The following is a 60,948-nucleotide window of genomic DNA, read 5'->3' as shown; positions in this document are numbered from 1 at the left end:
ATGTGCTGCAGCTCGGACCTGGAGGTGGTGGGGATTTGGGAGCCTCCAGAGGTGCGCCTTGTAATTGGTGGGGGGCATGTACTGGAGTGCAAAGCATGATCCAGATCACTCCTGGGGCACAAGAGGACCATATGGGAGTCGGGGATTAGACCCAGATCAGCTGTGTGCAAGGCAAGCGCCCTAACAGACACACCCGTCTAACTTTTAAAGCTATTCATGACTGGATCATACCTCCAAAAATTCCAGTCCAGAACATTCCAGACAGGGCCTGGCATTCTTTCCTACTTAAAAACTGATAGGGTATTCTGATGTTCAGGCCTGCCGACCCCTCTAGTTTGTTTACCAGATACAACATTCTTATCGTTATTTTGTTCTTGGCCTCACAGCTCAAGCAGCGGGAGAAAGCTGACCAGTGCTGCCTTTGGGGCAGCATGTAGCCAAGCCCTCGGTCCACTCAACTCTCCAACACTGCTAGGCCGCAGGCTTGGGGAAAGTAAGACAGGCAGACCTCTTAACATACAAAATAGGATTTCAGAGCCTTTGTGGGTGGTTTTAAATTTGGGGCCACACCCAGTGGCCAGGCTGTGGGGTGGGTGAGAGTCCTCCCCACCCCAAAGGATCCAGCCCTGGCAGCTGCCCAACCACCGCCACACTCCAGGCTGCTTTCCAGATGCTCAAGCCGAGCATCATGCAAGAATAAAGTCTCACAGAACCCAGATAATGCGTAACTTTGTGACCTTGAACTCTGGACTCAACAGGACAGAACAGAGATCCTCTGCCTGCTTCCCCCAGTCTCTGGCAACTCAGGGATCATACCCATAAGAAGCCACACCCTGCGGGCACCAGATAATCTCATCAGCCACCCTCCAGAACTCATTGATGCTCCTCCCAGATGGGAGTATAAAAGGAGGCTCCCAGAATCATACTACCAGACTGTCCCTCCCCACCCCAAGGGACCCAGCCCTGGCAGCCAACCTCCACTGTCCAACCACCGCCATGCTCCAGGCCACTTTCCAGTCACATAAGACATTTCCTACCCATTTATGCCTCATGGAGATCCCAGCAAGCTACCAAGAGTATCCTGCCCGCATGGACAGAGCCTTGCAAGCTCCCTGTGGCGTATTCGATATGCCAAATACAGTAACGACAATAAGTCTCATTCCCCTGACCCTGAAAGAGCTTCCAATCATAGGGAAAAGACGAGTAAGAAGAGGCTGCTAAAATCTTGGGACTCGAAGGAATAGAGATGTTACTTGCGCCCACACGAGTAATTCCATGATGAGTGGGATGACAGTGATACAGTGATACCCAGTGGTGCCAGGAGCTAAGGCTCCTGGCTCTGCACTCGGTTACTTGGAGTGGGATCAGGGGACCATATAGGATGCTGGGGACTGAAATGGGGTCGGCCACATGCAAGGCAAGCTCCCTACCCACTGTACTATCACTCTGGCTTCTGTAAAAGTATGTAATTACTGGGCCTAAAGTGATAGTACAGCATGTAGGGTATTTGCCTTACAAGCAGCTTACCTGAGTTCAATCCCCACTTCCCATGTGACCCCCCATGCACTGCTGGGAATAACTCCTGAGTGCAGAGGCAGGAGTAATCCCGAGCATCACTGAGTGTGGCCCTCAAAACAATTCACATGACTAAAACTTGGGTGACTTCAATGTCACACCAAAACACCACACACTTAACATCCATGACTGAATTTGAATCTGGAGTCTAGATTAGCAGCAGGGTGGGGTGCTCTCAAACAATGCTCGGGGCAGGGAGGTATGAGTGTCTGGACTACCAGGATTGAAGGTCAATGTGAGGCCTCGTGAGGGTGGGACTCAAGGGCCTATGTGGGACTTAACGGGGTGGCTGCATTGGAGACATGACCAAAGGCCCTCTGTTTATCTCTCTAGATCCCCTTGTTGGGCTTTTGAGTCACTTTGGTGTGGGGGGCTGTTTCCTAGCAGCTGCTAGGGAACCTTATTGGTATGGGGCATTGAACCTGAGCTGCTGGCGTGTCTATACAGCCCTGGCCCTGGATTTGTACCATTACGGTCACTCAGAAAACTCGAAAGCCGCATTTCTCCCCTTAGAGCCTCACATGGTCACCCTATGCCAGCATTTCCTGGCTGATATGTGATTCCTGAGGAGGTCATGTGTGCTTACTGATTAGATTAGCCCAAAGGAATTTTGTTGTGTTTTTTTTTTTTGTAGTGTTTTTTTTTTTAACCACACCCAGCAGTGCTAATTCAGTGGGCTCTAGACTACACGGAGTGCTGGGGATTGAATCTGGATCAGCGGCATGCAAAGCACATGCCTTACCTGATGTACTATATCTCTGGCACTTTTTTGGGGGGTGTTTTGGGGCCACACCCTGTGTTGCTCCGGGTTTACTCCTGGCTCTGCACTCAGGGATCACTCCTGGAGGGTTTGAGGGACCATATGGGGAGCCAGGGATTGAGCCCAGGTGAACCGCATGCAAGGTAAACACCTTACTCGCTGTACTCCAGCTCCCAAAGGAATTTTTTTGTCTGAGGTTTTGGAAATCTAGGCTTAGCCATTAAGAACAAAAGAAAAGATCTGAGATCCTAGCAGGGTCTAGCAGTTCAGACACTAGCTTTGTCCCCATGGACCCAGGTCTGATCTGGGCACCGCTGATTCTGGTTCCCAGCCCTGCCTGGAAGGATTCTTGCGTGCACAGCCAGAAGTAAGCCCAGAGCACAGCTGGGTGTGGCCCCTCTCCTCTCCACCCCTTACCCTCCAAAGAAAACCAAAAAACTTCATGCCTTTTTTTTTTTGTGGTAAGGAGAAAGAGAAGATAGTCCAGTGGGGAAGGTGTTTGCCTTAATTTTATCCCTAGCACCATCAAGAGTAATTTCCGAGTTCAGAGCCAGGAGAAACCCCTGAGCATCGTTGGGTGTGACCCAAAAAGAAAAAAAAAACCCTCAGGAAGAGAACTTTCCTCTGCGTTTTCATGAAAGCGCAGAGGATCAAAAACCAATCCCAGCTTCAGACTGCTGCAAGGAGGAAGCCCTTTAAGGAGAAATGTAGTTGTGTTTATGGAAATTCTGAAAAAGAAGCTTGCCTTGGAGAAGTGTGTGACTTGAGAAGACTTTCTACTCTTGTTCACGCCAGACTTTGCTATTATGATCTTCTAAATGGCCATTCCTGAGCTGGCAATTGTGTCTACATTTGTTGCAGAGATAGATTTACCCAGACAGGTGTAAGAGGGTGACTTAGGGGTTATAAACAGCTGCTCACATAGTCTGGTAGTGAGGGATGCGGCCGTTCCCCACAGGGAATTAACTAACCTTAGAACAAGCCCTCAAACCCTAAGGACTGTCATTTTGAGCTTGTGCATGCACCACCCATTACAGTCGAATAAGAACATTAACGCGTCAAGAATCCCCAGCCCTTTAAGGGATCATCTTGGCCGGCTCCTTGGTTTTGCTTTGACTCTGTCCGGTTTCCAAACGGCGCCCCCCGTGGTTAGGTAGCATGGGCCATGCATGTGCACGGTCCATGGGTTCGATGCGGGAGACCCTCCGGGAGTGGAAATAAAATTGCTAAGTGTCAACGTGTCATGATAGGTAACAGCGACTGCGACTGCGCCCTGAATTGGTGCACTCCAGCTTTTCCCATTGTCAGGAAACTTCGGAGAAGTGACAGCGAGCACTAGTCAGGGCAGCTGTGTCCTTTGCCCAATCATTTTCGAGATCTGGGCTCGGGGGGAAGGGGAACTTACCTAGTAGGTCCTCCAGGGCCAGGAAAGGGGCGGGCCGAGACCGACACTGTCCTCGCCGCCGGTGCCGACCCCGGCCTCTGCTTGACATCCCAGCCGACCAATAGGAACGAGGAGAGCCGTTTAAACTGGCCAATGCTGACGCGGTAGGGGCGGGGCTCGAGGGCACTATAAAAGACGGCGGCCACCCGCGCCGGCAGTGGCACGGGCTCCTGCAGCGGTCGCTGGCTGCGGCTCGCCAGCTGCTCCGCGCCCCTCGGACCGACCCTCTGCGCGCTCGTCTCCCCCGTCAGCCTACCTCGCTCCCCGGCGCCATGACGACCACTACTACATTTAAGGGCGTGGACCCCAACAGCAGGAACAGCTCCCGGTGAGGCGGCCGGGCCGCGCCCGCGCCACGCGCCGCTCGGGGTCGCGACAGCCGCTGCCCGGCGGGCCCGGCCGCTGGGGGCCGTTCGTTGGGCAGCACGCTCGGGGCGCGGCGCTCGCGCCGTCGGGGGCGGCAGGCCGGGTCTGCGGGACCGCCTTTGTGCGCGCGGGCCCCGCCCGATCCCCGCAGACCCTCCCATTCAGCGCCCCGGGCCGTGCGGGGCCGGGGAGGGTCGGCGCCGCTCGCCCGGGGGCGGGGGCGGGACGGGGCGGTGGTCCGGGGCGCGGGGCTGCCGGGGGGGGGGGGGGGGGGAGGGGGTGAGGGGAACTCTCGGGTCGGGCCTCACTGTCCCGGCCCGGGGCCCCCGCCGCCCGCTCGGACCCCGCGGGCGGAGGCGCGGGGGTCGCCCGCGGCCGCCCCCCCACGCGGCTCGCCCGGCAGGTGGCCGGGGCGGGGCCGCGCCTCGCGTGTCCCCCGCGCCCACCCGCGTCCCGCCCGCCCCGAAAGTGCCTGCCCGCCGCTAACAAAGGAAAGCCCCCGGCGCTGCCTCCGCGCCCGGCCCGAGCGGGTCTCGGCGCCCACGGCCGCGGTCCCTGCGCGTGGCCGTCCGCGCCGTCCCCTGGACGTCCGTCCGGGGCGCGGGTCTGGGCGGGGCCGGCTCGTCCATTGTCTGCAGGCCGCCGCGGGCCGGCGCAGGGGCTCTGGGTCCCCGGGCGCCGCGGGGGTCCCCGTGCCACGCGCCCCTCCAACTTGGCGCGGGGCCGGCGGCCGTGGGAGGGGGCCCACATTGTCTCGGCCGACGAGCCCCCCGTGGGAAGTGAGTGGGGCGCGGGCGGGGAGCCGCCCGAGGGAGCCCGGCGCCCACTGCGCCTGGCATCTCCGCCGCCTCGTGCTCAGCCCTGGCGGTCCGGGGGCCAGCGTGGGGGTCCTGGACCAGTGGCACAAAGGGAGCCATTTTGTGGGGCTAGGCAGGCAGGCGCAGAAATAGCGGTGTGGCAGGCGGGGGAAGTTGGGGACACAAAGCAGGCCTCCCCAGGCTGGGGAGCCGGGCGGGGACTTGGTGTCACTCATTGTCTTCCTGTCGCCCCGGAAGGTCTGCTGCGGTCTGAAGCAGCAGAGGGGCTGCTGGCCGCATGAGGAGCCGGAGTCCAGGGGCGGGGTGCTGGACACTCCCTCCAGCCTCTCTTGTCATCCTGGCAGGCACAGGCGCGCGCGGGCACACACACACACACACAAACACACACACACACACTGCAACAGATTGAACCTTGGTGTTTGAATTTTGAGCTCTGAGGTCAACTTTTTGCCCCACGACAGTGGTTGAAATGCTGATGAATAAAATTTAGGAGGTTTTATGCTTCCCAGCGAGAGCTGTGAGCACTTAGTGAAGAATTTGACCAGCAACTGTATTGCTCATGTTCATTCCAAACGGTTGCTTCTTTGAAATCATCAAAATCGTTGTTTGACTTTTTGCCAGGCTGTTTCTCTGGCATCGTCTTTTTTTATTTGATGTTTTAGAACTTCCTACCATTCCTTCTCTAATCTCACCTGATTCTCCTAATGCTCCTGGCCTTAAGCACATGTCCAGGGGCGTCCACGATGGGCAGAGATCCCAGGCCCGCTCTGGGCTTTAAACGGAGCCAGGAAAAGTCTTTTGAGAAATTGCTGTGCTCTGCCAATAGACACATTTTGGTGAAATCTCAAATAGAGAACCCTGGTTTAGTTACCATGTGGCTAGATGAGGAAGAATGGATGGGGGCGTCAGAAGAAATCAAACCGCTTTCTGGCTTTGGATCCAGATCCTTTGTTTGGGGATGTCTCCACAGCAGTGACGTCATCCCACTAGATCTCACCTGCCACGCTTGGAGAACTCAGACCTTCAGAAGTTGAAGCTAGTTCAAGCTGGTGTTTGGGTGCAAGCGTCTTTATTCATTTTATTTTTTAATTATTATTATTTTTTTTAACAACAAAATCTCCCTCCTGGCCAGTTAGGCTCTGGAGACTTTTCATCTAGCTAGACTGTGAGGATTTTAATTATGATTGGTAGGAAAAGTCGTTCTGTCCTCCCGGAGCCAAAGGGGCAGATAGTGAAGCCCATCATTTATCAGGGTGTCTGTTGATGTGGGGTACCATTCGTAATGGTTTTTAAAACATCTCTTTCCAACTTGAACATGAGAGAAAGCCCATTAATAATTTATAGTGCACCTTTAATTATGATTTAACTCGTTTCACCAAACCTGCAATTATCAGCTCTATAAAATGTCCTCTTGAACACATTTATCTTATTTCAGACTGCATTTAATCTAAGTGGATATGGATATTTAATATCCAGAACCGGAGGGTTTAAGGGTTTTTCTTTTCTTTACTCTTTGTTTCTGAGACACACCAGGTAGTGTTCAAGGATCACTCTTGGTGGCTCAGGGGATCATATGGGGTGCCAGGGATGGAACCTTGTTAACCGTGGACTGTGCGAGAGGAGCCCCTTACCTGCTGTACTGTATAGCTTCCAACCAAATTTTTTATTGTTTGGGGGCCATACTCAGTAATGCTCAGGGCTTACTCCTGGCTCTGCAGTTAGAAATTACGCCTGGTGGTGCTCAAGGGACCACGTGGGATGCCAGGAATTGAACCCAGGTTGGCCTCTGTCAAGGCAAACACCCTCCAGCTGTGCTAGCCTCCAGCCCAAAGCATAATATTTTTTAATTTTTTTAATTGAATCACAGTTTTTGTGAGATACACAGTTACAAAGTTGTTCATATTGGGATTCATTCATACAGTGTTCCAAGACCCGCTCTTCACCAGTATGCATTTCCACCACCAATGTCCCCAGAGTCCCTCCTGACCCCACCCAGACCTCTACAACAGGCACATTCCTTCTCTGTCTCTGTCTGTCTGTCCCTCTCCCTCTCCCCCTCCATCTCCACTCTCCCTCTTCCCTCCCCTCGCCTCCCTTTCTGCCCTCCCCCTCCCCCCTTTTTGGCAGGACTGCAATACTGAAAGGTTCCCCTCTTTCAGTTCTTGCTCAAGAGTGGTCATTTCCAGCTTTTTTTGTCTTAGTGGTCCCTTCTGTATCCCCCCCCCCACACACACACACACACTTGTGTCAAATTCCCAACAGTGGATGATTATTAGTTTTTTAAATATCAAAATGGTGAGGGGAGGCAGGGTGCTGCACTCAGGGCCGGGCGGGAGTGCTTGCTCTGCGCAGGAGGCCCGATTCAGTGCCCAGCAGCCCGACACGGCCCCACACCCCCCAGTAAAACAGCGGTGGGTCTTCACCCTGCCCCACAGCAGAAAGAATGGAATTTCTCTTTACTGTTGACAGATCCTGCTCCGAGGTTCAGGGAGTCTGTAGGTGGCACTATGAGAAGAATAAAATGGTCTAAATCTCTCATGAAATGAAGCTTAATGAGAAGGGCACGTGCACCACCGGCCGGGATGGGTTTGCTCTCCAGTCCCGTCTCTGTCACTTCACCTAAAGTTGGTCAGAACATATGTTTCTGGCTTTGCTCTTATTTTTTTTTTTCTTTAAAGTTTGCCTTCTAAAAACTGAAAACATAGTCGAAGCTGTAAAACACTGAAAGTTTGTAATGCGTTGGTCTAGTTGACCAGCGGGGTTTGGTTGTTGACGTTTGGATCACTTGTTTTTTCAGTGTCTGGATTTACTCTTTTAAAAAATTAGACTTGAGGGGGCTGGAGCGATAGCATAGCAGATAGGGCGTTTGCCTTGCACACAGTTGAGCTGGACTTGATTCCCAGCATCCCATATGGTCCCCCAAGCACTGCCAGGAGTAATTCCTGAGTGAAGAGCCAGGGGTAACCCCTGTGCATCGCGGGGTGTGACCCAAAAGTAAAAATATAGACTTGGGGCTGGAGTGATAGCACAGCGGGTAGAGCGTTTGCCTTGCATGTGGCTCACCTGGGTTTAATTCCAAGCATCCCATATGGTCCCTGAGCACCGCCAGGGGTAATTCCTGAGTGCAGAGCCAGGAGTAACTTCTGTGCATCGCCGAGTGTGACCCAAAAAGAAAAAAAAATATTAGACTTGTTGGGCTATAAAAATCGTATGGGGGGCTGGAGCAATACTACAGCAGGGAGGGTGTTTGCCTTGCAAGTGGCAGACCCGGGTTTGATCCCCCGCATCCCATATGGTCCCCAGCACCGCCAGGAGTGATTCTTGAGTGCAGAGCCAAAAGTAACCCTGAGCATCGCTGGGTGTGACCCCCCCCCCCCCAAAAAAAAAAAAGACCTTGCACGTGGCTGGCCCCAGAGCTTTTGGTTGGGTTTGGTTTGGGATTGAGGGCCACACAGAGCTGCTATGGGTTTTTCTTGGCCCTACACTCAGGAATTCACCCTGTTGGTGCTGGGGTACCATATGGAACGCCCAAATGGAATGGGGTTGTCTGTGTCCAGGAGTCCAAGACAAAAGCAGTACTCCACACCAGCCCTGAGGTGGGCCCGGAGGGTGTGGAACCTACCTCCCCCCACCTCAGAATTAAAGAGCTGTTGAACCAGAAGGAGCAGGCAGAGTCTAGCAAACTACTACCTGAGGGGCAGACCCCGCCCTGCCCAGCTATGTGAGGGAGGAACAAGGTTGACTCAATAAAAGCTCAACCCTGGCGATCCAGCACCTAGATAAGGTGCCTGCCTTGAACCCTGCCAGTCCCATTCTGAGCACTGAGCTGTGCGGAACCAAGTTGGAAAAACAGCAAGAATTCGCACTTGAAGGGCTGGAGAGAGGGCAGCGGGTACGGAGTTGCCTTGAACACAGCCAGGTTTGATCCGCAGCATACCCAGAGCCTTGCCAGGAGTAAGCCCTGAGTAACCCTCCAAAACAAAAACAAGGGGCTGGAGCGATGGCACAGCGGGGAGGATGTTTGCCTTGCACGTGGCCAACCTGGGTTCGATTCCCAGCATCCCATATGGTCCCCCAGCACTGCCAGGGATAATTCCTGAGTGCAGAGCCAGGAGTAACCCCTGTGCATCGCTGGGTGTGACCCAAAAAGCAAAAACAGGCAAACAAAACAAAATTTTTGAAGTACGTTGCATTCTCCCAGTTTTCTGTTGTGGATGTACATTTGATAACCGGCCTTCTTACCACCCACACCTTACTGGTTACCAGCTTACTTCCAATTTGTTTTATTTTTTGTTTTTCAGGACCACCCTGCTGGTGCTCAGGGTTTTCTCCTGGCTCTGCACTCAGAAATCACTCCTAGCTGGTGGGCAAGGGGGGAGGGAGGGGAGGATATGATGACAGGGACCCTGTGGGATGCCAGGGATCAAACCTGGGTCAACCATATGCAAGGCAAATGCCCTCCCCACTGTGCTGTTCTCCACCGCCTAGGGTAACTTTATAGGAACCTGCATATTTGTGCTTATGGGCTGCTTTATAGCTCTCCAACAAGGAAACAATTGAGGTTGAACTTCCCCCTTTCACTGGTGGATGGGGCCGATCTCAGGACTGGTGTTCACCCCAGGGGCTGTGGTGCTCCCCACAGACTTTCCTGAGGGATGGAGGTTGCATCCTGGTGCTCTTGGGCTCCTGCTCATTTGGGGGGGTGGTTTATGAGGGTGGGTACACACTCAGCTGTGCTCAGGGCTGGCTCAAGGGTCGATCCTAGGTAGACCAAACTTCCCCTCACCCCTAAGTTCTTTTTTTCAGAAATACAACCTGGGCAAGGCAGGGCGGAGTAGGGAGAGGCAGAGCGATAGAGCAGCGGGGGCGCACTTGGCTGGCTCCTGGCCGACCCAGGTTCACTCCCCGCCATTCATATGGGACCCTGAGCACTGCCAAGAGTAATTCTTGAGTGCAGAGACAGGAGTAACCCCGGAGCATCACCAGGTATATGGCCCCAAAACAGCAGAACAAAACCAACTATACATGTACATACATACCATCTCACAACTTCATACTTTCTCCTGCTACTTCAAGAGTTAGTTCAGCATTAGGGCGCATCCCTTGCAGACTGCTTAGGCACTCCTCATGCATCTCTCAGACCGAACATATTCCCAGACTAAAGTACTGTGAGAAGAGACCTACAAGGGCCAGAGTGCTACAGTACAGCGGGGAGGGCATTTGCCTGGCATGCAGATGACTGTGTTCTATCCCCGGCACCCCATACGGTCCCCCGAGCCCCACCAGAAGTGATTCCTGAGTGCAGGAGCTGCAGTGCCTGGTGGAACCAGGGCCTCTGTGCACAACACATTCAACAGCTCCTGGGGCTGATACATACTAGAGCAGTAGTATAGCAGGTAGGCACTTGCCTTGCACGTGGCAGACCCCTATTTGACTCCCACACTGTGGATGGTCCCCAAGCCCCATCAGGAATGACCCCGGAGCACAGTTCGGGGAGGCCCAACAACAAACGAGGGGGGCCTGGAGACGATTTGTTTCACTTGGGCCTCGCCTTTCAGAGGAGCTGAGCGAGCAGAGGGCAGGCTTGGGAAAGGCGGATTGACACCTGAGACCCTTCCGTCTCCAGCTGGTTTAAGGAAGCCCCGTCCTGTCACAACTGAAGGGACGGAATTCATCCTTGGAAAACCTTTCCGTAAAAGCCCGCCGTGTGTCCCATGCCATGAGTGGTGACAGGCTGAGTGGGCTTGACTTTGTCCTGGGAGGTGGCCTGGCTGAGCAAAGCACCGCTGGGGGCCCAGAGACCACACGGCCCACCTCTCTCTGACTTTGTCCTGTGCCTTGTCACCAGAGAGGCTCAGCAGCAACTTCCCCCAGGGGTCTAGTTCGGAGGCCAGACCTGGTGGGGAGGAGGGGGGTGGTGAGACAGGTGGAACCACTACACACGTGTCGGGGTCCGGTCCCATTTCAGGTCTCTGCCCTTCAGGACTTCCCGGGAACTTGGCCGAGTGTGTGCATTTGGGATGCCGCCTGAGCTCATTGTGGCTTAGGAGCTGTTTGTTTGTTTGCTCCTGTTCTCTCCACACCCAAGCTCCTCCCTGCTTTTTGCATGCGCATAGGGGAGGGATGGGGTAGCATCTCAGACCATCTTGGGACCATCTAAAACGGATGTTTTGCCATTTTTAGGGTCTTGCGGCCTCCGGGTGGCGGCTCCAATTTTTCTCTCGGCTTCGATGAACCCACAGAACAGCCGGCGAGGAGGAACAAGATGGCCTCCAGCATCTTCGGGACCCCTGAGGAGAACCCCCCTTCCTGGGCCAAGTCCGCGGGTACCGTGTGGTGCGGGGCTTGGGGGCGACAGTGGGGCGCGGATGAGCCAAAGCTCCTCTTGGCGATCGGAGCGGGGAGGGCGCTGGGCCCCTGGGGACGCCTGAGTGCTCCCCGAGTAAGCCCGCGGCTGGGTGGGGCTCGGGAACAAACAACAAGTGGCAGGAGGCCAGGGATGTGGCGCAAGCGAGTGAGACCTGGGTCCTGTTCCAGGGGTGCGGAGGGTCATGGTGATGCCCTGTGGGAGTGGGAGTCCCGCCCCTCGTACCTCCTTTTCTCCCCTTGTTCCCACCAGGACACTCACCTAAGGGGTCAGCCACTAAGGGTGAGGTTTTGTTATTATAACTGTTGTTGGGTTTGGGGCCACACCCAGTGATGCTCAGGGCTCATTCCTGGCTCTGTGTTCAGGGGGACCGTGTGGGGTGCTGGGGTTACCCCTGAGCCTGTTATGTGCAGCGCAAGTGCCTGACTCGCTCAGCTACGCCCTGCCCTCCATGGGTCTCTGTCTCAGTCCTCACACTCTGTTTGGCTTCAGGTGCCAAGTCAAACAGCGGCAGGGAAGAGGCGGAGTCATCAGGACCCCAGACCCGCAGCGCAACTGAAGCCAGCGCTGGAGACTTCATGGAGCTGAAGGTCAGCACCCACGTGGGGAGCAACAGGCTCGGGTCCATGGTTTAGCTTCGAACCCCCCTCCCCCCCACTCCCCACCCCATGGTCCCAAGTGCGGTCCCAAGTGCGATAGGACTGCCCAGGGTTCCATGGGGCATCGGCCTGGGGGCACACTGGGAGGCTTACAGGTAAGGGTCAGTCAATAGAATCGATCAGATAAGGGCAGTGCCAGGCTCCAGGTCTCACTCACTTCCTGCATCTCTCCTGGAGGGTTTTTATTTATTTATTTATTTGTCTTTTGGGCCACAGCTGGTGGTGCTCAGGGGTTACTCCTGGCTCTGCACTCAGGAATTACTTCTGGTGGTGCTCATCCCCATATGGGGATCAAACCCGGGTCAGCCGCATATACAGCAAACGCCCTACCTGCTGTGCTATGACTCTGAGCCTCTTCTTTTTTTTTTTTTTTTTTTTTTTTTTTTTGCTAGGGGCCCCCACTTTGGTGCTTGGAGCCATTTGTGCCTCTGTGACTAGGGGACTCTGGCTTCTGGGGATGAGTCTGGGCCCCAGGCGCAGAGCGTGCACTAGCTACCTTGCTCACATAGGGGATGGACTCCCAGGTGATGCTCAGGAGCCTGGGGGCCCCACTGGCAGGCACCTGCATGCATGCTATCACACATGCATCTTATCACGCGTGCATCCTGATCACGGTGCCAATTGCCAGCTCCTATTTTATGTTTTTCCATTTATTTATTTATTTATTTGCTTTTGGGTCACACCCGGCGGTACTCAGGGGTTACTCCTGGCTCTGCACTCAGGCATTACTCCTGGCGGTGCTCAAGGGACAATATGAGATGCTGCTGATCGAACCTGGGTCGGCCACGTGCAAGGCAAACGCCCTACCCGCTGTACTATCGCTCCAGCCTCTTTTTTCCTTGTTTTCTGGGCCACTCCCAGCAGTGCTCAGGGCTTATTCCTGGCTCTGCTCAGGAATCACTCCTGCTGGGCAGAGGGAGGTTGAGGAGCATATGGGATGCCGCGGATCAATCCCAGCATGGCTGCGTGCCAAGGCCAGCGCCCTGCCCGCTGTGCTTCTGCACTGTCCCCTGCCCCCACTTTTTTTTCTTTTGTGTGCACATTTGTGCACCCATCGAGCACAGTGCTGGGGATGAAAGATGGGGTTTGCACTCGTGGAGCAAGTACTCTGCCACTGAGCCATGTCCTTGGCTCCCCCATTCTTCTTTTCAGGGGTGGGGGCACACCCAGCAATGCTTAGGGCTTACTCCTGGCTCTGCACTTAGGGTCACGACTGACAGGGCTCAGGGCACCACACAGGGTGCAGGGGTTGAACCCAGGTTGGCCATGTGCAAGGCACGCGCCTTCACCTGCCGTAATTCACTCTAGTCCTCAGTTTCCTTTCCCTAGAAGATCCCCTGAGGGCCAGAGAGAGGGCCCAAGGGTGAGCACAGGCTTCGCCCGCAGGAGGCCTGGATTTAGCTCCCTGTTTCTCTGTCTGCTCCTTCCCCAAAGAAAAAGAAATATGCTCTGAAAAGCTGATGGGTAGGAGGGCACCAGCCTGGGTGTTTGGGTTTCAGATAGAGGGTAACTCCACGCCTGCCCCCTCTCCAGCCCCTGCGCTGGCTTGGCCCCTTAGGAGTTCCGTTCTGAAGTAACCATCTCTTTCTCTCTCCCAGGGGGAAGGTGAAGTTCACGGTGAGTATCCAGTGCCTCATTTCTGCTGCTTTGTGGGCTTCCCTGATTCCAGTGTGTCTCGGGAGAAGGTGTGGGGCTGCGGGTGACTCCTGGTAGGGGAGAAGAGAAGATGAGCCAGCAGGCTGGTGACAGTGCCCGTGTGCTCAGGGTCCCCAGGGCACCCCTACAGGGCAGCACCAGCCGCTCTTGCTCATCCCAGGAACAGCCTCTCGTGATTTACACTCAAGTTGGTTCATGGTTTTTGAGGATTTTTTGGTGACGGGGGGGCATTAGAGCCACACCTGGCAGTGGTCGTGGGGACTCCTGACTCTGTGCCCAATGAGGTTCAGGGACCCTGTGGGGTGCCCAGGATCTGGGACTTTCTGGCAGTGCGTGGTGACCATCTGCGATGCTGGCGACTCAGCTCGGGGTGCACGACCAGTGCCTCGAGCTGTCCTGTCTCCCCCGGCCCCCAGATTTTCCTGAGTTGCTTCCTCAGCAAGATCTTGGACCGTGTGATCGTGTAAATTATGACGCTGGGGCAGATGCAGACTTCAGTTAGCAGCTATCACCAATTACCTGCAGGCTGAGCTATAATCATTTCCTTAACTGCATTACCTCTTTGAAGTGTTTATTGGCACTTCTCTAACCTGCGGGAGGCACTGCTGACGTGGGTAATGGAGGGGTACAGAGGGTGGGGTGCGGCCTCCGTCTAGGGGTGAAGCCTGTGGTTCACGGGGCCCTTCCCTTCCCCTGTCAGTTCTGTGGTCTCAGTGAAAGGCACATGGCCCAGCCCCACCTCCCGCTTCCGCCGTCTCTCAGACACGATTTCCGGGGGGCATGGTTGGGGGCTACAGCGGGAGAAGAATCTTCTCTTTGTTTTTATGGGGGGCAACACCCAGTGGTGCCTGGGCTTCCTCCTGGCATTCGGGGACCCTGTGGGGTGCCTAGGATCTGGGCCGGTAGCAGCGTGTCCAGGAAGAGAGTTTTCTCGTCACTGTCGCCCGGCACTGTGTGGCCAGCTCACTCCTCTTCAGATGGTTCTGAAGGTTTACAGCTGTCCAGGAGCTTTTGAGTCTGTGTGTGGGCCAACCATTAAACCTGGACCAGCTGCAAGGCCAGCGCCATGCCCTCTGTACAGTCACTCCTGCCTGTGTTTCTTGTCTTTTGTTTTTTTCTCATGCATACAAGGGCTCTCCCAGGAAGCCCCACCCTGAGCCTTGCTTGTCACCATTTGGTCCTTAGAGTGAGGCAAGTTCTTTAATGTTCATTTTGCTTATTGCCATCCTAAAGAAAGAGTTGAAGGATTTTTTTGTTTGTTTTGGGTGTTTTGTTTGTTTGTTTGTTTGTGGGGTGTTCCCAGGCATGGTCTGGTAGCCTTGGAGTGCCAAGGATCCAACTCAGGACATTGCACATGGCTAGGGATGTGCCTTCCTACTGGGCTACCTCTCTGGCCCAGAATGACCATGGATGGGCTGGTGGGAAAAGTCAGCATCATCTGCAGGCAGTTTGGGGGGGGGGGGGCGTGAGTCCCCACCGTGGAGCGTGTGTGGTCACTGTGGGGTAAACGTGCTCATTACTGCCTTCCTGGCTGACGGTTACCTCCCTGGTGGGTGCATGGGAAAGACAGGTCAGGACTTGATTCCTGTTCCCTGTTTGTCTGTCCTGTGGTTCTGTTTCCGGGGGATTGTGTTTGTTTCTGTCCCACACTCAGCCTGTGCTCAGGGCTGACTCCAGGTTCTGCTCATTGATGGCTCCTAGTAGGGCTCAGGGGACCTGCAGTGTGGCCGGGATGGACCCAGGCCTGCCGCTTGCATACCAGGCGCCTTCCCATGGGACAGTCTTGCCTGTCTGGGCTGGGTTTTGGTTTTGCCTCTTTTATTTATTTATTTATTTATTTATGGCTTTTTGTGTCACACCTGGTGATGCCCAAGGGATCATATGGGATGCCAGGGAATGACCCCAGATCACTGTGTGCAAGGCACACACATTCCCTGCTGTGCTACTGCTTGGCTTCCTGCTTTTGCCTTTGCCAGTGGCTTTTGCTTCTATCTGCAGGAAGCTGGATGGATTTCTGAGGTCCTTGGAGGGCAGCTAAGACAGACAGATTGTTGCTAATATTGATGCTTCAGCTTCCCCCTTTCCGGTAAAGAGATGGGAGACACTCCCAGGCTGCCTTGGGTTCCCTTTGTTTGTAGAGCAGGAGAGTTGTCACATTGCAGAGTTGCCTGCCAGATTTTTTTCCTCATAGTTGAATAGTACAGATTACACTAATCGTGTAATATAGGTCATTGGACACAATCCATGCAGCGTTACTTGCTTCGATAGAATGTTCCATACTCAATACAGTACAGTAATGAGTCACAGGAGGAGCTGAGGAGATAGTACAGCAGGGAGAGCGTTTGCCTTGTACACTGCTGACCTGGGTTCAGGCCATATAGTCCCCCAAGCACTGCCAGGAGTGACCCCTGGCTCAGAACCAGAAGTAAGCCCAGAGCACCGCTGGGTGTGACCAACAAAAGAAAAATTCTGTTTTTTCTCATTTAAGGCCCCTTTTGCCTTAGATAATTCAAACCTTGCTACACTGGTTTTAGGAATGCAAACTTTTACGACTGAGTGTTTGAGAATTCTTTTTCAAAATTTGAATTTTCATGTGTGTTCAATCTGGGCCTGTACAACATTTTTTCTTTTTGGTGTGGAGGGGCATGCCTGGAGGTGTTCAGGGGGTGACCACTCCTGGCAGTGCTGGGAGGCCCTCGGAGGTGCCAGGGATCGAGCCCGGGCCATCCACTTGCATAGCAGAGGCTTTCCGCTGTGCTGCCTCTCTAGCCCCTCACAATTCATTCAACTTTGCACACACCTTTGACACTGAATTCAAGATTTTTCTAGTTTTGGAAACAATGTGCTTAAACATGAGTTTTGATAGCAGCCAGGAGGATAGGACAGAGGATAGGGCACTTGCTCTGTACACGCGTGGCTTTGATCCCTGACACCCCATAGGACCCCCCAAGCCATGCCAGGAGTGACCCCTCAGCACAGAGCCAGAGTGAGCCCTGAGAACCACCAGGTGTGGTCCCCAAATCAACAAAAATAAATCCTCTGAGTCACAGGATGTGCTGGTGAAAAATATTACAAATCAATCAGTGAATCAGCCCCGCAGTATTTGGAGTTTTGGGTAGTGCTACTCCAGCCGCGTATGGTTTTCCCCAGTTAATCCCATGAGAATTTCTGGCTGGTGGGGTTTCTAAAAATCGCCAAGGGCCTGAGATCCTGCAGAGGCTGCAGCACATACTTTGCATACCGGAACCCTCTCTGGCACTTATAAAGCACAGCTCAGGGCCAGGGAGATCGTGCAGCTGGGCCCAAGGCTGCCTGGCACACTGCCCACCCGGCTTCAGTCTCCTGTGTCCCCTGAGCACTGCCGACTATGGCCCCACACACCTTGCTTATCTGAGCCTATGGACTGTACACACACACACACACACACACCTAGCAGCGTTGCATCACTGGACCAAGTATTTCAGGGAGTGGCCCCTGAGCCCCTAGAACATTGCTAGGGACCTGCTACTGGAAAAAGGAAAAGTCATAAGGGATGAGGGAAAGCTCTGCATTTATTGGGGGGTGGGAGGGACACCTGGCAAGGCTCACCTGGCTCTGCACGTGGGGATCACTCCTGGGTAGGGCAGTACAGTGGGTAGGACATCTGCCTTGTACGCAGATGGGTTTGGTCCCCAGCAGCATCCCCTAGGGTTCCCCATACACAGCCAGGAGTACTTCCTGAGTACAGGGCCCAGTGTGACTAAAAAATCCCAGCTCTGACTGCTGAGGGTGGGTTTCACTCTGTGGCCAGGCCGGCTTGGGAGGGTGGGAGCACACGGGACCGCATGACCCCCAAGCACTGCTGATGCTACTGACCCACCGAGGTGAGCCAGGAGTAGTCCAAAAAACTAATCTCTTGGTTCCAGAGAGTTAGTACAGCAGGTGAGGTAAGGCACTTAGCTTGCATGTGGCCAGCCCAGGTCAATCACGGCACTGTGTGACTGATTTACCCACACCCGCCAGGGAGTCCCCGAACAAGCTCTGACCTCCCCTGAATGGAGTTGGTGATCTTGTGCTCCATCTTCCTAGAAAACACGGATGCAGATTTGCAGGCCCAGAGTGAAGAGAAGCCGGTGCCCGCCGCCCCCGTGCCCAGCCCCGTGGCGCCAGCCCCAGTGCCATCCCGGAGAAACCCTCCTGGTGGCAAGTCCAGCCTGGTCCTGGGTTAGCCCCGCCTCCCCGCGCCTGTTGGTGTGTGTATGTGTGTGCGTGCATTTTCTCCGTGCTCGTGAACTACACAACTTGAGCCTGAACATCTTTCTGATTTGTTTCATTAAAAAAGAAGCACTTTATGTACTGCTGTCTTTTTGTTTTGTTTTGTTTGTTTTTTCCCCCTCTGGTAAACAGGTTTTTCTCTCTCTCTTTCTCTCTCTGTCCCGACTTCTCGGTCTTTGGGTCATGCGTGAGTGTTACCCAGTAGTAGATTGAAGGGCACGTTTAGTGACAGTACCGTGTTCAGAAGAACCAATAATCTGGTCCCAGCTGTTCAAGGATCTTTTTTGTACTGAGGTTTTCTGAAAACGTTTTTCTCATCAGCTTGACTGGGGTCCCCCAAGCCAACAATCGGTGGCCCCCAGCACGAGGCTGGCCCTCAGCCCCCCCTTCTCCATGGCACTGCCCTCAATGTGTGCCCTTGGCTAAAAGTACCTTCCTGTGCCACATGGATCCACAGAGGCCTGCGGCTCGCCTTGCTGCCTGCAAAGCAAAGAAACTGCCTTCTTTTTTGGAACCTTAAAAACAAGCCAGATCCTTCCTTGGCTGGCTGGTGAGCAAAGCTGCTGCCGCCACAGGGGGAAAAAAATTTTTTTAATGACTTTGGTGTTGCCACAAACTGATCGATCCCAAGTAGGGGTGCAAGCCAGGGCCCCCCACATGTGGGGGTCTCTGCAGACCTGGGGGAGGGGCAATTCCCTTCTCAGATGGCTGGACGCTGTGTGCTTGGTGCTGGTGCTTGAGTCCCCACCCGCTCGTGTGTTGTTCTTCAGCATCCTGGACTGTTGCTTAAGTAAACAAGTACAAATTTTGAAACCTTGTGTGCTGTGTGGTCTTTTTTGCCCAGTCGTGTCTGTTCCCTCCCTAGCTACTCTGGAAGTGACTTTGGCCACCCACGGATAGGTGTGGCACTCCAGTCAGGAGACCCAGGGAGCAGCCAGCTTCCCTAAAGAAACCAGGTTCAAGGGGCCTGGGCGATGGCACTCGGCCAACCCAGGTTCAATCCCCGACAATCCATGTGGTCCACTAAGCACCCCCAGGAGTAATTCCTGAGGGCAGAGATAGGACATGACCCAAAAAGGAAAAAAAAAAACAGGTTAAGCCTGACAGGCCAAAGCAGAGAGGGTGCTTGTCTTGTACATGGCCGACCCGGGTTCAATCTCTGGTATCTCATGGACAGTTCTCACCGTCAGGAGTGATCCTTGAGCCAGGAAGAACCCCTGAGTACTGCCAGGTATGGCCCCAAACCCAAAAAAGTCAGACTGAGCAGGGGCTGGCCACCTAGAGGAGGTCCAGCTCACCCCCAGGGTCTCACGGTTCCCTGGCAAAGCCCCCACAAAAGAAAGAAAAAGGGGGTAGACAGAATTGGAGATGCCAAGATTATAATTACCTGTGAGATTCCAGAGGTGCTGGGGTACGGGACTCCAGCGTTCAGTGGCCGAGAGCCGCCTCCCAAGGCTGGACAACAGGGATGGAGGACGTATGAAGGACCCAGGGAACAAACTCCCCTCCCCAGCGTAGTCCGATCTCTCCCTTACAGCACAATCACAGACATAGTCCCAGTCATTTTAGTCCCTCTTCCTCATCCTATGTCCTCTCAGTTCTCTTTCTAGTTCCCTCTTTCCCCTTACAGCACAGTAATACAGAAATTGTGAAGGGTGAGGGTACACATAGGTGGGGTTCATTATAACAAACAGATGTAAATTTCCTTCAGGGGAAATTCTAGGGGATTAACTCAAGGACAAAATCTCACCTGAGGTTTAAGACTCCAGATTACTAGATCAGCTCAAGGGCCCGATTCCACCCAGGGTGTATTGCTTTCTCTTTTCTTCAGCTAGTAATTCATTTAAACGATTCATACAAGCAATCATAGTAAATTTACTTATATTTCTAGTCATTTTGTATGAACACAGTAAGATATATTAAGCTTAAAGGTTGGCTCTTGGGGCTGGAGCGATAGCACAGCAGGTAGAGCATTTACCTTGCACTCGGCCAACCCGGGTTCGATTCCCAGCGTCCCATATGGTCCCCTGAGCACCCCCCTGAGCACTGCCAGGAGTTAATTCCTGAGTGCAGAGCCAGGAGTAACCCCTGTGCATCGCCAAAATCATATCCCAGACCACAGTCCTCAAGCCAGGTTAGTCTTTCCTAATCCCAGAAGGGTCCTTATTCAATTCTTTTTTGGTCATGACAGAGTTTGTCCATGACCATGCTCTTAACTTAAGGTACTTAGCTTGATCCCTTTCGATGCCAGGGTAGCTTACAGCTTGCCCTGGGTCCATCCAGTCCCTTCATTGCGACCCTGCTTTTGGAGTGCTAGGAACTAAGGGCAACTGAGGCTTAAGTCAAATAAATATGGATACCCAAGAGTAAATATTATTTCAGAGTCAATTAACTCCCATGTTACAAAGCATAGCATGAACTGTCTCCCTGTGTCTATACTAAAAGGACATTGCTAAATCATGCAAGTAACATAAAGGAAAGAGAAAAGCAATATAGGATTATTAGTGCTTGATGGAATTGGGTGTGCCTCAGGGGCACTGCTGTAGGAGTAGCAATAAACCTAAACTCCCTAGGGAGGAGCAAGGACAACCCAATGTATTTTTGTTTGATTTTTGCTTTTTGGGTCACACCCGGCAAAGCTCAGGAATCCTGGCTCTGCACTCAGGAATTACTCCTGGCAGTACTGGGGGGAATAAGAAAAGCTGGGGATCAGACCCGGGTAGGCTACATGCAAGGCAAATGCCCTACCCGCTGTACTACTGCTCTGACCTGGACAACCTTATGTTATCCAACAATTACCAATGTTAATGGGAAGAGAAATAGTGGGTAACTGAGCCCATACTAGACGTTGGCCAATCCGAGAGAGCTCACGCTTATTCCTGGCTCTGCATTCACAGATCACTCTTGGCAGGGTCAGGGGCCCCGCGGGGTGCAGGGCACCTCACCTGGGTCAGCCGTATGTGAAGCAAGCGCCTTCCCCGCAGGACTGCTGCTCCAGCCCCCAACTCTAATCTGTTGGAGACTCAGCATGTACCTGTCCAGGCAGTAACTTCAGATGTGCTCCTGCAGGAGGCTTGCGGTTGCCGGGAAAGGGGCCAGAAGGAAGGGAAGGCCCAGCCAGTGGGGTGCTGCACCAGACAAGGGGCGTGAGACACAGGATAGGACACTTTCTGGGTAGCTCAGAGCGGGGAGGGGGCTTGCCTTAGTGCTATCAACCTGGGTTCCATCCCTGGTATCCTCTAAAGTCCCCTGAGCACGGCCAGGATAGATCCTTGAGCTCCTAGCCAGGAAGAACCCCTGAGCATCACCCAGTGTGACCAAAGCCAAAAAAAAAAAAAAAAAAGATTGAATAAACACTTCCCAGGCATTAAGTTCCAGGACACAGAGCTGCCTTTCAGGCTGTGTCATGGGGTCAGCTGTGTTGCTTCAGCTTGTTATTTGGGGTTTCCTAAGAGATGTCTCAACTAGATCACCACTAACTAGCTCACCCCTCCCCTGATTCGAGATGACTCAGGCACCGTGCAAACCCTCTGGCTCTCAGGCTTCTGGGGAGAACAGAAAGATGGTTAGGATGGTCCATCTTTCTGGATCTTACTGGACATGGCCCAGAGTGCCAGCACCCTTCCCATTTCAGCTCGGTGCCCCTCCAAATACCACCAGAGTGAACATTTCCGGGAGCAGGGAGACAGTACAGGAGGGGTTAAGGTGTTTGCAGGGGCAGACGGCTTCAATTCCTGGCACCCGCCATCCCTGAGCACAGCCAAGCTCTAAGAACTTGTGTCACATGAGGTCGGTGCAATAGTACAGCTGGTAAGGCAATTTACTCACAGGTAGTTGACCCAGGTTCGATTCCCAGCAGTCCATAAGGTCCTGAGCCCCGTGAGGAGTGACCCCAGGGAACAGAGCCAAGAGTAAGCCTTGAGTACCGCAGTGTGTGGCCCCAAAACAAAAATACTATGTCACAACTTGCGGCTTTCATTTTCTGTTTTTTTTCTCCTATGACTAATCAAAGGTCTTGTGGGAGGGACAGTTCTTCTGCCCATCATGTTTAGTTTTATTTCTACAAGGTTGGTTTTTTTTTTTTTAAGCTCTTGGGCCACACCCAGCAGTGCTGAGGGCTGACCCCTGGCTCTGCAACCAAGAATCACTCCTTGTGGTGCTCAGGGAACCAACCACATGGGAAGCCAGGGATTGAACTCAAATTGGCCATGTGCAAGGCAAAGGCCCTCCCCACTGTGCTATGGCTCCGGCCCAGAGCTGGCCAGTTTTAGGAAACGCTATTAATCTTGTTGGCTAAGCACACCCAGTGTTCATACTAGAAAGCTCAGAAAAAGAGGGAAGAATAGCAGGGAGAGCAGATTCACAGCGATCTGACTGGAATGGTGGTGGGCGGAAACTGGGCAAGGCAAGGGCTGATGGGTTGGCTGGGAATGGGAGGAAATGGTGTTTGTTTTGTTTTGTTTTGTTTTGTTTGCTTTTTGGGTCACACCCAGCGATGCACAGGGGTTACTCCTAGCTCTGCACTCAGGAATCACCCCCGGCGGTGCTCAGGGAACCATATGGGATAATGGGAATTGAACCCAGGTTGGCCACAAGACAAAACGCCCTACCTGCTGTGCTATTGCTCCAGCCCCAATGGGTGGAAATCTTGACTTACAATGTGCATTTGAAACACATCAGGGAGACACATTCCCAATTTAGAATGGAAATTGTACTGGAGCTGGAGCTACAATACAGCCCAAATGTTCCCCCGAGCCACTCCAGGAGTGTAATTCAGTGCTGACCCAGGTTTTATCCCCAGCATCCCATATAATCCATCACCAGGAGTAATTCATGAGTGCAGAGCCAGGAGTAATTCCTGAGCATCGGGGGGTGCGACCCTCCCAAAAAAAGTAAAGAAAAAAAACAAAGAACCCATCAAACAATAAAAGGTAAAGGTAAAGGCCCTCCCGTTGATCGTCGATTTGCTCGAGCGGGCCCAGTAACGTCTCCATTGGAGACTTTGTTGTTACTGTGTCTGGCATATCAAATACTCTCGGTAGCTTGCCGGGCTCTCCGAGAGGGGCGGAGGAATCGAACTCGGGTCGGCCATGTTGGCCGCGTGTAAGGCAAACGCCCTACCCGCTATCGCTCCAGCCCATCAAACAATAACACCTTATTTTGGAAAAAGATCAACCAGTGTCACAGCAATAAATTTACATAAATTTATTAAGAGACAAAAACTGGACTAGAGAGTACAGCGGGTAAGACACTTGCCTTGCACCAACTGGGTGCGGGTGCAATCCCTGGCATGCCATCTGGTCCCAGGATCCCCACCAGCAGTGACTCCTGAACGCTGAGCCAGGAGTAATTCTTGTACTTGGCACCGGAAACGGCCAGGAGGCTCGGAGTGCGTCACAAGGTGTGGTCTGGAAATAAAACCGAAACAACCGAGGTGGCAAAGAGTCTGCCCTACCCCGCGCTGGCCCGGTTCTATCCCCGGCACCCCATGCATTCCCGAGTCCCTGCCAGGAGTGATCCCTGAGTTGGGATCCAGGAGTAAACCCTGAGCAACTAGCACTACCGGGTGTGATCTAAAAACAATAAAAAACAGGAGGAAAGAACCCGCGGAGGACTGATTGCTAATGCCGCCGCTTCCTCCTTTGAAAACCAGCAGTTGGAGCTATAATACAGTGGATCGGGTGCTTGTCTTGCACACGGCCAGCCTGGGCTGGATCCCCTGGACACCACAGGGTCCCCAGAGCACGGCCTGGGATGTGGGGTGCACGCAGCCCCGTCCCCGAGCCGCCTGTCCTCAGGGACAAATAGCCTGGGTACCCCGGTGCCTCCAGCAGGACGCGGACGCCCCGGATCCCACCGCACCCGGCGCTAACTGCGCGGGGAGCCCTGGGGGGCGCCGAGGACTGGGCCCGGGGCCGGGTGCGTGCCAGGCAAACTGCCCGCGGCGCTCATTGCCCGGTGTCTTGGGTGGTCGCTCTGCCCGGCCCTGCAAGGGCTACCGCGGGCCTCCTGGGGGGGAGAGGATCAGCGCCCCGTCGGCTCCAGGGCGGGCGCGGCCCCCGGGGCTGCAGGTGAGGGGTCAGGCCCATCGGGGTGCGAGGACCAAAAGACCGCCCCGAACCCCGCCGGGGGCGGTGCCGCATGCAAATGAGCCCCGACGGCCCCGCCCGCGGGCGCCCCGGAAGCGCGAGCTCGGCCGACCCGCACGCTTCCCGTCGCCGCCCAGCGCCCGGCCGCCCCGCGCGCCCCCGGTCGCCCCGCGCGCTCCGGCGCTGCGCCCCCCGACCGCCCCGCGAGCCCCGGAGCTGCGGCCCCGATCGCCACGCGCCCGACCGCCCCTTGCGCCCCCTGATCGCCCCGCGCGCTCCCGCCCTGTGCCCCCCGATCGCCCTGCGCCCCGACCACCCCGCGCGTCCCGGTGCTGAGCCCCCGGATCGCCCCGCGCCCCGATCGCCCCGCGCGCTTCCCGCCGCCGCCCCACGCGCCCCGGCCGTCTCGCGCGCCCCGGCGTTGCATCCCCCGATCGCCCCGCGCGCCCCGGCCTTGCACCCCCAGATCACCCCGCGCGCCCCGACCCCCCAGCGCCCCGGCCGCCTCTCGGCCCCGCAGCGGCCATGGCCTCCCCGGCCACGCGCGCGCGGCCCGTGCGGGTGCTGCTGGACATGGACGGCGTGTTGGCCGACTTCGAGGCCGGCCTGCTGCGCGGCTTCCGCCGCCGCTTCCCCGGGGAGCCCCACGTGCCGCTGGAGCAGCGCCGCGGCTTCCTGGCCCGCGAGCAGTACCGGGCGCTGCGGCCCGACCTGGCGGTAGGAGCCCTCCTGGGACACCCTCGCCCCCGTCCCCCGGTCTAACAAACCAGCAAAACTCACTTCCGAGTCCGCGGCGCGTCCCGGGCCAGGGAAGCCCGGGCCCCTCCCGGGTCAGCGCCCCCAAAGCCACAGCCCCGCTTTCCTCGGGGCGGGGAGCCAGGCCCGCGCCTTCGTGCCTTGCAGGACAAAGTGGCCAGCGTGTACGAAGCGCCGGGCTTCTTCCTGGACCTGGAGCCCCTGCCCGGAGCCCTGGACGCCGTTCGGGAGATGGACGCCATGCCCGAGTGAGGCGGGAGGCCGCGGGGGAGGCCGGGTGCCACCGGGAGCCCATTCTGATCCCCTGCCCCCCACAGCACCGAGGTCTTCATCTGCACCAGCCCTCTGCTCAAGTACCAGCACTGTGTTGGGGAGAAGGTGCGCCCCCAATCCCCGTCTCCCAACTTGCTCCACACCAGCCAGTTTGGTGTTCCGGTGTTTTATGGGGGGTGGGGAAGGGCGCACCTGGCGGTGCTTGGGGGGCCATGTGGGGTGCCAGGAATCAACCCGGGAGCCGCACCCCCGCTCCAGTTTTGCTTTTTGGGTCACACCCCGCGATGCAAACCCCTCCTGGCTCTGCACTTAGGAATTACTCCCAGTGGTGCTTGGGGGACCATATGAGATGCTGGGAATCAAGCCCCCGTCGGCCACTTGCAAGGCAAACACCCTACTCGCTGTGCTATCGCTCCAGCCCCATGGCTCCGGTTTCTTAAATGCGGGCTGCACCTGGCCAATCAGCTTCAATCCCCTGACGGTCCCCCCAGATCTGCCAGGAGTGGTCCCTGAACCCCCAACCCCTTCGTGTGGCCCCCAAAAGCCCCAAAATTCAAAAGGCACAGAACAGTGCATGGTGGCTGGGTGGGGGACAGAATCGCCCCCTCCGCCAGGTCTGTGCCCCTCCCCACCTGCTTGCCTACCCCCACAGTACCAATGGGTGGAGAAGCACCTGGGGCCCCGCTTCGTGGAACGCATCATCCTGACCCGGGATAAGACGGTGGTTCTGGGGGACCTGCTTATCGATGACAAGGACACCATTCGAGGTTGGTGGGTCTCTTGGAGGGGGATGAGGAGAGGGGAGGGGAGCGAGGGGAGCCACAGACACGTGCCTCTCACCCACACCAGGCCAGGAGGAGACCCCGAGCTGGGAGCACATCCTTTTCACCTGCTGCCACAACCGCCACCTGGCCCTGCCCCCCACCAGGCGCCGCCTGAGCTCCTGGAGCGACAATTGGAGAGACATCGTGGACAGCAAGCGGGCGGCTGGGCAGCAGGCACCAGGGGACCCGCAGCAGTGAGGGGAGCTGGCCCCAGCTGGTCCTTGCTGGTCGTGGCCTCACGACAGGGCTGGCCCTGCAGCCCTTGGGAAATTGGCTGGAACCTGGAATAAAACCCTTTGCTCATTTTCTGGGAAGGCCCTTGACTGGGGAAGTAAAGCTGAGGTTCATGCAGGCTCATGAGTCCCCAAATCTGCCCACTCCAGCCCCCCTGGACGCCAGCCTTTGGCGGGTAGAGACCAGATTCCTCACTGCTTGGCATGATACCTTTTATTTTCCATTCCTTTACTCATCGGGCCACACCAGGGTGGCATCTGGTGCCAGAACATCACAGTGACACCCACTCCCCCATTCTGACCTCGCTTGTTCTGTACCCTAACTTCCCCGGGGTCCCCTCTGCTGACCCACAGACACCGGAACCTGGGCCCCGTGCTTGTGGTCACTTTCTGGACCTGCCTCCTTTGAGCATCGTTTTTCGTGCAGCTCCCCCCCCCCCCATGACCTACTTCGGGGGACAGTGACTTCTTCCCCCACATCCCTGCCTAGCAGTGGAGAAAAGTTGGGACTTTCAGGGAGGGCTTGGGGAGTTGGATTCCAACGCACCTTCACGCCCATCACAGCAGTGGGCAGGGCCATGTGAACTGAGTCACCAGCTGGCACTGCCCTGCAGTACTGGGGTTTTGTTTTCTTTTGGGGTCACACACAGCTGTGCTCAGAGGTGACTCCTGGCGGGACTGGGGTCCATATGGGGTGGCAAGGATCAAACGCGGGTTGGCGACATGCAGGCCAGCGCCCTCCGCAGTAGGATCTCTTGGGTCCGTTCCGCACGATGTCCCTGCCGTCTCCATCCTCCGCGCTCCTCAAGACACTGTCCAGAGAAGCAGGGAGCTGGACTCCCACCTCCAGCAGAGCGCCGCTGATTTCCTTTCCCCATGTCTCAGAGGCTGGACACGTCACACGTTGAATGGGCGCCAGGTGGGGACTGCTGGGTGGGTGCTCGTTGGCCTCCTCAGCCGCCAGGGTTCTGGTCTGGCCTCGGGCAAAAGTGTGTCCCAGTCCCGAGCTGTTCCTTCAGGAGCACTGGGGGCCTGAGGCCCGGGGCAGGGGGATGCCCAGGGCAGACTGCGCGTCCCGGCTGCGGGCTTCGGCCACCAGGCTGGGGGAGCAGAAGTCCTCCAGGAAGACCCGGGCCAGGTTCCGGAGCCGGGCGCTGGCCGAAAGGGAGAAGCGCAGCATGCACTGCACCACCGGCAGGGCATTGATCTCGGCCGGCCGGCCCGGGCCCGAGCTGAGGAACATGAGGGTGGTGATGGCCGACAGCACAGTCTCCTCGTTGGGGCTGGACAGGCAGTTGATGACCAGGGGAACGCCTCCCGTTTGCACGATATGCTCCTGGTTGGCCCTGTCTGGGCACAGATTGCAGAGGCCTCCTGGGGAGAGCATGGGGGCCTCAGTGCTGCACCCGCCCACCCACCTGGCCTGTGATATATGTATACATATATATAATTTTGCTTTTTGGATCACACCCGGTGATGCTCGGGGCTCACTCCTGGCTCTGCACTCAGGAATTACTCCTGGCAGTGCTTGGGGGACCATATGGAATGCTAGGGATTGAACCCGGGTCGGCCGCATGTGAGGCAAATGCCCTCCCCACTGTACTATCACTCCGGCCCTGGCCTGCAATTTTCTCTGCCTTCCTGTCCCAGGTGTACGGTTAGGGACAAAGGGTCCAGATTGTTCCAGAGAGGCCTGCCTAGGGGAACAGTGGGGAGGGCAATTGCCTTGCACACAACTCACCCAGGTTCAATCCCCAGTATCCCAAAATGGTCCCCAGAGCCTGCCTGGGTGTAAGTTGTAAGCACAGTTCAGTGTGGCCCCAAAAACAGAACACAGGACGCAGCCAACACAGGACCTGCCCCCGTCCTGTTTCCTCAGTCTAGTCGGCCCAGAGGCAGGTCTAGCTGCAAAAATTAAATAAAACAAAAATTCCCTGCAGCCATAGCCTGTTCTTTAGCTTACTACAGAGTATGACTGTGCCACAAAGTGGCTTCTGTGCTAGTGTTGACTGTTTCCAGTTAGGCAGTGACACATCCACTGCTGACTGGGCTTGTTCCTGTGGACACAATTGCTGAGGTATGTTGACCTTCAATTTTTTTTTTCTTTTTTATTTTTGCGGGGTGGGCAGGGTTGCATATGGGGTGGCGTTCAGGGCTTACTCCTGGCTCTGTGGCTCAGAGATCATTCCTGGTGAGGCTCAGGGGACCATACAGAATGCTGTGGATTGAACCCTGGTCTGCCACATGCAAGGGCAGTGCCCTCCCTGCTGTGCTATCACTCCAGGACACCCTACCTTCAGTTTTTCTAAATACTGTTTTCCAAAGAGTCTATGAACAGCAATTAAAAATTAAAAACACCAAAACAAAGAGGAAGCGGGGAGAGAGAATACAGGAGGTAAGACCCCTGCCAACCCTGGTTGGATCCCAAGCACACCTTAGGGTCACTCTGAACACAGAGCCAGAAATAGCAGCTGAGCACCACCAGGTATGGCCCCAACCCCCACCCCTCAAAACAAAAGCACAAAAAAAAATCCACCAGGCCACTATTATTGGCCTTTTGTTTTTGTTTTTGTTTTTTTGAGTTTCACTGCCATCTGGTGGCAGCCAGGAGCAATGCAGGAGAAAGCACATAAGAAAGGGGTTTTGCGACCCAGGGAGGTCGCCTAGGAGGGCCATGTCGCTAACAAAGCTGCCACAATCTCTGGGTTAGCCAAAGACCGAACTGGCTTTCACGGCGGTTGAGAATTTTTTCCTCGTTTCTTTCTTTATTATTGGGTTTTGGGGATACCCCGCGGTGCTCAGGTGCAGGGACTCAAATCCAGGGCTGCCGCTTGCAAAGTGTTTGTCCCGCTGTTCTCTCTCAGTGGCCCCTCTCCTGGTTCCTTTCTGTTTTCTCACAGTACCTAGGAGAATCAATGGTGCTTTGGGCAAACAGCTCCAAGTTAATACCAAAGGCTGCCAGAGTTTTGTTTTGATGAGTGTGTGTGTGTGTGTGTGTGTGTGTGTTTGCTTTTGCTTTTTGGGTCACACCCGGCGATGCTCAGGGGTTATTCCTGGCTCTGCACTCAGGAATTACTCCTGGTGGTGCTTGGGGGACTAATGGGATGCCTCGGGTTGGCCGCAAGCAAGGCAAGTGCCCTACGCACTGTACTATCTCTCTCGCCCCTGCCAGAGTTTTATCTTTGAGGGACAAACTCCAGATTGTTTGGGGGCACAGCCAGCAGCGCTCAGAGGCCACTCCTGACTGCTCAGCAGGGACCCTTCGTGGTGCTGGGGACGCCACCCCAGCAATCCTTACCTCCTGAGCTCTCCGGCCACGTTCCAAATCCTTTCGCTCACATGGGTCTACTAAGATCTGGCTGTATATCTGGGCCCTATGGATACGAGGGGGGTGTGGCGCACATCCAAGGAGTTTCGGGGTACCAGGAACAAAAGCGGGACCTCACACGTGCTAAGCATGCGGCCTACCAGGTACTGACTGTGCCCTGCTGCCCATCAGGAACGACCATCACACGCCCAGAATAAAGAGGGCGGGGAAGGATTAGGCGCCCCCAAATCCCGCCTGACCCCAGAATCCAGCTCTGGCCAAGCTCAGCCCACTGTGTGCCAACGACTCAACTTCGAGCTCAGGGGTCGGCGGTCAGTGGGGTGGGCGTGTGCACCGGCCCTGGACTCACCCAGCGCAAACTCCACCAGCGTCTCGTTCTCCTCCGACAGCGAATCGAGGAATAAGTCCAGGACCTGCAGCTGCCGCAGATAGGGGTAGTTGTTGGGGTCATAGGCGAAGTTGGCGAGGTTGGCGAGGACCTGCTCCCTGGCGTCTGCAGCGGGAACCGGCCTGGAGTCAGGCCTCGGGGGGCAGTCGTGGCCGGCCGCTGCCCCCCGGGCCCCCGCGCTCACCTTGGCTCTGAGTCTCCTGGAACTCCGTGACCAGCGCCTGCAGGTACCCCAGCCGCCCGACGTGCGGGTCAAGCTTGGGCTTCTGGGCCATGGTCGGGGGGGCAGCGGAGGGTCCCGGAGCGGGTGGACAGGAGAGTGTGGAGAGTCGAACTCGGGTGGAAAACCGGTTCCTTTCGGGGCCTCAGGTTCTGCAGTACTTTCCACTGCCAGGTGGAGAGAAGGGCGGGGTCCCCGGGCCGTGTAACAGCGTGCCTGACACTCTAAGTCGGGGGCAGGGGCCAGAACCCAGGACCCGGGGACCACGCTACAAGGAGCACCAAGGCACAGCTCTAGGGCTGGGTTCGGCGCCGGGTTCCGGGATTCCCCCGGAAGTCGCGCTTAGCCCCGCCCCCGGCGGAAGGGGCGTGCCCGGCTCTGAGCTCGGCGCGCGTGCGCACTTCGCCTCGGGCCACCGCTCCTGGGGCGCTTAGAACTGTGTTAGTGCAGGGCAAGAGCGATAGGACAGGGGGTAGGCGTTTGCCTTGCACGTGGGCGACCCGGGTTCGACCCATGGTCTCCCAAGCACCTGAGTGCAGAGCCAAGAGTAACCGTGTGATCCAAAAGACAAAAAAGACCCGCGTTAGTAGACCTGGGAGGGCGCTCGCCTTGCACACGGGCGACCGGGGTTCGAGCCCTGGCCTCACCTATGGGCCCTGAGTCCCGCCAGGAGGGATCCCTAGGTGCAGGGTACACCCTGAGTGCACCCTACTCATGCCCCTTTGACACCACCTTCTAGGAAGACGGAGGTACCCCAAACCTTGGGAATCTGGACAACACTTTAGAGTTCGCTGTGGAACCGGTTCCCCCTACTGGCGGTGCTCAGGAGATCATATGGGATGGTCCTAACGCTCCTTCCCCATGAACCGCTTCAACAGCACGGAGCAGAGGCGCTTTCACACGCAGATTGTACGTTAAGGGAGCTGGGACCTTGGCCAGCAGGCATATGCCAGGGGCCTGGGCCATGGGCCTGGCATGCGGACAGCCAGGGATCGCCCAGCCTCGGGTCGTGGTTGCCTTCGGAAGAATTCAGCAGATCTAGAAGACAGCAACCAGGTCTTACCCTGGTACCCAGTAGATATTCCAAAATAGTTACTGAAAATTTTATTGAAAGAATTCTGCCCAGAAATAATTACTTAATCATCACAGGTTGGCTTAGCCTTGAATGTTCACTTATTTCTTTCCTTATCAGGAGAAATAAGAGACATGGGAGGACCAAAAAGACATCCAGGGCTGCACAGTGGAGACAAGCACCCCAAGCCTTCAGTTGGGGGCTGGGGGGACCAGTAGGTAAGGCGCATGCAAGCAGCCACACATGGCATTATGTGTAGCACTTTAAATTTGCCCTGAGTATGACACCTTTATTTTTTTTCCCTAGGAGGGGCCCTAGGATCAATCCTTAAACTGGAAGGGATTCCAGCGGTGCTCGGGTGTTACTCCTGAGTCTGGACCATATGGAATGCCGGGGATCGAACTTGGGTCGTCCGCATGCAGAGCAAGCGCCCTCCCCGCTGTGCTCTGGCCCTGGACACAAACTGCTCCCCACCGCAATTTCCGGCCGACCCGAACATGAATTTCTTGCTCTCCCGTTTCTGGCCAGCAGGGGGCACTCGACGCAGGGCTCTTGGGAAGAAACCCCGGGAGCGTGGGGGTAACCCTCCCCCGCGGTAGGGCTGCCCAGGAGGCGGCTCCACTCAAGTTGGAAAATTCAAATCGAATCTCCCGGTAAGGTTTTCTTGTTGGAGCCTGACTGAGCCTGAATCAACAAACAAGGTCCAGGACCGGGAGCAGCACCTGCTGAGTCAGAGCTGCAGAGCCAAGGAGTGCAAGCCTGTGTTTCAGCTCCTCTGCAGCCTCAGGCTCTGTGTCCAATCCAAACACACTCTGTTTTCCGTTCCCTGCTCGGTCCCCTGCTGGGGCTGGCCAGGGCTGAAGACAGCCAGTCTCCAGGTGATGGCCTCAGGAAAGGGCACCAGCAAAAAAAAAAAAAAGGGGGGGTGGGGGTGTTGTGACTTCTTGGTCACAGGGGACATGGCTTCCTAGGCAAACTGAGCTGGGGTTCCCCGGCCCCCCGCCCCGGCTGATGCTTGCAGTCCTTGAGGAGGGTGTTGGCCACTTTGTGAGTGCGCATTTCTGAGGCCCTCCACCACTCACCCCTTTTCATAAGCCCTTTCCCTGGCTGAGATCCAGGAGATATTCGGCAGGCCCTGCTGGGCAGGGTGAACCCCCTAATCCGGGGAGGGGCTCCCCTCCGGTTCTCTGGACGGGAGCCAGTGGTGGGGCCCCACCCAATGCCGGCTCTGTCCAAACTTCAGCCCCGCCAGAGTCCACTCACCCCTTGCCCCAGTCTCAGAGGACAAGGGTGGGGCTATTTGGGAAATGGGGGTGTCCAGGAGAGCAGAGGAGGTCGAGGCGGACAGAGAGAGGAACAGGAAGGGTCAGTGCGGTCTGGTTTTTGTTGTGGGGGGGCTTGGATCACACCCGGCGATACTCAGGGGTCACTCCTGGCTCTGTGCTCAAGAATCACTCCTGGAGGTGCTCAGTAACCATAGAGGATGTCGGGGATTAAACCTGGGCCAGCCGCGTGCAGGGCAGGCACCCTCCCCACTGTGCTGTGGCTCCAGCCCCAGTGCCTGTGGGCAGCAAGTGGAGCCTCACAGGGCCCAGGACAACCTGCCAGAGACCCTGCACCCTAGCGAGACCTGCTCCTGGACCGACTGTTCCCCTGGTCAGGAAGCCCGAGTCCTCCTGGGAGGCTGGCCTCCAATGTGCGCAGCTGGACATCTAGTTCTCAGGCCTCTGGGCTCAGACGCTGGTCACACAAGTGACCTCTGTGCTGGGCGGCTTCTTGGCGCCCTTGCTGTCTGTGGGGCTGAGGCTCGGCTCCTGGGCAGCTGTTGGCCTCACGCCCTCAGCCTCCGCACGCCGGGCCTGCTGCTCCTTCCTCTGCAGGGCGTAGAAGCCGCCCACCATGAAGAGCGCCCCAGAGATGAGGAAGAAGCTGGACATGCAGAAAACATAACTGAAGTTGTTGTCGGTGGTGTCCAGGAGGAGCCCTAAGGGACAGAGGGTGAGAGTCAGGCCTGCCTCAGGGGCCCCCAGGCTGCCCCCACTGACCGCACCCAGAAGTGCCCAGCTCCTCTGCAGACTGCAGTGAAGGAAACTCGCATCTGCCCCCCATAGCTCTGGGGCCAGGAAGTCGGGGGCACAAGCCTGCCTGCCCGCTTGCCCCTCAAGCTCACCCTGCTTCTCAGCTCGGAGGACTCCCCTGCAAACTCGGAATTTACTGCCCACCCAAGATCCCCCAAGTCTGCAGTCACTGCCCCCCACCTAAGGGTGCCAGCAACTTTCCTGCTCTGAGCCCCGCCCTCATCACTCCGCTGCCCAGTAAGCCCTCCCTTGAGGGCCTCTGCTTGCTGTTTGGTTTGGGGTCTTGGAGGCTGCACTCAGCAGTCCTCAGAGAAGGCCTCAAGCACCAAGCCTGGGAGTCCCAGGTTGGGGGGCCTTCAGGGGGTCCCCAGGGTGGGGGACTCTGCGGAGAGGGCTTGGTGGCGTCCCCTGGCTCGCCTACAGAGATCACAAACTGATTTCTGCTTACCTCTTCTTTTTTGGGGGTGGGGGAACCACACCTGGTGGTACTCAGGACTTACTCTTGGCTGTGCTCAGGTGCTCAGGAAACACTCTTCTTTTTTTTTTTGCTTTTGGGGTCACACCCAGCAATGCACAGGGGTTACTCCTGGCTTTGCACTCAGGAATTACTCCTGGCGGTGCTCAGGGGAACCATATGGGATGCCGGGGATTGAAACCGGTTCGGCCGTGTGCAAGGCAAACGCCCTCCCTGCTGTACTATTGCTCCGGCCCCAGCTCAGGGATCACTCTTGGCAGGGCTCAGAAGACCCTAAAGGATGCTGTGCCAGGCAAGTGCCCTCCCCACTAGGCTATCTTGCTGGCCCCAGCCCTGCTTTCATCCCAGCTCTTCCACCAGAAAGGACAAAGCTGGGGTTTCCCTCTGGGAGGCGCTGACAGTCCCCCAGGCAGGAAATGGAAGGGCTGAAGCCTGTAACAGCAAAGGCAGGGTCCCCAGCTCTGCCTCCACGCCGCCACCCAACCAATGGTCATCCCCACAGAAGTGATAAAGTGGCAGTGAGGCAGGCAGAAGCCACAGCCCTCAACGGCCCAGAGCGCACTCAGCAGGCCGAGCTTTGCATGCAGCAGGTTCCCGCCTGGAGCTCCATTGTATTTCCCCCACCCCAATGAAAGCTCCCCCCGCAAACCCATGTATTTCTGGTTGGTGTTCCAGCGTGGAGTCACGGTGCCAGGGATGGAACCAGGGGCACCCCCGCTCTGAGGCAACTGCTCGGCCCTTTCACCCATCCCTGACCCTGAATCTTGATATTACTGTGACTCCTGAGCCAGACCCAGCAGAGCACAGGGGCCTGGCCCGGTTCTTTGCTCTGAGATCTCTCCCAAGAGTGTTTGAGGAACCATGGAGAGGGGACTCCAACCCAGACCCCCAGAATGCAAAGCCTCTGCTCAGCCCTGTGAGTGACTCCTTCCACCCCCAAGTTGACAATTCTAGATGCTTCTGTTCCAAGCCAGCCGCAGCCAGTGGTCTGTGTCCCGGGCCCTGCTCGAAGCTTTGTCAAGGGTCGGGGGGGGGGGGGGGTAGGGGGCGCCTGAGAAAAATCACAGATCCCAGGGACCCAGGGAAGGCACTGGCCTGGTGCACAGCTGAGCCTGGTTTGATCCCTGGCACGTCATCAGGTCCCCTGAGCCCCGCCAGGAGTGGTCCCAGAACTGAGCCAGGAACTAAAGCCCCAAGCACAGCTGGGAGGAGCCTCAAGGCAGAGCAATCAAGACCCTGAGCCCCCAGCTGCTGGACCGGACCCCCGACCTGGGCGGAAGCAGTAGCATAACAGGTGCTTGCTTTGCACGTGGCAGATCCAAGTTCCATCCCTGGGCTCGGGAGACCGACTGGGATTCCCCTGAACCCCACCAGGAGTTACCCCTGAGTGCAGAGCCAGGAGTCAGCCCTGTACCTCGTCGGGGTTGGCCCCAAATAAAGAATAAATAAATAAATAACCACAACAAACATACATAACCCCCCACTCTGACCCCCTCCCAGAAGCCTGTTCCCGAGGCCTCACCAGCCAGTGGTGGGGAGATGAGGATGGAGATGCTCTCCAGGATGGTGAAGAGGCCCAGGGCGCTGGAGAATCGCTCTGTGGGGACAAGGTCCATAAGGACCTGAAAGAGGAGGGCGCCAATGCCGCTCATGGACACGCTGTACACCAGGCAGTAGCCCACCAGCACCCAGAAGTCAGCCGAGGCCACGCACACCAGGTTGGTGAGGCCGTTGAGCAGCACTGCCATGCTGAAGAGGTACTTGCGGTGGCGGGCGAAGTCCCGAAAGCCACCCAGCAGCCCGGCCAGCGGCCGCATGAAGATGTTGCTGAAGCCGATGACAGAGATGAGCAAGGCAGCCTTGTGCTCGGACACCCCATGCCGCTGGGCATAGGGCACCAGGAAGACGTGGGGCAGTGGAAAGCCCAGGATCATCCAGACGACGCCCAGGGTGTACACGCGGTAGGCTGCATTCTCCCGCAGGACGTCGAAGGCCAGGTGGCGCCTAGCGGCGCGGCCGCATGCCACCAGGCAGCCCGGGCCGGGCGTCTTGGGCGGCAGCAGGGGGCCTGCTGGCGCCTGGGGGGCCGCGCGGGGGGGCATGGGTCTCAGGACGGCCCCACACACGCAGCAGTGCAGCAGGACTCCACCGAAGACCAGGAAGGTGCCCCTCCAGCCCAGATCTTCCAGGAGGGAGCGCGAGAGCAGCGGCCAGAGTGTGATGCCCAGGGAGACGCCCACGGAGGCCAGCGCGTTGGCCAGCGCCCGCCGGCGGGAGAAGTAGAGACCCAGGACCGTGATGCTGGACTGGAAACTGAAGCACATGCCCAGGCCTGCGGGGGGGACAGGAGGCCGGGCTGGACGGGGTGGGGAGCACAGCCTCAGCTCTGCCTTCCCCATGCTGCCAGCCGCCCCCTGCACCCCTGCACTCGGCACAGGGAGACCTCTCAAACCGGAAATTATCCCTTCCCAAACTTTCCCTTTTTGTTTGTTCCTTTGGGGGCCACGCCCGGCAGTGCTCAGGGCCGATTCCTGACTCTGCGAACAGGGATGGCTCCTGGAGGGGCTCGGGAGACCGACTGGGGTGCCAGGGCTGGAACCTGGGTCTGCCATGTGCAAGGCCAGAGCCATTCACACTGTGCTACCACTCCGGGCCCTCCAGAACATTCCTTGCCAAGAAATCCACAGCATGGGGCCCAGGAGGCATTACTGAGGTTTCATTCCGGGCTCGGCAGGGTCCTGAATCTATGCAGGTGCCGCCCTGGAGGAGGGCCCCCCTCCCACCAGCACCTACAGGTGTGGCCCCAGAAACTCCCAGGGAGTCACCCAGGGTCACCTTCCTGATGCCAGCTTTTCTTCCCCAGGACCTTTGCACTCCCTTTGCCTGGGACTGTTCCCTGCCCCCACCTTCCTCGCCTGCTCAGCTCATCTGCCACCTCCCCCAGGGCTCTCCAGCAACCCCCAACTCTCCCATGCAGCAGTGGAACTTGCTAGAGGGGAGCTGGAGGGTGGGCTGTGGCTGCTGCCCCCCCAACCCCCGCCTGTTTCTCCTCCGACTTCCTCAGTGGCCATCGGGCCTATTTCCTTCCTCCCAGCTGACCACCGGCCCCTGTGGTGACCAGAGCTGTGACCCCCCCAGTCCGGCCTGCAAACACACTCCTGCCCCTCCCCCGTCACTTCCGGGGCTGCTGCCTGGCTACTCTCAAAACAGGCCTGGCATGTGGCCAACTCCAGTTCGATCCCTGGAACCGCATATAGTCCCTCAAGCACCAACAGGACTGACCCCAGGGCACTGCTGGGTGTGGCCCAAAATATACCCCCCAAATCAAAAGAAGTTCAAGGCAGGGAGGAGCTAGAGCACAGTGGAGGGGGGGGGCACTTGCTGCACACAGCCACCTCCAGCGCCATCCCCGGCCCCAGCCCTGCTAGATTCGATCCCGGAGCACTGGGTCAGGAGTCAGACCTGAGCACCTCCAGGTGTGGCCCAGCAGCAGGAAGGGACGCAGAAATCCACGGACTGTGAGGCACAGGGGCCAGCACGCAGGGCAGTACTCATGCCCTCGCGCCTGAGTGCCGCACAGCCCCCTGGGGCCCACCAGGCCTTTTTTTCTTTTTGGGGTCACACCCGGCGATGCTCAGGCACTCAGGCATCACTCCTGGCAGTGCTCGGGCGACCCTACCGGATGCCGGGGATGGAACCTGGGTCTGCTGCGTGCAAGGCAGACGCCCTCCCCGCTGTCCGATCGCTTCAGCCCTGCCCCTCTAACCCTTCTGGCCTCTGCGTGGTTCTTTGCTCCATCTGGAAGCTTCTTCCCGGGCCTCATGCTCACGCTGCCCACAGGGACCCAGGCAGGGCTTCTCTGCCCACCTGCCCACAGGGAGCAGCAGCCCCCCACCCCCCACCCCACTTTCTGGTCCACCTGGGGCCTCCTGCGCATCTAACCCCCACCATGCCCCTCCCCCCCAGGACACTGTATCAGGTGCTGTGGCCAGCCTGGCCAGGACACAGAAAGTCCCTCCGTGCTGATGGGCGGCTAATGGTCCCAGCCCCAGGAGACAGGAACCCGGTTGACCTCCACCCTCTGCACCCCGAAATGCTCCGGGTGGGGATGCGGCACCTGAGATGAAGCCAGCCGTGACGTAGAGTGCCCAGAGGCTCTGGCAGAAGGAACTGGCCACCAAGCCTAGGCAGGCCAGCAAGCCGCCCAGCATCATGGTCACTCGGCAGCCGAAGCGCTCCACCAGGATGCTACAGAGGGGACCTGTGGAGACACGGGGTGGGGGGGCCGTGAGGAGGGCGCAGGGCGAGAGAGGCTCCGGGACCTGGCCAGGAGGCTCATAGGCAGCCCAGCACTCCCGGCAGGGCCTCTGGCCCCCACCCCACCATACACTGGCCAGGTACGTGTCCTCTTCAGGCCTCAGTTTCCCCTCCAGTGAGCTCACACCAGGACATGCCTGACAGCTGTGAGGTGAGGCTGGACCATATAGGCACCCACCAGAGGCCCCAGTTGAACCACCCAGCCCTGGTCTCGGTACCCCACACTCAATAGTACAAGCATCAAAAACCAAAAAGTGGGGCCAGAGTGACAGGACAGCGGGGGCGGCGGGGGGCATGTGCTTGCACAGTCAACCTAAGTTCGATCTCCAGCATCCCGTATGGCTCCCGGAGCACTGCCAGGAGTGATTCCTGAGTGCAGAGCCAGGAGTGAGCCCTGAGCAAACAAATAGAAGCAAACAAACAAACAAATAGGAGGGGGGTGTGGAGCGACAATACAGCAGTTGGAGCTTTGGCTTTGCACAGCCAACCTGGGTTCAATCCCTGGGATCCCACGTGGTCCCCTGAGCCCACCAGAATTGATTCCTGAGCACAGAGTCAGGAGTAGCCCCTGAGCATCGCCTGATGTGCTTCCCCGTCAAAACACAAAAACAAAACCAAAAACAAACAAACAAACAAAAACGCTGGTCTTAGCACTGATACACAGAAAGTGTGGTGGGGTGGAGCCAGAACCATCATACAGTGGGGAGGGCACTTGCCATGATGCAGCCGACCTGGGCTCAATCCCCGGCACCCCATATGGTTCCCAGAGCACCACCAGGAGTGATCCCTGAGTGCAGAGCCAGGAGGAACCCCTGAGTATCCACCAGATATACCCCAAAAAAAGCAAAAAAAAAAGAAAAAAAGCGGGGTGGGGCTCCCTTTCCCTCCCCATCGCCTCCAGCTCCTCCCAGTGCTGAGGCTTCTGGTGGTGCCCCCCACCGCCTTCCCCAGGTTAGACTGAGCAGAAATGAGCCTGCAGCAGCCCCTCACACTGGGAACTGTCCCCTAGCACAGGAAACTCTCCCAAAGTGTGGTCAGAGGAAGGAGGACGTGGGTGTCTGGGTACAGAGGGTGCCAGCCGTTGAGTCCGGGGTGGCGTCAGCTGGAGGGAGTGGATGTGACCTCTGACCCGCAGGGCTCCCCACCCCCATGCCTCGGCCCCACTGGGGCAAGGTGACATTGGAGAAAGTCATGAGTCACTGAGCTGAGGGGGGAGGGGAGGGCGGCACCTCCCAGTGGGAGCACCCTGGTGTGCGGCCCTGGGGTTCCATATCTGAAGCAGTGAGTGGGCCCCGCGCACACCCCAGCTGTCTCAGCAAGGAGTCCTGGGGAACCCTGGCACATCCTGCAACCAAAGTGTGGGGCACCCTCATACCCTCAAGGTGACCGTTTTTACCTCCCTCTGAAAGAGTGTGGGTTGCCAGTGGGCTGACAGAGAGGGGGAGAGGCGGGGCGGGGGGGAGGAGGTGGAGCGCCTGGTTGGAGTAATGAGACTAAAGTCACAAGGCTTGGGGGCTCCCAGCCTGCCCCAGACCCTCCATCCCTCCCGCTGACCCCTGCTTTGGCCACACCCTCCCTGCAGACTCAGAGGCCTCCCTGCTGTGGAAGTCCCAGGCTCGACTTGTCATTCACAAGACCAGGACCTGAATGACAGACAAGCAGGCAGCTGGCCGGGTGGAGGGAGTGGCCGGAAATCGGGGTGCTAGTGACAGGCGGCAACTCTGGGGAAGGCCCAGGCTGAGTGGTGCCCTTGTGCCACTCACCGCACAAGATGGCGTAGCCCTCGGGGCAGCCCCTGCCCTCTCTGCAAAAAGGGGTGACCTCAGGAGTGCCCATCCTGGCTGGGGTACCCACGGACCTGCTGTGACCCCCCACCCTGCTTTCTACAACCCCCAACAGGGTCTCCACGCCCCACAGCCGCGGACCTTTCCCTGCAGGTCTCCTGATCTTGCCTGGGACCCCCTGCGGGACAGGTCGGTGCCCACCTCCCGCCCTGGCCCTGCAGAGAAGTCAGGGTTCAGGAAGGTTCCAGCTGGAAAGTTACAAAGTGACGTCCACACTGTCCCCGAGCCCCCAGGGCCCTCCGGCCACTCACCGCCCGCATGCAGCATGGCCGTCAGGATGGACGGGAACCACGAGGTCTCGCTGTTGCTGGCCTGGAACTGGCGTTGCAGGTCCTCGAAGAAGATGCCGATGCAGGGGGGGAAACCCAGCGTGAGGGCCTGGGTCACCATGGAGGCCAGCAGCACCACCCAGGCCCAGCCGCCCTCGGTGCGCTCCAGGGCCTGGGACATGGTCTGTGGGGAGCCCGCAGCCAGGAGCTCAGCCTGGGGGCCACCGTCCAGCCACCTGCGGAGGGAAGAGCGTGAGGCCCACTGTGGGCAGGCTGCCACCTTCCCCACAGCCACCTGCCACCTTCCCGGGCCACCCAAACTCCTTTCCCCTCGTGCCAACAGGTATCACCAAGGGGCACCGCCCCCTGGGAGGTGGCCTCAGGTCCACGCGCTGGTCTTGGCACCCCCTTTCACCCACTTCCTACAGCCAGGGGGGCAGGAGGGCTGGAAGGGACTGGCAGGTGAGTGATGGCTGGGGGTTCTGGGGGGTCATCACCTGGTGCTTTGGCAGGATGCCCCGGGGCTCTGTGCCCGCAGTAAGCACTTGTCTAGAGCCCACCTCAGAAGCCCCTACACGCCCCCCGCCCGCGTGCACAGAGCATTTTCAAACCTTCAGATCTTTCGCAATGCCCCACGAACAGCAAAGTTCACGGTCAGCGCGTCCGGCAGGCAGGCTGGGTGGAGCCCCGGGAGACGCAGAACAAGGACGGCCAGCAGCCAGTCAAGGAGAAGGCACACCTCAAGTTCCTGGGCACTGGCAGCCCCCCCAAAGAGCTGCTCCTGTGGGGACCGCGTCCAGAGGCTGCGCGGTGAGCAACCCCCCCACCGGCACCCCACCCCTTCCCACCCACTGCTCTGGCTCTGCGCACCCCCAGACGAGCCCGGAGCCATCCAGACTCATGGGCTGGCACAGTAACACACGGACGTCCACAGAACCTTCAACTCTGTCCTATCTTGGCCCCTCCCCAACACAAAGGTTGCCCAGGGGCGACCCACAGACCCATACCTGCTCCCCAGCACCCCCACAGCCCTCTCGCCTCTCTGCACCACAACCCAGGCAGACCCAGGAAGCATCCCCCGTCCCAGAGGTCCCAGAGTCATGGGCCCCCACCACTTTCGCTCCCTCCAGCCCCAGGACCTGGGAAGATACCTGGAAAGGCAGGAAAGGCTGGAAATCCGAAACCAACTCTTCCTGCCAAAGCAGCACCCCATACCTTCCCCACCTCCTGCCACTACAGACAGACCGTTTCTGCCTCCTTCCCTCCCCAGGTGAGAGAGCTCCCGGGACCCACCTCAGATAAGTGAGTGTATGTGTGCATGTGTGTTTTGTGTGTGTGAGACAGGGAGTGTGTGTGTGTGTGTGTATGTGTGTGTTACCTCAGCTCAGAGTTTGTGTATTTATGTGAATGTGTGTGTGTATGTGTGTGAGACTGTGTGTGTATATGAGCATCTGTGAGTGTGTGCATATATGTGTGAGTGTGAGACTGTGCATGTGTATGTGAATGTGTATCTTTATGTGTGAGTGTGACTCTGTGGGTATGTGTGTGTGACTTCAGCTCAGAATTTGTGATTTATGTGATAGTGTGTGTATGTGTGAGAGTGTCAGACTGTGAATGTGTATGTGAATGTGTGTTTATGTGTGAATGTGACCCTGTGTGTGACCTCATCTCAGTTTGTGTGTACTTATGTGACTGTGTATGTGTATGAGACTGTGTGTGTATGAGCGTATATGAGTTTGTTTATGTGTGAGTGTGCAAGACTGTGTATGTGTATGTGAAAGTGTGTGTTTATGTGAATGTGACCCTGTGTGTGCATGTGTGTGAGTGTATGTGTGTGCATGTGTGAGTGTATATGTGAGTGTGTGTGAGTGTGTGTGTGACCTGCAGCTCCTCCCTCCTTACCAGGGCACATGTCACATCTGTCCCTAGATGCTCCTTCTCCCCACCACCCCACCAGCTCCATCTCTGGAGTAGCTGCAAACTCGGGAGAAAGCTCACCAGCCAGCGGTCTGGGCCCCTTCCAGGGTGACGGTCCCTCCAAAGGAACAACCACCAGCAGCGTCTGATCTTGGGGTGAACCCTCAGGTCAGACCCTCTTTGCTCCCCCAATGTACCTTCTTACTCTGGCTGTCTACCTTGTCCACCTGCCCATTTTTCCTCCACGGCTCCAACCCCCAAGGGGAGGAGGTGAGATCCCAGAGCTGATATGTGGGGGACCTACCCAGGGGGCCCCCTCGCCCTGCCCTGCCCCTGGAGAGATCTCAGCCCTTCTCCAGCATCACCTCCTGAGGGGGTCTGAGGGTCTGACCTTCCCTTGCCCTGGGCTGGTCCTTCAAGGTCCCTCCTGCCTCCAGGCCTCCCGATGACCAGTCAGAAGCCAGGAATCCTTTGCCCCTCAGATCCCAGGGGCTCCCCAGTGCCCTGGGACACTCTCCTGGCCTCACGCATACTTGGCTCCCCCAAAAGCCTCTGCCCCCTAGCTGCAGAGGTTCCAGAATCCATCACCAGAGAGAAGGCGGACAGGCCTCCTTGGCAGTGACCCCACAGGGGTTAGGTGGCATCCCAGGCTTCCGATTCTCTCTCTCATCATCCCCCCCCATCTAAGCCATAATTTGCTTTTTCATCTCTCCCCCTCCCCGCCTCCAACACTCCAAGAAGGGACCAATTCCTTCCCCCAGGAGCCAGCCTCAGGCAGAGCTCAGAGTAACCAGACCCACCTGTGTTTCCCAGGGGGCGAGGGGCACGCAAGCCCCAGACTCCAGGCGGCCCAGCTTCCTGGCACGCAAGTCCATTCCGGAAGGCCAGAGTGGGGGAGAGCAGGAGCCCGGAAGGTCAGGCCGAAACCACGGTGTCGGGTCTTCGGGGTGCACCTTTGGCGGCTGGGAGCACAGTACCCTCACTTCCTGAGAAGGGTCATTTTTGGCAGGGGGGGCTGCCAACCTTAGCCATCAGGGACGCCTCAGCCCAGAGTGGAGCCATCGCTGGGTGCCAGGGCTCAGGGCTGGGTTTGTGGGCAGGGTCAAAGTTCACACGTCAAGGCTTGTCCTGCAAAACCCTTCCCTGGCCCTTCCAGGCTGGCCAGCCCAGGGGCTGCCTGCACCCCCTCTTTCAAGGTGAGAGGGACCATAACCTCCAGCCCCAGAGGTGAAGGAGGGACAGGACTTAGCCCCTGGACATCCCGCCCTGAACCCTGCAGCCAGGCAGGAGAGGGGAGCCCGGAGATCCCCCGCAGACACGGCCAGACCCCTGCCTCTGGAAACCTCCAACACCTGCCCAGCTGCTGGGCTCCAGTCTGGTTTCAGTCTGCGGCTTCTGGCCCCCCCACTCCCATCTCCTGGGGCCGTACAAGGCCGAGGGGCGCTCAGGAGAACCTCGCCGGCCCGGCGAGCCCCCACCCTGAAGGTAGGAGCACAGTAAGACTCTTTTTGGAGCCTCACCCCTGAGCCCATCATAGGCTGGAAGGGAGCCAGGTGGGCCACAGCAGGGCGCTGACCGAGAGCCCGGCGCGAGGACGCCTAGGAGGCAGTGGGGGGCCAGGGAGGGGGCCCCCCTCCCCCCCGCTCACCGGCGCGCACCGCCAAGCAGCCGGGCGGCTCCACTCCCGCCGCGCGCGGCTTCCTGGAGGGGGCGGGAGGAGGCGGCAGGACGCGGGGGCGCAAGGCGAGGAGCGGGGCGGAGCCAACGCGACGAGGCGGGGTGAGGGGCGGGGCCAAAGCGACAGGGCGGGGCGATCACAGGCGACTGGGCGGGGTTGAGGGCGGGACGAAGGCGACTGGGCGGGGAGGGGCGGGGAGGGGCGGGGAGGGGCGGGGCTAACGCGGGGGCAGGCCTCCCGGGGTTTTGCAGCCTGGAGATCGAGGCGGGGCGGGGCCCGCCGCGCCCCTGGTGCTGATGTATTTGCATCCTGTTAACATGTTCTTTGCATGTCAGTAACGTGTTGGTTGCCTAAGCCACGCGCTCCCTTTCAGGCTTCTCGATTTTTCTGCCAGAGGTTCTAGGTTCCCCGGATAGGAAAGGAAAAGGTGTATGATTAGGAGTCTCCACCTCCCAAAGGGCAAAGGGCGTGAGCTGGGAGGACGGGTGAGGGCGTCCGTTCTTCCCGGGGGTTAACTGCCCAGAGGATGGACTGCAGCTCGATGGACTCGGACTGAGAACAAACCTTCACAGTGTTGGCTTGCCCAGAGGATGGACTGCAGCTCGATGGACTCGGACTGAGAACAAACCTTCACAGTGTTGGCTTGCACAAGGCTGCAGCCACAGTCCGCTGTTCCAGCGGTGGTCTTCCCAGCCACGGGTGAGATGATGTTGAGACATTTGCATATTGACGCGAGAAAGAGCGAGATCAGATATCTGCAGAGAGAGAGAGAGAGAGAGAGAGAGATCTGTGTTCATCGTCTTGACATTGTGTGAGACAGTAGATTCTCAGATATTACACCAAAGCGCATGTGACAGGACCAGAGAGATAATACAATGGATAAGGCCATGCTTTGCACGCAACTGAACTGAGTTCCCCTGAGCTTCACCAGGGGTGATCACTGAGCACTGAGCACAGAGCCAGGAGTATGGCTTTGCATCTGGGAGCCCCTAATTTGATCTCTGATACCTCCAGGGCACTTGAGCACCATCATGTATTATTCCAAGTCAATAATAATAATAGTCCCAGCAGCTTGGAGCAGAAAAGTGAACGGACTATGCGTTGACCCAGGCCATCAAGTCTGCCGGAGGGGAAAGGGTGTTGCCCCATTCGCCCTCTCCTCTCTGGAAAGAAAGATGGCGGCCACATGGGAGCCTTGTGGACAGCAGGTATGAGCCGGGGGAGTGGGGGCGACTAAAACCTCATGGGTCGGGGGGCGTTCCGGTCCGTCCTTCACGCCCTACCGAGGTCACAAGTCGCCCCCCGCGAGCGGCTCTCCAGCACGGCCATGGCCCCAGAAGCACAAGGACTTAATGCAGAACCCAGCAGCTTGGAGCAGAAAAGTGAACGGACTATGCGTTGATCCAGCCCATCAAGTCTGCCGGAGGGGAAAGGGTGTTGCCCCATTCGCCCTCTCCTCTCTGGAAAGAAAGATGGCGGCCACATGGGAGCCTTGTGGACAGCAGGTATGAGCCGGGAGTGTGGGGGCGACTAAAACCTCATGGGAAGGGGGGCGTTTCGCTCCGCCCTTCACGCCCTACCGAGGCCACCAGTTGCCCCCCACGAGCGGCTCTCCAGCACGGCCACGACTCCAGAACACAGAAACCAATTTCTTAACTATCTGACTTTCAGTAGAAATACTTCCAGGGTCAATAGGTAAAATAGCAGAAATCCAAAACCAACATTTAATTCTTGAACCCAGCTGTAGAAAGCAAATCACTTCACAATGCTTTTTCAGCATGTCTGATTTGGGGGGGGGTAAACTCTAAATAATAGTGGTGAGTCTTTTATTGAAACAATCTAATCAAAGCGGATAGAGTGTTAACTAGAATTCATCTGCCTCACAGGGACGGGGAGGGGTGGGGGGTGGGGTTTTATTGGGGTTCTTCATGGGAAAAAATAAGTATTGGTAAAGGGAAATGTGTTTGATATTTGCATGACTGAGACATAAACCTGAAAGCTTTGTAACCTTTCCCACAGTGATTCAATAAATAAATAAAAAAAAAAATAATAATAGTAACAACTGAGGCAGAGAGTAGCACAGGGGGTGAGGTGCCTGTCTTGCATGATGCAAACCCTGGTTTGATCCTCAACACCTCAGATGATCCCCTGAGCCCCACCAGGAGTGATCCCTGAGCACAGAGTCAGGAGTAGCCCCTTAGTACCTAGAGTTAAGGCCCACCAAGACCCACAAGTAATACAAATAAAAGAAATAAAGAGACAAAACACCAGAAGGAAAATAAAAGAACCCTTCTAATGGCAGAAAGTATTTGAAAATCAGGTATGTGGAAAGAGGCTTATATTAATTTGATATAAATAGCTCAATAAAAAGACAAGTAACAACAGAAAAGAGCAAATAACTCACAGTTGGGCATGACCTTTTCGCCTCTGGAGAAGCCCATGTTCTCTCTTGAATGCATCTCTCTCTCTCTCATCTGCCTCTAAATAAATAATCTCTCTTCCCTTTTTTTTGGGGGGGGGTACACCCAGTGAAGCTCAGGGCTTACTCCTGGCTCTGCACTCAGGAATCACTCCTGGTGGTGTGCTCAGGGGACCATATGGGATGCCAGGGATCAAACCCAGGTTGGCCACATGCAAGGCAAACACTCTACATGCTGTCGTATCTCTCTGGCCCCTAAATAAATCTCTCTTAATAATACTATTTTACTTCACAAAAAAAAGTGTTATGGGGAGAGCTAGTCCAGGAGTAAGCCACTTGCCTTGTACATGGATGATGCCAGATTTTCTTGTTTGTTTGGGATTGGGGCGCACACCCAGCGGTGCTCAGGGGTTATTTTTGGCTTTGAACTAAAAAATTACTCCTAGTGATGGCTCAGGGGACCATATAGGATGTGGTTCTTGATCCTGGGACAGCCACGTACAAGGAGAGCTCCATACCTGCTGTACTATCTCTCTGGCCCTGACTGATTTCGCCTCCTGCTCCAACTTGATCCCTGACACCACATCTGGTCCCCTTAGCCCTGCCAGAAATGACCCCCGAGTACAGAGCCAGGAGAAGGCCCTGAGGACTGTTGGGTGTGACCCCAAACCCCCCAAGAAAAGATGAGTTAAAGGGCCAAGAGTTTAGGCCCTCGCTGTCATGCAGCTGATCCCAGATGATCCTCAGCACTGTATGGTTCCTGAGCATCACCAGGAATGAGCTGGAAATAGCCTCAAACGCTGCTGGGTATAGCCCAAGACCTTCCCCAAAACAGGTAAATAAATATAGGCAAAGGAGGGCAACTGGCTTGAGCACACTTGCAGTGCTCCTTGGCCCTGAGCACGAGCCCCAACCCCACCTGCTCACTGCCAGGAGTGGCCCAGATTGAAAAAGAGTAAATGGGCGGGCCAGAGAGATGGGACAGTGAGGAGGATGCTTGCCTTGTATATGGCCAACTGGGGTTCGATCCTGGCACTCCATATGGTCCCCCCATCCCCACCAGGAGTGATCCCTGTGTGGTCCAGAAGGTGTGGCCCAGAAGCTTTTTTTTTAAAAAAAAAAAAAGCTTAAAAAAATGAAAGAAAAGGGGCTGGAGCAATAATACAGGGAGTAGGGCATTTGCCTTGCACACAGCTGATTGAGGTTCAATTCCTAGCATCCCATATGGTCCCCTGAGTGATTCCTGAGTGCATGAGCCAGGAGTAACCCTGTGCATCGCGGGGTGTGACCCAAAAAGCAAAAAAAAAAAAATGGGCAAAGGACAAGTAGAAATTTGGTCAAAGTTGGGGCCGGAGAGATAGTCCAGCAGGAAGGGCACTTGCCTTACTCATGACCGACTCTGGTTGGATCCCCAGCAGCCCATAGAGTTCCCTGAGCCCCACCAGAAATGATCCCTGAGCGCAGAGCCAGGATCTGAGTACCACCAGGTGTGGCCCAAATATGAAAGAGAAAGAAACTATGCCAAAGTAAACATATAAAAGTCCTCAAAGTAATGATGTGGCAAAAACTATGCGGAACATCATTAATCACCAAGGAAAAGCAAATCAAAACCGCAGGGAAATCTTTAAGCTTCTGGGTTCATCGCCGTGAGTCATGTGCCACAGCGCATTCACTGACTTGCAGTGGGTGGGTGGGGCATCTCTGGGCTCAATCTGGGGGCCCCAAGGTACAAACGTGGGCATGGGTGGGACTGGGGAGGGTCCATTTAAGTGTAATCATAAGGGTCTAAACTATAGTATGGCGGTCAGGGCACTGGTCTTGCATGAGGCCGACCCAGATTCCATAGATTCCATTCCTGGCGTCCCACAGGGTCCCCTGAGCCCCACCAGGAGTGACCCCTGAGATCTGAGCCAGGAGTAAACCCCGAGCACCACCAGGTATGACCCCAAACCCAAAGGCACCACCATCTGTGACTCTGCTCCTCTCCCCCCGCCCCTGCAGTGCCCACCTCGCCCCGCCCGCCAGCACTTTATCTCTGATACTCCAATGACTTTGGGTTCCTGGGCTGGAACCTAGGACTCACCCATGTGTTCTACGGGGCTCCCTGTCTGGTCCCCTCTTTCTTTCTTCCCTAAACAGCAATTCAATGCTGAAGCCAAACCCCAACATTTCTTAGTTTGGATTTTTTCTTACTTTACCCCCACGCTCAACCCCACTCCGGCTTGGGACCACACCCTGCAGTGCCCAGTTTGGTATTTGGACATCACTCGGGGACCACGGAGTGCCTGGAATCAAACAGAGGGGTCAGCGTGGGAAACGGCTACACCAACCCTTCGGACCGTCTCCCCACTCAGTTTCTTGATTTTGTCCTCTTCTTCTCAAGTCCTTTTTTTCTGGTGTCCTGTCCCTGCTGGCCATTGTCCCTCCTGCAGGCTCTGCCTCTGCTCTGGTCCCTCTTGGAGTACCATCCTGACTCACTTTCCCTGGAAAATGCCCATCACCTAAGATCACAGCTCAGGCCTCCCCTCTGCCAGAGGGTGGCTTTGATTGCAGGGGCAAGATTGCAGACAAGGCCAGTTCCCTTGACTGTTCCTCCTCTGACCCCATCTCTGTGTCCCTTGGCCCTGCCCATATCTGTGTTTTACCTGGATTTCACTAGGAGTTGGTAAATATGTTTTATAGAGGCCAGGTGGTTGAGATTGGCAAGTCGGCTCGTCTCTGTCGAAAGTGACCCCTGAGATCTGAGATATAGTGCCCCGGCTGGCTGCCTTGGGGCACAGACAGGCCGGAGGCAAGAGGAACTGCTTAGACAGACGCACGCGCCCTCCCCACTCTCATCCCTTCGAGAAAGCATGGAAACCAGCATAGCCTCCCAGCCACAGTGGTGGTGGGGGGTCACTTCTCTGCCTCCAGATGAGCTGTGTCTTCTCCCAGCATGGGTTCAAAAATAAGCTCTAATGGGTAACGTTGTAGAACTGGGGGCTCCCCTGGAGGTGCTCAGGGCACCATTGGAGGTGCTAGGGATGGAACTGGGGTCTGGGCATATACCATCTCTTTGGTCCCTAACAGAATTGTTTTGCTTGTTTTGGCTCATACCTAGCAGTGCTCAGGGCTGTGTTCTTTCTGGGTCTGTGTTCAGGAGTAATTTTTAGGGGGAGCCAAGGAGATGACTCTAAGGGGTGTGCACATGCTTTGCAAGCCCTGGATTTGAACCCCTAACTCCGCAGTGTTCCCCAAACACCTCCAGAGTGATCCCCAAGCACTGAGCTAGGTGTAGCCCCTGAGAGCCACCAGGTGTAACCCCCAAACCAGTCAACAGACAAAGCATGGCCAGAGTGATAGTACAGTGAGAGGGGGCACTTAACTTGCATGCGGCTGACCTGGGTTCAATACTCTGTGCTCAGGGATCAGCGGTGTTCAGGGGACCCGATGAGGTGCCAGGGACTGAACCCAGGTCAGCTGTATGTAAGGCAAGCGCCCTCCCCACTGTACTACTGCTCCGGTCCCCTCAGCTCTTTTCTTCTTTTGCTTTTTGGGTCACACCTGGCGATGCACAGGGGTTACTCCTGGCTCTGCACTCAGGAGTTACTCCTGGCGGTGCTCAGGGGACCATATGGATCGGCCGCGTGCAAGGCAAACGCCCTACCCGCTGTGCTATCTCTCCACCCCCCTCCTCCTTCTCTTTTGGGCTTCACCCATCCCTGCTTAGGAATCATTCCAGGCAGTGCCAGGGGACTATATATGGAGCTGGGGATCAAACCCGGGCATGTGCCCTATCTTCTGTACTACCATGCCAGCCCCCCTCGACTGTCTTCTCTTTTTAGAGTGGGGCTCCCAAGAAAGCCAGGGACCCACCCCAAGGGGATGCTCAGGGCCACCAGGGCTGTGCCCAGCCACTTGATGCCCGGGACGAAATGGGATCTGGCGGGCTCTGGGACCCCATGCTCTATCTCCTTGAGGGTCTCCTAGGCTGGAGCGCCTACCCCCCATCACCTTCTCCCCCAGGCCCTTTCTCTACACATCCAATTGCCCTGGAGGCTCCCGCGGGATGTGCTCACATGAGCAGACTGTGCTAGAATGTGAGGCCGCTGGTCAGGTCCAGCCTTTTGAGAAACGAGAGCCAGGAGGGTCGAGGCCAGCAGGCAGGAGACACAGTGTCACCAGGACGAGGCCTCGCCCAGAAATCGTTGGCAGGGCACCAGCAGCTCCGTGTTGGCCCTGGAGCTTCTGGCTCCTTCTCTAAGATTTGTTTTGGCACAGGATGCAGCTCGGAGGAATGTCATTGCACTTGAGCTTGGAGTGCAGTGTAGGTCAGCCTTCCTGGGAGCGGGATGCTCCAGGCACTTGGGGCACCAGGTACTTGACTTCTGAGCCCTGTGGAACTCAGAACTCCTGGGTGCTTTATCCCAGGAGCAACCACTAACCCTCAGCTGTGCTGCAGAAAGGCGACACCCTAATTAGAGGGGGTACTTTCCGGGGCTCAAAAATTCAGGGGTGGGGGTTGCCATTGGTCATACCTTGGCCATGCTGAGGCTTAGTCCTGGTTCTGTGCTCAGGGCCCACTACAGGGGCCACCCCTGACAGTGCTTGGGGGACCAGATGGCTGGCAGGGGTCCCACTGCATGTCAGGCAGGAGAAGTTTGGGGGTTTTAAAAAATGTTATTGAATCACTGTGTGAGATAGTTACAAAGTTGCTCCTGATTGGATTTCAGTTATATAATGTTCCAACATGGTCTCTTCACCAATGTACATTTCCCAATTCCCACCAACAACAATGTTCCCTGTTTCATTCCAGCCACCCCCCCCATCCTGTCTCTATGGCAGGCTCTCCTCTCTCTCTCTCTCTCTCTCTCTCTCTCTCTCTCTCTCTCTCTCTCTCTCTCTCCTCTCTCTTACCTCTCTCCTCTCTCTTTCCTCTCTCCTCTCTCTCCTCTCCTCTCTCCTCTCTCTCTCCTCTTTCTCTCCTCTCTCCTCTCTCTTTCTCCAGGCAAGAGTCAACCCTACAATCTCTCTTCAACCTGAGGCATATAATCTTGACCAAACAGGGATGGAATTTCTAGCTATCTCGTTTTGGGGGTTGGGAGGGGGGCATTAGCCCACACCCCAATCCTTAGGGGCTACTCCTACCCTACCCTCAGGGGTCACTGGCATTGCGAGGGACCATGGGCAGGGCCAGAACCAAACTAGGGCCAGTTGTGTGCAAGGCAAGCATCCTAATCCCTGCACTATCATTTGGGCCCCAGTATTATTTTTTTTTTTTTGCTTTTTGGGTCACACCCGGCGATGCACAGGGGTTACTCTTGGCTCTATACTCAGGAGTTACTCCTGGGGGTACTCAGGGGACCATATGGGATGCTGGGAATCGAACCCGGGTCGGCCGTGTGCAAGGCAAACGCCCTACCCGCTGTGCTATCTCTCCAGCCCCTCGGACTGGTTTTGCACCTACAAACCTTCCTCTTTTTTCCCAAGCTTAGGACATGGGCCTTTGACTTGCTGGCCAGTACCCTTAGCACTTTTTTGAGGGGTGGGGTGGTTTGCACCACACCCAGCGGTGATCAGAGAGCTGTGCTCAGAGTTCACTTATCACTTGGGGGGTCATATGTGGGGCTGGGGATTAACCTGGGGCAGCTTAATTCCTTTGCATCCACTGCCTTTGGCTTTCTTTTGGCTTTTTGGAAACTCATATTTCAGGGCTGCAGAAACAGCTCACAGGGCCAGAGCACGTGCTCTCCGAGCAGGGAGCTGCTGGTCTCAGCCACAGCCAGTTTCAGCTGCAGTGGGAACGGAACCAGCAACACTGAAGTTATTTGTGTGTGTGTGTGGTGGCGGCCGGGGGGGGGGGGGGGTTGTTACTGGCTCTGCACTTGGAGTTACATGTTGAGATGCTCAGGACCTTATGGGATGTCAGGGATCGAAGCCGGCTTGGCTGCGTGCAAGGTAGATGCCCTCCCCGCTGAACTATCACTCCAATCCCTCTGGAGGAGCTTCGGGGATAAGAACCCTCTTGTGTTTGAAGGAGGCAGAGCAGAGCTGCTTGTCTTAGGTGCAGAGGACCTGGATTTGATCCCTGGCACCACACAAGGTCTCTGAGCACCACCGGGAGTGACTTCTGAGCACTGAGTCAGGAGCAAGCCTGAGCATACACGGGTGTGGCCCCAAAAACAAAACTCAGAGAGTTTGCATGTGAATTTGTGAGTATAAATGAAATTTGCCTGAGGCCCCAGGCACATGTGTGTGGCACCCGATCCCAGAACCCAGCGCTCTTCAAACAAGGGGGCTGGTAGGTGGCTGTTCATTCACCTCCTGGGTTTTCCCAGACTTCAGCTCCCTACCCCCACCCCACCCCACAGCTGCTGACCCCGCCCCACAGAAGCTCTGAGCCTTGGGCGGAAGTTGTAAGTGAAAGTGTCAGAGCAGCCTGAGTCTGTGGAGTGGGTGCTGCCTCCCTGGGAAAGGACGGAGGAGAATTTCCATTTCACTCCGCCCGCCAATTGTGGGGCCATCCCAGGCCTAGAGAGGAGACACTGTCGCCTGACTAAACCGTCCCTGGGTCCCACTTCCAACCCCCAGGAACCCACCACAAAAGACCACCTGGCTGATCTTGGTGCTGACCAAGCACCCCGCCCAGGCCTCCTTCCCCAGGAAGCCATGAACACTGGAGGCTCCGTCCTCCTCAGCCTCTCCAGGGGCTTGTGGGCCCGCCCGTGAGTTCTCTTTCCAATAAACCCCATTTCAGCCCGATTCTCCTCTTGAACTCTATCTTCCTGTGCCCGGGTCAGACCGTTCACCAACTAGGCAAGAAGCCAGTGGGGAGAGATTCGAATCGGGGCTCCCTGGAGGAAGCTAAGTTAAGTAAGTGGAGGCAAAAAGCTCTGAGCACGTTTTTTTTTTTTGTTGTTGTTGTTGTTCATTTTTTTGTGGGGCCACACCCTGCGATGCACTGGGGTTACTCTTGGCTCTGCACTCAGGAATCACTGTTGGCGGTGCTCAGGGGACCACACGGGATGCCAGGGATCAAAGACCACAGGGGACAGGTACCTGCATAGACCACATGCCAGGCAAATGCCCAATCCACTGTACTATCACTCTCGTCCATGGAGCACATGCTCTGGAGTAAGCCAATCAGGGTTTGAGACCTAGTACCACACTGGCGCTCCTGAACATGGAGAGGCCCCAATCATCGGGTGTAGCCCCACAACCATACAGAAACCTACAAATTAGCCAGGCAAGGCCCAGAGACCAAGCTGCGTGGGTCAGAGCACAGCCCTGGAGTGGACGGCCTGGGGCCCCCAGCACCACTTTGTGTCCCGCAAAACCAGACCCCATGAGAGTCCCAGACGCAGTGCCTGCTGGGCTGGCGCCTGGGGAAGGCGGGGCGTCTGGCTGGTGGGGACAGAGAAGGAATTCTCCTAGTTCTGCAGCCTGGCCTGGCCTTGGGGCTCCCCCCGCCCCCGCCACTGCCGTTATTTCCTCTCCAGAGACAATTATTAACCTGCCCAAGAGACACCCTCAAAAAGGGCCCAGGAGCTGGCTGAAGCTGGAATGGGGGGAGGGGGGCTGCGACCAGCTGTCTGGAGTCACGTGCATGCAGGTGACAGGCCCGTGGTCTGATGGGTACCTGTCCCCTGGAGCACACTGGCACATACCCACCTGGCCTGCCGGAGGGCGGAGGACGTGCCTTTGCTCCAGGCCCAGAGCTGAGGGCTGAGGGCTCGGGGCGGGTGCAGGGGGGTTAATAATGATATTATTATTACTATTATCATTATAGCCTGCTCGGGGCTGACTCCTGGCTCTGCACTCAGGGATCACTCCTGGTGGGACTCAGGGAACTATATGGGATGCTGGAATCAAACCTGCTCAGCAAGGCAAGCGCCCTCCCCGCTGTGCTATTGCTCTTGCTTCACAGCTTCACTGACCAGGGTGCTTAAGGCTTTCCCCACCCCCACCCACACAAGGCCTCAGGGATACAGTGTCTATGGCTAGCAGAGACAGCAGTGCCAGTCCCTGCCTGGACCCAAGCTCTCCCACTTTCGTTATGGGGGTACACACCTTAATCCCTAATGTAGCCCTGGACCCTCCAGCCTAGCTAAACTCATCTTCCTGGGCTCCCTGCTTCTGCCCCCTGGGGTTGGGCGGGTTCAACCTCCCATTCTCAGCTCTGGAAACCTTTGGTGATCTGCCCCTGGGTACCCACTGTGGTTCAGAGTGGCCAGGGCCAGTCTGGAGCACCAACCAAGGTTACGAATTGGATCTGGGGGATGGGAGGGAAGCGATCACCCTCCAACCCTCTCACCTCCCACCCACATCTGGAGCCCTTCCAGCCCTGGGGCCGCTGGGAACTCCAACTGACTCCATCGCCCTTCTATTAACTTCGGATTGCACGGCCAAACGTTTCTTTTTTGCTTTCTTGGTGCTGTGGGCATTCCCGGGCCTACTGTGGCACGTCCGGCCGCTGCCTAAGCGTGACCGAGGCGCCGCCGCTGACCATCACGGCGGGGTAGAGCGGCCGCGGGAAGGCGGCCAGGAAGCGGTAGAGCAGGTCCACGCCGCCGGCCACACCATAGAAGGACAAGCAGCCGGCCGCGCAGTCCAGCGCCACGCCCAGCGTGCGGTAGTAGCGGCCGCGCAGCGCCGTGCGCGTGTTGTCCGTCCACGCCGCGAACTCGAGCGAGTCCCACTCAAGGCACCACGAGTCGGGGTTGCGGCCCAGCAGGCACACGACGGGCCGGCGTGGGGATGCGGGGGGCGCGCGGCGCGCGGTCACTCCCACGCACACCCACGCGTCGGGCACGTCGGCCTCCCAGTAGTGGCGGCCCTCGGACAGGCCTGGCGAGCACAGTGCCTGCGGCCACTGCGTAAAGCCGCCCAGGGGGCCCGTGGGCCGCTGCGCCAGTACCACGCCCAGGTTCAGCACCGAGTGCGCCTCCGGGAACAGCAGCAGCTCATCGCTGGCCGCGCTGGGGTCGAAGCTCAGGTTGCAGTACCCTGCGGGGAGAGGGGCCGTGGGAGCCCAGGGCCAGCACCCCCCACCCGCCCTGCGCCTTCCCCCCCAGGGGGACACCTCCCCAAGAACCCGCAGCCAGATGGACAATCTCCTAGGGCTGAGCTCTCAGCCGGCCCAGTGGTCCATCCCTGGTTTCTAGTCCCCTTGCCAGAAGTGATTCCTTAGCACAGAGCCGGGAGTTAACCCTAAGCATCATTGGGGGTTGGGGGTAGCCCAGAAACAAAAAGAAAAAGGAAAAGAAAAAAAACCCATAAAAGTAAATTATTAGGCTGGAGTAGAGCAAGGAGCGCATTTGCCATTTGCCTTGCACGCAGCTGACCCAGGTTTGATCGCTGACATCCCATATAGTCCCGTGTCTGCCGCCCCCCCCCCCCCCCCCCCGCTGAGCACCTCCAGGAGTATGAGTGCAGAGCCAGGAGTAACCCCTGAGCATCCATCACCGAGTGTGGCCAAAAAAGGATTAATTAATTAGTTAATTAATTAATTAATTTTGGGGCTGGAATGATAGCACAGTGGGTAGGGTGTTTGCCTTGCACATGGCCAACCCGGGTTTGATCCCCAGCATCTCATAGGGTCCCCAGAGCACTGCCGGGAGTGATTCCAGAGTGCAGAGCCAGAGCAACCCCTGAGCATCACTGGGTGTGATCCCTCCCCCCAGATAAAAAGCAAAATAGGACCAGAGTGATAGGACAGCGGGTAGGGTGTTTGCCTTGCACGCAGCCGACTGGGGTTCAATCCCCGGCATCCCATATGGTCCCCTGAGCACCGCCAGGAGTAATTCCTGAGTGCAAAGCCAGGAGTAACCCCTGAGCATTGCTGGGTGTGACCCACAAAAGGAAAACAAAAAGCAAAATAAAAATAATTTTATTTTGGGAGGCCACACCTGGCTGTGCTCAGGGATCCCTCCTGGCAGGGCTCAGAGGACCATGTGCGGTCCTGAGGGATGGAATCCAGGTGGGCTGCGTGCTGTGTTATGGCTCCAGCCCCAAGCTGCCATTTCTAGTGGAAGACAAGCAGCCCCCCAGCTAGTCTCCCAGCCTGAGGAGCCTCCCCTTTCCTGGGGAACAAAGTGATAGTAAAGCAGGGAGGGCATTTGCCTTGCATGCAGCTAGCCTGGGTTCGATTCCCAGCACCCCATAGAGTTCCCCAAGCACCACCAAGAGTGAAACCTAAGTGCAGAGCTGGGGGTGAGCCCTGAGCACCGCTGGGTGTGGCCCAAAAATAAACAAAAGAAGAAATACTTAGGGGGCCACCATATGGTACCCGGGATGGGCCCGGAGCCCCGCAGACCGAGCGAGCACTGAGCCCCGCAGACTGAGTGAGCACTGAGCCCCGTAGACCGAGTGAGTACTTAAGCCCCGCAGACCGAGTGAGCACTGAGCCCTACAGACCGAGCAAGTACTGAGCCCGGCAGACTGAGCGAGCACTGAATCCTATGATACGAGTGAGCACTGAGCCCCGCAGACCGAGTGAGCACTGAGCCCTATAGACCAAGTGAGCACTGAATCCTGTGACGCGAGCAAGCACTGAGCCCTGCAGACCGAGCAAGCACTGAGGCTTCTCACTCCTCTCCCAGCCCTCACAGCTCCGCTCTGATCCGTGCAGGACCCCAGGATGGAGATGGGGCCAGGGCAGGGCTCCCCGACTTGACCAGAGTCCAGCCCCCCGGGGAAGGGAGTTCCCAGGAGGGTCACTGGGTCATTCACGTCCAGCAGCTGATGGGGTGGGGTGGGCAGGGTAGCAGGGGGCAAGCCAGCTGAGGGCAGAGGTGGCCACCTAGGGCCAGGGCTGGCGGCTGAGAGAGGCCTGTGGGCTGGACCGAGGTTGAGTCCAGGCCAGGCCAAGTCACTTGAGATTTCTGGGCACGGGTGAGGACAAGGAGGACTTCCTTTTCAAAAAAATTGGGGGGGGGCACCTGGAGATGCTCAAGGGTTACCCCTGGCGGTGCTCTGGAACCACATGGGATGTCAGGGATTGAACCTGGCTGGCCGCGCGAGGCTGGCCCTCCCGGCTGTGCGATGGCTTCAGCCTCAGGACCTTGCTCCTTGCAGCCCTGACACAGGTCACGTGGGGCTGGGCCAGCCGAGCACCCTGGCCCTCCTCCCTCCCTTCCCGAGTGTGGGGCTGGACCCCAGGGCTGAAGCCTCACACTGCATCAGTGTCTTCCTGTCCACAGGGCCAGGCAGCACCTCGTAACAGCTCATCTTGATGCCTGGGCAAGGGTGGGAAGGAGAGGGACTGGATCAGGACCAAACCTTAGCCCGGCATCCTCCACGGCCTTCCTGGAGGCGGCGTTGCCTGGGGAAGATGCACCAGTGCCCAGCTGCCTTTCCAGCCCCCGTGCCATGCAGACTGACCCTTGAGCAGCAGCTGGTTGAGGAAACTGAGGCCCGTTTCCCGCAGCCCTCTCCGGAGCTCTGCCAAGGTGTCGCGCAGCTGCGGGAAGCTCTCCTGGTCCTCACACTTGATGCCCAGCAATGAGGCCTGGGACTCAGGGCTCTGCTTGAGTCTGGGGAACGCCTGGAAGCAGAGAGGGCCCAGCAGCAGTCGTGAGTCCTGAGCTTCTGGGGCTCGGTGTCCCCAGGGCAGGACAGGTGGGGAAGGGGCCCGCTTCCAAGCCTGCCCTCCTCGGACCCCCCTGCACCTCCTCTTGGAAGTTTGCACTTGAGGCACCTGGAATTTGGCACAGTTCCATGGCCTAGTGCATTAGGCAGAAAGGGTCAGTTTCTTTTTTTGGGGGGGGGGCGGGCACACCCAACTCCTGATGGGGCTCAAGGGACCTTATGGGATGCCCTGCAGGCAAGGGCAAGTGCTGTCTGCACTGTACCATCACTCCGACCCCCAAAGATGGTCTTTTTAGTTGTGTTTCAGTTAGGGTGTCACACACCCATGGTGCTCAGGGCTGACCTCTGACTCTGCACTCAGGGATCACCCTGGGGGGGGTTTGGGGGGTCCTATGGGGTTCCTGGATGGAACCCAGGTCTGCCACGTGCCATCTCTCCAGCCCAAGAAGGGTTTTAAAAATGACGGGGAGAGGGCTGAGGAGTCCAGAAGGCTTTTATTTTGGGGGTGGGACTCATACCCAGCACTGCTCAGGGGCTACTCTCAGCTGTGCTTGGGGGGTCCATGACCGTTGAATCCGGATGTCCGACAGGGAGGGCATGTCCACCACCAGCCCTCCAAGCCCTCTTCCTAGGCTAGTGCATGCTTGCTGCGCGTGGGGACCTGAATTCAAACCCCAGCCTCATGTGGCCCTGAGGACCCCCAACCCCCTAGCAGGCTGATCCTGGTGGTCCCCGCAGGGCTGGGTCTGAGCCATGCGATGGTCAGTGCACATTTGCCCTCCCAGGGACCATCTGGCTCTGGGTGGGGGTGTGGTACTGAGAGCACTGCTTGGGAGTGTCCCCATCCCCATCCAGGAGAGATTGTGGGGGTGGGGCAGTGTTTCTCTGAACTTTTCGCTGCTAGCAGCAAAATCTTTCCAAATGCTTCCTGTGGCATGTGGGGGCCAGGGGGAACCTGGGACACCCGCATGGATGTGCCGTGGGCTCTGGACCCGAGCCAGGAGCCCTGCCATGGGCAGGCCAGTGCCAGGGGCAGCAGAGCAGATTTGGGGGCCACATCAGGGCTCCCTGGGAGGAGGGAGAGCCAGTGCGCACTGGTGTGAGATGCCCAAATCCTAGGGCGTCCCCGCCCCCAGATAGTTCCAGGGAAATGAAGGCAGACCACGCAGAGACTGAGGGGCTGGGGCCACAGTCCAGCAGGGAGGGGTTTGCTCACACTCAGCCAACCCAGTTCCATCCGTGGCACCCCATAGGGTCCCCTGAGCACTTCTGGGAGTGACCCTTGAGCACAAAGCCAGAAATCAACCCTGAGCACCGTGAGGTGTGGCCCCAAAACACACAACAAAGATAAGGCTGAGGGGCTGGAGCGATAGCACAGCGGGTAGGGCAGCCTTGCATGTGGCTGACCTGGGTTCAATTCCCAGTATCCCATATGGTCCCCCAGCAGCACCAGGAGTCATTCCTGAGTGTAAAGCCAAGAGTAACCCCTGAGCATCGCTGGGTGTGACCCAAAAAGAAAAAAAAAGATAAGGTTGAGCTGGTTCCGAGGACTGGACACTCGGGTTCTATCCCCAAGGCCACACGGTCCCCTGAGCATTTAGCTGGGAGTGGCCTGAAGAAAACCCAAAAGGCTGAGGCTGTCTGGGGAACCGCAGGACAGAAGCGCAGGGCTGGGGGCACGTGCGTGCAGGGGGCGCCTGAAGGTCGGGAAGGGCGTCTGGCCTGAAGGAACTCGTGGTTGCTGGGGTGGCCGAGCAGTGCCCGGAGCCCACGGCTATCTTCCTCCAGCTGTCGCAGGCGGTTACGGCTCTGCTGGATGGAGCTGTCCAGCTGCCCGAGGGACTCCAGCTTCTCCTGCTCCAGGAAGTCCAGGACCCTCAGCTGCAGCTCTTTGACCTCCTGGATGATGTCCAGGAAGCAGCTGTTGACCTCCTCTCGGGCCATGCGGACCAGTTTCTGGGGGTGGGGAAAGCAGGCGAGGGGTACAGCCGAGCCCCCCGAGTGCCCCACGGGCCCAGCCCGGAGCTGCCTCTGATCTCCCGTGTGACTCCGGGCTCTGCACTCGGGGATCACTCCTGGCGGGGCTCCGGGGAATGGAGTGCTGGGAACCAAACCTGGGTCAGCTGCGAGCAAGGTCAACGCCCTGCCCGCTGGACTATCATCTCTCCAGCTCTGGGTCCCAAATTGCCTGCTGGGCCTCCCTCTCTCCACCTGGGCCTCAAGTGTTCTGCTGATTACAGGACGGGGTGCTGGGGGTGTCTGGGGTGGGGTCCAGGGGCACCCAGGTGCTGGGGGTGCCTGGGTATTCCGGGGGAGCCTGAGACAGGGTGCTGGGGAACCCCGGGGCGGGGTGCTGGGGTACCCAGGTACTGGGGGAGCCTGGGAAGGGTACTGGGGATCCCGGGCAGGGTGCTGGGGGCATCTAGGGCAGGGTTGTGGGGCAGCCTGAGACAGGGCACTGGGGATCCCAGGGCAGGGTGCTGGGAGCGCCCGGGGCGGGGTGCTGGGGGCACCCAGAATGGGGTTCTGGGGGCGCCCAGGGCAGGGTGGAGGGACCCTGACCGAGAGTGCGGCCACTCGCCCACGGTGCTGCTGGCTATCCTCGGAGATGATCAGCATCTTGTTCCCCACGTTGGCCTGCTCCTTCCGCACTTCAGCCTGCAGGGGAGCCCCGGGATCAGGGCAGTGCCCAGCCAGGGCACTGCGGAGACCTGCCTGGCTAGCGCATCCCAGAAAGAGTGGCACCGAGGAAGGGGCCGTGGGGTGGGGAAGGGCACACAGAGGGAGTCTCCACAACCGAGCGCCAGGTGTGGCCAGAACTGCAAGTTCTTCATCCACCCCCCACACAGGCCTTTTTAAATTTTTTTAGTTTTTGGGTCACACTAGTAATGGGCAGGGCTCACTCCTGCTCCCACACTCAAGCCATACTCAGGCATTGCTCCTGGCGGTGCTCAGGGGATGCCAGGGATTGAACCTGGGTTGGTCGCTTGCAAGCCAAGTGCCCTCCCCGCTGTCCTATTGCTCTGCTAGGATCAATCTTGGCTCTTGTTTGTTTGACTGGGGGCCACACCTGGTGATGCTCAGGCTGACTCCTGGCTCTGTACTTAGGAATTTCCCCTGGTTGTGTTCAAGGGACCGCCTGGGATGGTGGAATGAAACTGGGCTGGCCCAAGCAGAGCAAGCGCCCTCCCCGCTGCCCTGTTGCTCCGGCCCCTCTTCGCTCTTTCTAAGGTCTAGTCAGGTGCCTCAGTGAGCTGGTGGGTGATGAGCCAGACCAAAGAAACTCACTACATGATCTTTC

The 60,948-nt window shown here is 57.3% G+C and overlaps 5 protein-coding genes across 5 annotated transcripts in view; 2 read left to right on the top strand and 3 right to left on the bottom strand.

The window, feature by feature from the left end:
- Positions 1-3,912: 3,912 nt before the first annotated feature.
- JPT1 (Jupiter microtubule associated homolog 1) lies at positions 3,913-17,980 on the top strand. Its single transcript, XM_056137887.1, has 5 exons — positions 3,913-4,107; positions 11,147-11,289; positions 11,823-11,920; positions 13,588-13,606; positions 17,714-17,980. The coding sequence occupies exons 1-5, from the start codon at positions 4,052-4,054 to the stop codon at positions 17,851-17,853; spliced, it is 456 nt and encodes a 151-aa protein (XP_055993862.1). The 5' UTR covers positions 3,913-4,051; the 3' UTR covers positions 17,854-17,980.
- A 6,492-nt stretch (positions 17,981-24,472) lies between these two features.
- On the top strand, positions 24,473-26,075 carry NT5C (5', 3'-nucleotidase, cytosolic). The gene is made up of 5 exons (XM_056137883.1): positions 24,473-24,705; positions 24,892-24,992; positions 25,062-25,122; positions 25,670-25,784; positions 25,867-26,075. The coding sequence occupies exons 1-5, from the start codon at positions 24,514-24,516 to the stop codon at positions 26,037-26,039; spliced, it is 642 nt and encodes a 213-aa protein (XP_055993858.1). The 5' UTR covers positions 24,473-24,513; the 3' UTR covers positions 26,040-26,075.
- A 990-nt stretch (positions 26,076-27,065) lies between these two features.
- On the bottom strand, positions 27,066-30,132 carry ARMC7 (armadillo repeat containing 7). Its single transcript, XM_056137885.1, has 3 exons — positions 29,975-30,132; positions 29,752-29,895; positions 27,066-27,448 (listed from the first exon to the last, which is right to left on the bottom strand). The coding sequence occupies exons 1-3, from the start codon at positions 30,063-30,065 to the stop codon at positions 27,090-27,092; spliced, it is 594 nt and encodes a 197-aa protein (XP_055993860.1). The 5' UTR covers positions 30,066-30,132; the 3' UTR covers positions 27,066-27,089.
- Positions 30,133-32,754: 2,622 nt separating this feature from the next.
- Positions 32,755-40,251, bottom strand: SLC16A5 (solute carrier family 16 member 5). The gene is made up of 4 exons (XM_056137874.1): positions 40,048-40,251; positions 37,753-37,896; positions 35,158-35,967; positions 32,755-33,066 (listed from the first exon to the last, which is right to left on the bottom strand). The coding sequence occupies exons 1-4, from the start codon at positions 40,244-40,246 to the stop codon at positions 32,816-32,818; spliced, it is 1,404 nt and encodes a 467-aa protein (XP_055993849.1). The 5' UTR covers positions 40,247-40,251; the 3' UTR covers positions 32,755-32,815.
- A 14,259-nt stretch (positions 40,252-54,510) lies between these two features.
- The window catches only part of LOC130045471 (E3 ubiquitin/ISG15 ligase TRIM25-like), an 8,114-nt gene continuing 1,676 nt past the window's right edge, over positions 54,511-60,948 (bottom strand). The window contains exons 3-7 of the mRNA XM_056138409.1: positions 60,210-60,305; positions 59,370-59,603; positions 57,441-57,603; positions 57,233-57,295; positions 54,511-55,064 (exon numbers count right to left, since the gene is read on the bottom strand). Of these exons, the coding sequence (XP_055994384.1) occupies positions 54,511-55,064; positions 57,233-57,295; positions 57,441-57,603; positions 59,370-59,603; positions 60,210-60,305 (1,110 nt within the window). The remainder of the gene's footprint in view (positions 55,065-57,232; positions 57,296-57,440; positions 57,604-59,369; positions 59,604-60,209; positions 60,306-60,948) is intronic.

Source organism: Sorex fumeus, unplaced genomic scaffold, assembly GCF_029834395.1.
Source record: "Sorex fumeus unplaced genomic scaffold, SorFum_2.1 ptg000128l, whole genome shotgun sequence".
Taxonomy (NCBI): Eukaryota; Metazoa; Chordata; class Mammalia; order Eulipotyphla; family Soricidae; genus Sorex; species Sorex fumeus.
This window is presented reverse-complemented; position numbering and strand designations above follow the sequence as displayed.

Bases quoted from the DNA above. Each gene is read 5' to 3' on its own strand.
- JPT1 (XM_056137887.1), top strand. From the start codon at position 4,052: ATGACGACCACTACTACATTTAAGGGCGTGGACCCCAACAGCAGGAAC. The intron at 4,108-11,146 runs GTGAGGCGGCCG...TGCCATTTTTAG, and splicing joins AACAGCAGGAACAGCTCCCG to GGTCTTGCGGCCTCCGGGTG. The intron at 11,290-11,822 runs GTACCGTGTGGT...GTTTGGCTTCAG, and splicing joins TTCCTGGGCCAAGTCCGCGG to GTGCCAAGTCAAACAGCGGC.
- NT5C (XM_056137883.1), top strand. From the start codon at position 24,514: ATGGCCTCCCCGGCCACGCGCGCGCGGCCCGTGCGGGTGCTGCTGGAC. The intron at 24,706-24,891 runs GTAGGAGCCCTC...CGTGCCTTGCAG, and splicing joins CGCTGCGGCCCGACCTGGCG to GACAAAGTGGCCAGCGTGTA. The intron at 25,785-25,866 runs GTTGGTGGGTCT...CACCCACACCAG, and splicing joins TGACAAGGACACCATTCGAG to GCCAGGAGGAGACCCCGAGC.
- ARMC7 (XM_056137885.1), bottom strand. From the start codon at position 30,065: ATGGCCCAGAAGCCCAAGCTTGACCCGCACGTCGGGCGGCTGGGGTAC. The intron at 29,896-29,974 runs GTGAGCGCGGGG...TTCCCGCTGCAG, and splicing joins CCAGGAGACTCAGAGCCAAG to ACGCCAGGGAGCAGGTCCTC. The intron at 27,449-29,751 runs GTGAGTCCAGGG...TGCTCTCCCCAG, and splicing joins GCTGGTGGAGTTTGCGCTGG to GAGGCCTCTGCAATCTGTGC.
- SLC16A5 (XM_056137874.1), bottom strand. From the start codon at position 40,246: ATGTCCCAGGCCCTGGAGCGCACCGAGGGCGGCTGGGCCTGGGTGGTG. The intron at 37,897-40,047 runs GTGAGTGGCCGG...GTGTCTCCACAG, and splicing joins GGCCATGCTGCATGCGGGCG to GTCCCCTCTGTAGCATCCTG. The intron at 35,968-37,752 runs GTGCCGCATCCC...TCCCCCCCGCAG, and splicing joins CACGGCTGGCTTCATCTCAG to GCCTGGGCATGTGCTTCAGT.